Here is a 72,089-nt window from a genome sequence, read left to right on the forward strand (position 1 = left end):
CGTGGTGGATTTCTGACAACACCTGAGACAACCCTATAGACAAGCTTGGTGGTCACGGGAGGTGGTTTCCCACACCACTGATCACATAGATAAACAATGAAGAATCACTCTAGGATCTCTCCTTCAAAAACCACAAACCGCACATGAGTGGTGTCAAGACCTGTTTCCTAGATACGATGGTTTTCTAATTTAACAAATAAAAATGTTGAAAAAAAAGCCTTGGAGGAACTTTCTCTCTCCTCCCTGATAGGGATAAGTGGCAGCAAGTGATTAGCCTGGACAACAACAAATGGTGATGTCAACACTTCAACTCGGTAATGGACACATGGTAGGTGGATTTGGCATTTTTAGGCATCCTAATGGCCCATTTCTGGATGACACGTGTCACCACTCCGAAGGCACCAGGTGTCCTTGGTGATGTCAGCATGATGTCATCTCAGCAGAATGACCCTGCAAAGTTTTAAAAAGAGTGCAAGAGGTGTTGCTGGGCAACAGGCGTCATGACATGTTGTCACTAAGAGTAGAGCGACAAAAAATGAGATTGAGGCTAGGAGGACCCCACAGGACAACTCATCTCAGAGGTATGGAGCTCGATGGTTTATATAGAGACACAAAATCAATGCATTGGGACGGAGAGGGCTACGGGATAAGCGCCTACATAGGGTCCTATTCAACAAGTAAGGATTGGGGGCGCTATAGTTATAAAGAGCCACAAAGGCTCTTGGAGTGGATACCCGGCATCCCTTTGGTCATTTTGCATAGAAGCGAGGCCAATGGCATGAAGCTGTTAACAAAGCAAATCAGCTTATGAAGGGCTTGATAGGGCTACGCGCCCAATGGCCTGGACGATGGTCACAAAGACTCGATCTTATGGCAAAAAATAGGTAAGGGAGCTAGAGAAAAGGGGCTTAAAGGACAAGAAAGTGAACTGTTTGTTTAGCAACAACTAATCCAAATTAAACAATAGTTAAAAATTGGCGAAGCTCTGCTAAAGCTTGTTAAAAAGGATAAAGTGCAAAAATATGCAAAAAAAACTCAGTTTAAGTTGCAGAAAAATGTAGTTAAGTTTAGTGTGACTTAGAGATCAAGCCCAGAGTTGCAGATCAGGATTGAACAACAGTCATAGGACTAATATGAAGAGGACAAAAGAAAAAAACATTGATGCATGCAGAAATCCAAAAAGCCAAAGTTGGCAAAAGAAAAACTATAAAAGAAGGCCTGAGCAAGCAAAATAACATATTTTTTTTTAGGATAGAAATTCTAGTGCTGCGAGGTGTTGGTATGGTGAAGTTGTTTTATGAAGTGTTGACTAAAATTTAATTGTTTCTGAAAGAAAAAGGTAGTAATTGATCCTAGTGTGAAAATGGATGAAAGATATAACGGTGAGCGTCTAAGATATAAGGTGCTCTTTACTGTCACTTGGAGACCTACATTCAGTCACTTGGAGATAATTTATGGGATGTTGTAGAAGAAGAATATCAAAGGACACCAACTATGGTTACCAAATATGCAAAAAATGGAGTTCACATGCAATGCTAAAGCAATGCATGCTTTACTTGCTAGCCTACCTGAATAAGAGTTTGTCAAAGTAATGGATTGCACATCTTCCAAAGAAATCTGGGACAAGATGAGCAACTTCTATGAAGGAGATAGCAAGGTAAAGAAAGCTATACTCCAAGGTTTTAGGATCTAATTTGAATCATTTAGCATGCATGATGATGAAGATACTGTAAAGTATTTTTTAAGAGTTGAAGAAGTTGTGAACACCATTAGAGGGCTTGATGAGAAGTTAGATGAAGATGTGGTAGTTCAAAAAGTGTTGAGATCTCTTCCGGAGAGGTTTAGTCCCAAGGTGTCAGCCATTGAAGAAATGGCCAATCTAGGCACTCTCACTTTAGATCAACTCCTTGGAATACTCACTGCCTATGAGATGAGGATTTCAAAAGACAATTCTGTAGCCAAAGAATAAGCCTTCAAAGAAGAAAATAAGTGCAAGAATGAGCATGATGACCCATGTTGCGGATCAGATGAAGAAGAAGCCAACTTTGTGAGGAAGCTTAAGTGAGGATCAGGAAATTATAAAGGTAGAATGTCATTTAATTGTTTTAATTGTGGCAAAGTTGGTCATTATGCATCAAAGTGTCCTGAAAAGAAGAAAAAGGATTATGATCCTAAAGAAAAGTTTAAGAAAGTTCAAAAGGATAGAAAGAAGGCTAAGAAGAGAGGTTTATATGTTCAAGAAGAGATTTCCTCTGAAAGCGAGCCCAACCAATCCTCAGATGAAGACAAAGTTGATGAATATTCTAAAGGAGTTTATGCTTATGGCCATAGACAACCTGCAAGTCTAGGCTATTTCTGATGGTGATGAAGGAGAAGTTGATCTTAAAGGAGAACTGGTAAGTGCACTTGAGGAGATAGAGAGGCTGAGAAAGAAAAACAAAACCCAGAAAGAATCTTTGATAAAAGAAAAGGTTGAGGTTGTAGAGCCATTACTCCTGCAAATAGAAGAAGGTAAGAAAATACAAGATTCCTTGAACCATCAGTTGAATGAAAAGGCTCAAATATGTGAGAAGCTGGAAGTAGAAATGATATTGTTGAAGAAGGAATTAGAGTTGGCTGAAACACAAATAAGTTTCAATCAGAAATTTGGAAAAGGGACTGAATATTTAAATGAGATATTGGAAGGACAACGAGCCTCCTCAAATCGAACTAGTCTAGGTTATGAAGCTGAGTCCAATGCAACAACTAAATTAAAGGGTAAAAGGACAATTACCTTTGTTCCAGAAAAAGAAAGCACTGCACGTCAGAAAGAGACACTTACTCAACCAAAGAGTAGCCAACAACAACAAAGGGAGTACGCTGTCCATGCAAATCGAACTGCCCAAAATTATGCTCAGCGCAGAAGGTAGCCATCCAGGTATAATGATGTCTTCTGAGGATATTATTTCACATGCACCAACTATGGCCACAAAGTAGAGTTAATCTCTCCTATAGATAAATCAGATCCAAGAGAGGAATTCAACAGAGAAGAAGTAGACAGTGGTTGTTCCATGCACATGAAAGGAGATAGAAGCAAGTTTTTGACTTGGAAACCAGTTGACAAAGGTAATGTGACCTTTGGCAACCATGCTCCCGGAAAAATAATTGCAAAAGGAGTGGTTAGTCTCTCAAATGGAAAAGGTAGTGATCACGGATATGATGTGGTTTTCAAAAACCAAAAATTATCAAATCAAGTTCACATGTACAGGTGAAATACTTGTTGAGGCTGTAAGAAAATACAATAATGTTTATGTGCTCAAGGAGAAGATAGAAAACGTTCCTTGAAAAATATTGATGAGAGTTGGTTATGGCACAAAAGACTTGGACATATGAACTTTGATCAGATAGTCAATCTAAGCAAGAAAATTGTTGCCAAAGATTTTCCCATGCTTTCAAAACCAAAGAACATTATCTGCAAATCTTGTCAACTAGGAAAGCAAGCTCAAGTTCCTTTCAAGGCAAAGGAAAACTCTTTAGCAAAGCCATTACATATGGTACACAGGATTTGTGTGGACCATCTAGAATGAGTCAACCACATGTAAGCTATATTTTATGCTAATAATTGATGATTTTAGCAGGATGATGTGGGTTGCCTTCCTTAGAGATAAATATGAATCTTTTGAGAAAGTTAAAGAGTTCAAAGCAATGGATGAAAATGAAACTGACTAAAAAATAAAAATCATAAGGTCTGACAATTGAGGTGAGTTCACTTCAAAGGAATTTGATGAATTCTGTAAGAAGAATGGCATCAAAAGACATTTATAATAGTAGAGCCTCCCCAACAAAATGGTGTAGTAGAAAGAGAAAACAAGTTAGTGCAATAGTTAGCCAGAGCGACGATGACAAAAAAAAATGTTCATCAAAGGTTTTGGGCAGAGGCAATTAATACAATAGTAGTTATTCTCAATAAACCCCATCTTAGACCAAACAATAACAAAACTCCCTATGTGCTATGGTGTGGTAGACCTGCAACAATTGCACACTTAAAAATATTTGGCAGTAGATGCTACATCAAGAGAAATGATGAAAAACTTGGCAAGTTCGACGTCAGAGCATATGAAGGATTATTTATTTATTTATTATTTATTATTTATTATTTATTATTTATTATTTATTATTTATTTTATTTTATTTATTTATTTATTTCATTTTTCTTTTTGGGATATTCACATAATAACAAAGGTTATATATGCTACAATAAAGTCACCAAGATGATCACTCACTACATCGATGTGAAGGTAGATGAGAATGATGATCAAGAAGTGAAATAACTTGAAAAAGACAGCGTTGATGAACGAGTAAGCATTGGTGATGTGAACGATAAGGCAACTACAGAAGAAGGTGAGGAATATCCCTCTAGTCCTCAAGCCAGATATCCCCCAAGGTATGTGAAAAAACACCACCGAGATGATCAAATTGTTGGTGAATTAAATTCTGGAGTGCAGAAAATAAGGAAGCTTCTCAATGCCCCTACACAAGCACATGTTTCCCTGCTATCCATGGAGGAACCAAAGGATGTTGTTCAAGCCAGTCAAAATCAACATTGGTTTAAGGAAATGAATGAGGAATTGGACCAAATAGAAAAAAATCAGACTTGGGAGCTTGTTCCAAGTCTTGCCAATAGGAATGATCGTGGATAAGTGGTAAGAAACAAGGCTCAGTTGGTGTGTAAAGGCTATGCTCAAATAGGGGGACTAGACTATGATGAAACTTTTTCTCCTGTTGTTGGATTAGAAGCAATAAGAATGTTTTTTATCATTTTCTTGTTTTAAAAAAATCAAAATCTACCAAAAGGATGTCAAATCTACCTTTCTCAATGGAGAGTTACAAGTGGAAGTTTATACAGAACAATTAGAAGGTTTCTAGCGAATAAAGAAACTAGATTATGTTTGTAGACTTAAGAAGGCCTTGTATGGTCTCAAGCAAGCCCCTAGAGCTTGGTATTCCAAGCTAAACAACTACCTGCTCAAGTGTGGATTCAAAAGAGGTGCAACTGACATCAACTTATATGTCAAAGAAAAGGATGGAAAACTTATTGTGGTAGTATTATATGTTGACGATATCAGCTTTGCTATGTGATTCAAATATTCTGACCAATGAATTTGCAGTTGATATGAAGGTTGAATTCAAGATGTCCATGCTTGGAGAGCTATCATATTTCCTTGGATTGCAGATAACTTAGAGCCCTAAAGACATTTTTATTTCTCAAGGCAAGTATATCAAGGAAGTGCTAAAGAAATTTGGTATGGAATAATGCTCTTTAGTGAGCACTCCAATGGTGATAGGTTGTAAGCTTAGTAAAATGGATGAATCTATAGAAGTGGACCAGACCTTATATAGATCCATCATTGGCAGCCTTTTATATCTGACAACTTCAAGACCAGAAATCATGTAGGTTGTTTCTATAGTTGGAAGATTTCAAGCATCTCCTAGACAAAGCCATCTATTAGCAGCCAAAAGAATTCTTAAATATATCAGAGCAACAATGGACTATGGATTGTGGTACCAAAGAGGTAAAGATTTTTAATTTACTATTTATACTGATGTTGATTGGGCAAGTGATACAGATGATCGAAAGAGCACAATTGGTGGTTATTTCTTTCTTAGAGAAAGTCTAATTTCATGGTTGAGGAAGAAGAAAGATTCCATTTCCTTATATGCAGCTGGAGCATAATATATTGCAACAACTTCTTGTTGTACTCAATTATTGTGGATGAACCAAAATTTGCAAGATGTACAAGTGTTTTATGATCAACCGATCCCTATTATTTGTGACAACACAAGTGCAATAAGCACGTCAAAGGTTCCAATCTTTCACTCCAAGGCAATGCATATTCCCATCACATATCATTTCTTAAGAGAGAAAGTTACAACCCAGATTGCGAAGCTAAAGTATGTACTTACCAAAGAACAAGTTGTTGATATCTTCACTAAGCCATTTCCTAGAGAGCATTTTGAGTACTTGAGGAAAATATTGGAAGTCATTCCTTTTGCCTACCTTCACTAGTTCCTCCTCCAAGAGGAAGCAAGCCAACTGGTATATTTTTCATCATATATTGGTGAAGCTTCAAGGTCCACAAGGATCAATATGACAGAGAAGGATGGTGACAGGGGGAGCATGATGGTGTCTTTTCCATTGATGTGAAAAGGGGAGAGATCTAAAGAAATGAAATCAAACAAAAATTAAAAATAGGGGAATTGATCTATAGTGATCAAACAAAAAAGGGTGTGACAGATGGGAATCAAACCAAATCTAGCACAATAAAGCACAACAACAACACTAGCAACAGTGCCACAACAACTAAAGGATAAGAGGAATTCCTTCTCAGGGGGAGTAGTAATTAAAATTTTTTGTTTGATTTTGGTATCTCCTTCAATGCCAAAGGGGGAGATTGTTGTAATATGTTTCCATTGATTGCAACACTGTGATGGAAAAAAAGTGTTCATTACAGTCAATAGTTGGCATAGGAGTCAAAGAAGGTCTTAGAGAGCAAAATTAAGGAGCAACGTGGTAGCAGAAAGGTGCATAGTATTTTCAACCAATTTTGGAGCAACAAATCATCTTAGGAGTAGATGGAAACCACTCAAATGGATACAACTCTAAAATAGCTTTCCAGCGGTATGTAGAAGTTTGAAAATGGCCTTCTGGACGATGAGATAGATCCAGTCAAAGTTCTATGACCCCAAGGCCTTAATAGCAGAGTTAAAGTGTTGAAAATAGCAACAAAAAATGCTAAATATAGAAAGTGATATAAATAGCATTGCTATAAATATCATTTCAAGATACATTCCAATTTTAGTTAGTCCCTGAACTAAAATTGAGAATTAAAATTCGAATTTGATCTTAGCAGTTGTTTGAAAAATAATTAGTTGGAGAAAATCAAACATGAAGCCAATGTGAAGACATGCAACAATTTCCCCTTTAAGGAAGTTATCCCTTGATTAAGGAGATCAGGATGAATTGTACTTTGAGTTGTAATTAGTTAGCTTAGTTAACTGAGTTAAGTCTAGTTAGATTAGTTCCAACAGTTTGTGGAACTGATTGTGAGTTCAGTTAGTTAATGCATACATGCATGTAACTACTGCACTTCAGATAACTGAATATTCTCTCATAAATAACTCATGCATGTCAGTTCAGTTAGAGACCCAGTTGAGATTAGAGGATGGGACAGTTTACTATCAGTTGCAGGAATATTCCATTGAAGATATCTCTCGCATGTAGAAGGAATTCATTCCTTGGAGATTGCGTAGTTACTTTTGAGTTTTCTGAGTTGTGTGAAAGGTGAATTCACACGGGTGGCAACCAGAGGACCCAAGAGAAACTGCGCAAGGAAATAGGAGGCTTGGAGGACTGAAGGAAGGCATATGTTGTGTCTATTCTATCTATGAGCAGCATTGAGGGATTGTACTGAGAGCTGGATAGCTTGTGAGATAAAGCTTTGTGTAATCCAGAGATATTTCCACTTGTATGATAATACAGATAGTGGGGTTTTTAGCTGAGGCTTTCCCCAGAGTGTTCTTTTGTGTTCATGTGTGATTGATTTCTCATTCTCTGTTATATGTGTTCTATTTGATCTTGCTCAAAATGGATTAATCTTCTGCAAGTTTTTTTGTATAAGTAGATCAAGTATTTTGCTTTAGTATATTGCATTATCAGGTGATTAATAGTGAGAATTTCTACATAAAGGTGGTTGGATGAGTCTTTGGCACGTATACAAAGTTGGATTAAGGGCCAAACTCGATGAAAATTCTGGCAGAGCCTCTACATGAAGCTCTAAGTAGACATCACATACACATTCACAGTTGAAAGCATCTTCATTGGAGTAGTTGGCAGTGAGTGGAGCTCACCCAACAGTGGTACACCGATGAGTGCACCCCAAAGGTTTCAAATGTGGTGCAAGTGAAAAGTGTTGGGATGCATTGAGTAGGTGGATCCCACTCGATAGTGGTAGCTTAGAGGCATACTCCGACGGATTAGATTTAATTCCCAAAGCAAAGTGCCAAGATATTGACAATGGGACAAGGAAGCAGTAATCTGACCAATGGGAAGCATGCATAGGTGTCCACTCTGATAGCTTAGTCCACTGAGGGCGAGCCCGGAATGGAATTCCCAGAGGTTTGTTTAGAGAGCACATGACTAACCACCAAGCCATGTGGTAGCATTCCGACATCACATGAGACGACCATATAGATAGGCTTGGTGGTTATGAGAGGTGATTTCCCACACTGTCGATCATGTAGATCAACAATGAAGAATCACTCTGGGACTTCTCCTCCAAAAACCATAAACCGCACGAGTGGTGTCGAGATCAGTTCATTTGACCCGGTGGTTTTCCAATTTAATGAAGAAAAACGTTGCAGAATAGGACTCGAAGGACCTTTCTTTCTCCTCCTTGAGAGGTATCGGTGGTAGCAGGTGATTCGCACAAATGACAACAAATAGTGATGTCATCACGTCCAATCGGTGATGGACATGTGGCAGGAGGATTTGGATTTTTGGACATACTAATGTCCCATTTCCGGGTGACATGTGTCACCACTTCAAAGGCGCCAGGTGTTGGAAATAATACTGAGAGGGGGGGGTGAATCAGTGTTATCAAATCAGTATAACTTTTTCATTTCCATATTACGTTTCATATACGCTACTTCAGTTAAGGCAAGCTGCATGTATACGCAACTGTGTGTAATGCAACAAGTGTATATCCAGTAGACTTATGATTCAGTTAGTTGATCCTTAATGAGTGCATCATAACATTATTAACCATATGAACAATAAACAAGAGCAGTAAAATAGAATAGATCATCACACACAAGAAGCACACATGAACACCATGATGTAAGGTGGAAACCCAATGTGGGTGAAAACCACCTGCTGCAAGTCATCTCAATCTTCTTTTTAATAAGAAACTTCTTTTTTACAATGGTTCTGTACTGGTGCAATCTTATACCAGTACGCAAGCTTCTACCTGCAGAAGGCTACAACCTTCTCTCCTTCTCCGGACACTCTTGGAATGGAGCTAAAACCCCCTTAGCTCTTGTACTAGGTGATCCATTTACTAGTACGTAGGTGTCGACCTAATGAAATGCTCCAACCTTTACTCATTTTCCAGTTGCTACTAGAAGGGAGCTACCACCCCCTTAGCTCTTCTACTAGTTGATGTACTAGTACGTAGGTGCCGACCTACAGAAGGCTACAACCTTCTCTTTCTTCCTCCAGGTACCACGTTTCATAAATTTTCAGACTGGATACTCCTGAAGCACAACACCATAATTTGAAGGCCACATTTCATCCAATTTTCATACTGGACCCATTAATATCATTGAAGCACACAATCAATCAATACTAGCATCATCAATCTCTGAATCACCCAATACTGAATCAATGAAACCCTGTCAACAAAATGCAGTCACCAGAACACAGAGCAGAACACTGAACTCTGCAACAATATTCAGAACCAACTGTATCAACAAAAATCATGCATCAGAGTGCATGCGCTACTTGGAAGTGTTGAACCAGCCTGTATACGCAACTTCACCAAAGCGAACCAGCGTATATGTCATTAATTAATTATTCATAACTTCACTGCACTTCCTGACTTCAGACATACCCAGATCATTACATATACAAAGATAATATGTATGTTAGTAACCAGATCTAGTTCATCAGATCACATAAAGATAAGTCATTCTGATCTTGATCCATTATAGATCTCATCCATCAATACTGAAGCTAAACATAATCAACCAATCTGAATATGCAAAATACTGACACCAGTAAACAGTCATCAGAACTCATCAACAACCAGAAACACCTGTAACTTCAAACATCATAGCTCATATGGTATACGCTACTTAGATATATCTAACTTGCGTATGTACGTGCTTCTATCATAGTCAACCAGCGTATACATCTATAAATATTCATTCATGAGTTGCAGCTATTTCAAACTTAATTTATACCCAGATCAGAACATTACATGCATCAACCTCATTGCTCCTCTTTGCACCATATCCTAAATATAGTGATACTTGATCTCAATATGCTTGGAATTATCATGAAACACAAGATTTTCTACAAGAAGAATCCCACTCTTATTGTCACAATATATAATTGTTGTGTTTGGAACTTGCTCAAATAGTTCCCCAAAAAGATTTCTCATCCAAACTGCCTCACAGGTAGCCATGCTAGTATAAATGTACTCAACTTCAGCAGTAATCAGTGAAACAGACTTCTGCTTTCAGATCATCCAAGAGATCATGGCAGATCCCAATCTAAAGCAACACCCAGAAGTATTATTTCTATTAGCATATTTACCAGCCCAATCAACATCAATATATCCATGAAGTCTTTTTTAGCAGTGTATTTCAATCCTAGATTAATAGTTCCCTACAAGTATATGAGTACATGGTTTGTAGAAATCCAATGGGCATAAAAGGGATCAATCATATGTTGACTTAAAATGTTTACAGCAAATCATATGCGAGGCCTAGTGTTTACTAAAAAGATCAAAGCACCAATGAGTTGGTATATACTTTGTGGGATTTTCCATAGTAGGTCATGTAGCTTTGCCACATAATTTTCTAAAGTTAATTTCCATAGGAGTATGCATGGACTTGCATTATACCATAGCAAATCTTTCAAGAAGATTAAAAACATATTTTCCTTGAGAAGATAAATTTCATCGGGTCTTTTCCAAAACTCTAGACCCAAAAAGTAGCATCGAACCAAGGTCTTTCATTTCAAATTCAGAAGCTAACTCCATCTTACACTAGAGGATAAGATGTTCTCCTTATTTCAAGAATAAATCATCAACATATAATACCAAAATCAAAGGTATACCATGGATTGTCTTGAAGTAGAGGTTTGGGTCTGCACTTTTTCTTGTGAGACCAAGCTTTATCAGGTAGCTATCAATGTGAGCATACCAAGCTCTTGGAGCTTGCTTCAGTCCATATAAGGCTTTCTTCAATCTGCATACATGAGTTTCCCTATCATGTTCTTCAAAGTCTTATGGTTGTTCTACAGATACCTCTTCCTTAAGGAAGGCATGCAAGGAAGCAGTTTTCACATCCATTTGGTGTAGATTCCATCCCTAGTTGGCAACTAAGGCAACAACAAATAAAATAGTAGTATATTGAGCTACAGGTGCAAAAATATCATCATAGTCTATTCACACTTTCTGAGATAAACCTATAGCTACAAATCTAGCCTTATATTTTTCAATACTACCATTTGCATCATGTTTAATCTTAAACAACCATTTGGTAGTGACAACATATTTACCTTGAGGTCTACGAGCTACTTCCTACACATCATTTTGGATGATGAACTCATATTCTTCAGTCATGGCATATTTCCGTACTTGTTCTTTTGCAAATTCTTCAAAGGTGCATGGTTATGCCTGAATGATGTTGCTCATGGCAGCGATATACCCTTGAAACCAACTTGGCTTCTTAGTTTCTCTTAATGTTCCTCTTAGGGTAGCAGGATGTTCAACATCTTGCAAGGTTTCTCGCAACCGTAGTGGTCTCTTTTTGGTAGTAGGATCATGTGGTGGAGGATCTAGAGGATCCATGGAACCCATTGGATTATCAACAAGCTCATTCTCGGGTTCCAGTTCAGACTCATATGCAAGTTGTTTTTCATTAACAACTTGTCTTTCAGCAATGGAAGGAGGAGGAGAGTCTCTTACTTTTCTAAGAGTTACGTCTTCATCAAATTTTACATCTTTTCTGAAATATATAGTTCTTTTATCAGGTACATAAATTCTATAAGGTTTTGAATTATCACAATAACCAACAAACATACCTGAAGCTTCCAATTTTTTCATTTTCTCTTTTGGCACATGGAAGTACACAGGACAGCCAAAGATTCTCAAATTACTCACCTAAATCCTTTTACCAGTGAAGTCTTCTTCAGGAGTCTTATTGTCTAAGGCATGATGAGGAGGTATATTTTGCACATAAACAATAGTATTTGTGTTTTCTCCCCACATAAACTTTGGTAGTTTTTGATCATGCAGCATTGCTCTGACAGCTTCCATAATGGTTTTACTCTTCCTCTCAGCAACACAATTTTTTTGGGGAGTTTACGACATAGTGGTTTCTTTCTTTATTCCATCACCAATCTGCCTACATAACATTGAACAACCTCCAACATTCAATGTACTTATTGCATCCAAATACTAACCATCACTCAGACCACCTTTCTCCTTGATTCTCGCCATGTCTCTTCAATTCATGACAATCATCCAACCATAAATGTATCACCCTATCTTTGTGCACACTTGCACACTCTTTGTCCAGACTTTGAGAGTAGTTTGCCCCCTTCACTTGATTTGATATCCCACACACTTGTGCACACAAACTGAGGGACATCATCGCTGAAACCAAGGATAATCAAGCTCCCTTAGGGTCTTTGCGCTCTCCACTTGTACCTAGAACTAGAGTACACTTCATTAGATATTATGACATATTTTTAGGGTGATCTAGGTGATTGTAAATGCATAGAAGCAACCCGATCTAGGGCATCAAGGACTACCCTCTTATCAATCTTCTAACAACCTTTAAATTATTGAACTAGGGTATTCAAATTGTTGTCCAAACCCTCATATAGGACGGACATCATATAACTACCAACACCTATCAAAGATCAACATCAAATAGAAATCTGACTTACCAAACAGGGAACTCGGCATAGTTCCTTTGGTACCTTAGTTATGGGCTCTTGCTACATGATCTTTTAGGCCTCCATACATAGGCCTCTGTAGCTCGGACCTCAAAAAAATCTTAAACCTTGTTTCTATTTACACCCTCTTTAGGCCACTAAATTCTCCTCGCTCCACTAGCACAAAACTCGGCCTGCACTCAACCTTCTTTCCCACTCACCACAAGGGATTTGACCCTCTTCTCAGCATATAAACAACTTCGCCTTCACACTATATAACCATAGAAAACACATATAACTTAGCCCAGAAATCCTCCATAAGAACAAGATCAGCGACTCCCCGGACAAAACACCGGCTAGGACAAAACTCATCCTCTTCTCCAACTCAACTAGACTCGTTAGGCCCGTGGCTACATCAAATTGCTTGTTTTCTCTTAATCAAATGCCCTTAGATGGTGCCTCAAATGGTCATGCCTCTCTTCTTACAGTTTTCCATGGAGGTGACTTTAGCCCCCAAGGATCATGACATAAAACCAAGCCAACTTGAGCTTGCTTTAGAGATTTCTTCCATTTAATTTTTCCACATCATGATGCCCTAGATGATGCCCTAGGTGCCCCCTAGTCCATCAACGGTTCCCCTCATGCATCCATGAATAAAATATCATTTTCTTCACATTTTTTGCACCCACAACTTTGGGTACAAAACCCATCGCTTGGCCACAATGCCCACAAACCAACTTGTGGGTCAACTCCTCACAAATCCGGTACCCTAGGGTTGTGGTGTACTTCCCAAGCTATACAAATCAACAAATGCACCACTGATATTGTACACAAGGGTTGGTTAATACACTGAAAATTACCTTTGTTCGCGGGTCTTTGAGAGGATAGGTTACATGTATTTTGAGCTCAAATTGCCCATTAGAAGAGGGCCCCATTCACTGCTAATATAACCAAGTTCTTTGTTATCTTGTAATCATCTTATACACTTCATATCAACTCTCATATTTAGAGATATCTCTTTGTGTTTTACTATTGGTGTAATTACATATATTTTTCTAAGTCTTGAATAAAGATGTGTTGTCGGGTTGAAGTGTTCCATATGAGTATTTGAGGTAAACGGTGTTTGTTTATGCAAGTACAACCATGAAAACAACCTACAACAGTATGCATGTAATGTGTTTGACGAAACTATTCACTAAAAGAAATTATTAAACCTCAGAAATTACAGTAGTCATTTTTGGATAATACTAATCGCAATATTATAGCAAAGAATCCAAATTACCAATGTGTGTCCTAATAACTAGTACCAAGAATATGTATTAGGATTTCTTAAAGATCTCAATAAAGGAGCTTTGTTTGGAGAACAAAGTTGAATTTAAACATTAGTGAGTACAAAATTTACACATCAACTCATCAACAATGATAGTCATCCAAATTTGATAACCATCCATTTTATATTCAATGATCAAAACTACCCATCATATTTTCGAATAAGATTTTACATTGTATAGGATCTAGACCTCACGCTATAATGCATGATGGTGCCATGAATTGGCAAGGGCAACACCATGACACCTAAAGAGGGTTTGTTGAGTGCATAAATGTTGTAAAAGCAACTTAGTGTTGTGTAGAGCATCCTGAATAATCTCAAATCATAATCCCAATGGAGATGGGCCTATTCCATTACAATTCATGAATCACAATTTCATCTGCTCTACGGCTCTACCTCTGCTCCAATGGGTATGTGTTATGCAGCTCTTGGGTTTGAAACCCCGTTGCATCCTCTACTTAACTTTCAACTTCTTATTCGTTGGGTTCAATCTTTAGTTCAATAGAAATTATTACATGAAAGTGTTCCTCTGTTTTGGTTTTCGCTATGGATCCTCTATTAACAACGTTCGAGAAAAAAAAAATCAAAAACAATAAAAGCATCTCACAAAATGATCAAATACTTGAATCAGATGTGATGTTTTACATTTCATTTAATTTGTTATTTAAGTATTGGCAGATGCTACAATTGAAGGGTTTGAACATGAACTACTTTTATAGTCAAAGTTATGTCATTTATATGTGCTTTCTATGATCTCTTTCTCAATGCAAAGCGGACACCAAAGCTTTCAAGGAAATTCTTGATTCAAAAATATAAAATGGCATTAGCTGCTTTTATTTTTTGATAGGCAAGCAAAGAATATTATATTAGCAACAACAAAAAAATTACAGAGTACTTCCGAAGAACCGTTTCAAGTCCAAACAATTGAACCCTGACATCTACCCCTATAGGGGAAACCGAGTTATCTATTAAGCAAAATAATACTTTGGTTCTAAGTCATGGTGGATATAAAAACAAAAACCCAAACAGTTTACAGCAAGATTTGTACCAAAAAGTTTGCATTCGAGGTTGAAAGAGACAAAAGCAGAGAGCAAAGAGAGACAGGAGTGAGAGGAGCAAGGTGGGAGACATGTTCATGTCGGTCACTTGCCTTTGAGGTCAAAGGATTTCGATTGAGTGTAAATAAGGTCAGTTATGTCACCTCCTTTGTTGCATGGGTAGTCCATGTTTGGCTTTTCCTCCACAACAAGACAACCATAGGGGTTGTGGTTGTGGGGAGAGGGTTGTTGATCAACAAGCTAAGCATCAATGGTTGGAGGCCTCCTCAAGTTACCTTCCCCTACAATAGAATACTCTTGGCCTAGCTTGCCTCTGTCTTGCCCATCCCCTACCAAGATAATGGAAGGAGAGGGAGAGTGAATTTGATGAGAAACCAAGTTTTCTGGTTGTTGCTTTGTAGATCAGCTTGGAGCGTCAGAGGGAATGGAGGATGTCACATTGGGAGGAAAATTGATACCAATGCTTTGCAATAGACAACAAAGCACAGTTCTAATTTGATTGTTGTATGCATTGGATTCAGCGACTTAACTTTCAGCACAAGTGGAAACTTGCTCCAAGTCCCAGAGATGCCTTGTTAGTAAATTGTGAATGACCCAGAGCTCATCATCGATTCTTTGTCTCTCAATTGATTCCAGGATAGCTACATTACGCATGATATGCTCAGGGATGTCATGGTCAAAGAGAACCATGTGATCATAGCGCCATGGAGGGCATCATCTCCCTTTGTCACCACGACAAACACAGCCTTGTTCCCTCACCATGGTAGCATGCTAGAGAAAAGAGATGTTAGGGATATGGCCTTGGATGACAACAACATTGGGAACAAGATAAAGCCAACTTTCTTGAGCTTCAGAACGTTGCAATGGGAAATGAGGGATTTGGTGACCAAGCAAAGGAGTTAACATGGCGACGAGTGGCAAGTTACTCGAGGCTTAGATAGGAGAATTAACATAAAGAAGGTGCAAACGCAAAGGGCAAGATTAATCTTTTGAACACTTAGTTGTTTGCATGTTGATAAGCAAGTGGCATGATGTCGCATGTTTGTCAATTGTTCATAGTGGCCATGTCAACATTAAATTGCTTAATATAGTGCAATTGACAAGTGGTGATGTCGCATGTTTGTCAATTGTTCACAGTGGCCATGTCAACATTAAATTGCTTAATATAGTGCAATTGACAAATGGTCACCCAGATTTGGGTGAAAATGCCATTAGGTTAATGAAAACAAACTTCATATTTTAATATTTTTTAAGTGATTATTTTTTCTGATGAAACCAAATTTTTCTATTGTACCAAATTTATTTCTGAAATTTTAATCATTTAAATTTTTTAAATACTATCTAAAATAAATTAAATTTTTAAAAACAAAATTTAAAATTAATTTTTTTTACCCAAAAATGGAATTAAAAAAAAAATCAATTTACCAAATTTTAGAAATAAATTTGAAAAAAACATCCTTACTAGTCGTCCTATGCTGACTATACATTATGTTGTGGGCCCAGAAATTTGAATGAGACCATTGAAATAGAGATAGTGGACGAGAATGATTAAGAGAATATATTCGGATAGAGATAGCACTAATCTGCTTCACAGCCCACTTGTGGTACATTACTTATATTATATTATGTTGACTATGCATTCTGCTATGTGGGCCCAGAAATTTGAATGTGACAATTGAAATTGAGATAATGGGGGAGAATGATTAAAAGAATATATTCAGATAGAGATCGTGGAGGTGAATATATGTTGCCTTTGTGTGAATGGGATTCGAAAAGAATCTGGACATGTTTTTGCTTCCTTAGAGAAATGAGGTGAATCTCAAAACCAGTGGTTTCGAAGTACAAATTGATCTTCTCAAGTGAATTTCAAAACCAATGGTTTGGAAGTAAAAATTGATCTTTCTGAGCAGATGATATTATGAATTTTTTATTTGATTGTTTATTAATATATAGAACTAGGGTTAAAGAAAACCGGAAACCAGACTTGTTGACACATTCGAGATATTCAGATTTGAGTAAAACTGTCACCCTTCTGTAATTTTTATATTTTATGTAAATCTCATGATCCTCTAAAAATAATTAGTTAGTATCATTTTTATATAAAAATGTATAATTAAAATTAAAAGATAAAAACGTATAATCAAAATCCAAAAAAATAGCAATTTACGAGTGTTACATATTACACAATGGAATTTGATGGTTACATATTACAAAATGGAATTTGATGGTTACGAATTTGTGAAACATGTAATGATAGATAGGTATGAAAAACAAACAATTTTTATCAAAATTACATTTGGCGAAGTGTAAATTTGGGCCTCTTCGACATGTAATGAATCATGCTCTCAAAAAATTACCACGTCTCAAATTAAAATATATATTAAATAATAATAATAATTTATTGTTTCCCTGATGCGGTGAAGAACCTAGCAAACGAATCACCACGTGCCTCAAGTTTGTAAACAATTGGCATAACGGGCATAAGGGTGTGGAGGGCTGCCCCCTGCCCTCTCAAATCCCTTGGCGTACGAGGACACAATTATGGCGTCTGTGTGAAATACCTCAGTGCCTCCGACTAGCGTGGGAGGCAATGATCTAAGACACAGGATAGGTTATGGTGAATTCCTTTGCGTTAGAGTTTCAATGCAGTTTCATATTCTCTGTTGGTATTCTGCTCACTGGCGAAGGAAGCGTCGCCGGTTTATTTGGACATGGTGGTAACTCCGGAGTTTCTTCCCAAACTCTTGGCTCTGCAGGTTAGTATCCTACTTGTTTCAGGGGTGGTATCCCGTGGTTTTTTACGCATGCATAGTGCGGCTTTTGGAAGTGCTGACTAGTCTGTATTTCTAATTCATTTGGAAATTGGAATTTGTGGGTTATTAGTTTCTTGGAGGTTGGTGGAAGCAATATAGTTGGCGGTGCTTCTAGGGGTGGTGGTGGCTCTGTGCATGGCGCTCCTTCGTAGGTTGTTTGGCCTATAATTGCGCTGCTATGCTTCTCAATGTATGGTTTTATGTATGTTCTAGGGCAAAGGGAGTCGAGTCTTTGCTGGTGCGGTTGGGAAGGCGCTCCTCGAAGTGCTTCGCGCAAGGTCGAGTATTGCTCGGCCCTTCTTCTAAATTTTCAAAATTAGAGTGAATTTGTGCCAAAGCCTAGGGTCGCAAGATTGGTGGGGTGTCGAAAGTCCGGTAGGTGCATGTCGTTGCTTTGGGAGGGAAGTGTTAGCTCTCAGCGCTACTTGGGTGGCTAGCGATTTCAGCGTTGGTCGAGGTGGGACTAGTGGTCATGGGTCGTGCGTGTTTAGAAGACTACCGATGATTTCTATGTTCTTGACTCCGGTATCGACAGTGTCTTTGTTGGTCTAGCCAGTGTGCGCCTCTGTGGCGAGGGTGGTCCTCCCTCCCAGCAAAGCTTGGCTCAGCTAGACACGAGGGCTCAAAAACGCAAATACAATCTTTGAACCCAGGGGTGGAGGTGTAACGTCCTGCGGTTCTGCCCAAAGTGCGACCGTGGGCGAGCGCACGGTTGGAGGGCGAGCTGCGGTTGTGTGACGATCATGCGACGATTGTACGACACATATGCGACGATTGTGCGACACATATGCGACGTTCTCTTAGATGATATGCACACATATGAGGAGAGCATTGGTTTATATATGCAACTTGGAGCATGAACGATATGTTTGGAGGGCCGACACATGGTTAGGCGTTTTTAGGTGTGTGCACAAGTGTTGGGCAAGTCGACTGGGTGCCAGACTTAGCCCCAACACATGGCTATATATTGTGAATGCGTTGGAGCATTTTCATCATCGAACAATCACTTGACATCTTCGCACAAGGAGAAGGGAGTGCGCAGTTCTAAGTGCGCAATACAAGAAGGTGAAGGCGCAGATCTCATGCGCCCATTCTTGGGCTAGTCGCACGGTGGAAGGTTGCACTTGGTGTTGGGCGAAGGTGCGGGCGAAGGTGCGCCCGGTGGTTGGGTGAGGCGTGCACGGTGAACGTGTGGCGCCCGATTTGTGCGAAGGCTTGGCGTGGGTGTCTTGGCAACTCGGGGGAGCACCCGCCCATCATGCAAGTGTGCACGAAGACTTGTTGGTGTGTTGGGTTGTGAACGGAAGTGTGTCTTAGGTAGAGGCGCTCGTGTGTGACGACTTGGAGGGGCGCTCAAGTTGGGCAAACAACACGATCATGCGACAAGGTGAACAAAAGGTTGGTGAGTCGTGCGGCGACCATGTGGAGGTGCCGACGCGGTGGGCAACCGAGTTTGTCGAAGTCGTGAAAATTGACTAAGTGTAAATTTGGGTTTTCCCAAGATTTAACTTGTACATTGTAAAAGTGAAGATTGTATAATATATTGATTCGGACAGACTCATCGCAAGGAGTTGCCCCTCCCTTTATACTGTTGTGCATTTCTCTTGTATAATGTTATTGATAATGAATGTGTATGGGTATTCATTGGTATAAAAGAACACATTAATAATACTTGGTTGCGAAACACAAACTAAGTAGGAAAAGTGGAATGTTAGGGGTAGTCTACAATCGTAAGTATTGGTGAAAAGAAAACGATTGGTAGTGCCGCACCTCGCTATAAGCGGTTGAAAGACTACCGCAGGTGTAGGGGCGTGAAAGTTGGTATCAGAGTTGATGATCAAGAAGCTGATCGGGTTGACGATGAAGTGTTGATCCCACTGCACTATCGTGACCAGTTGGTATCAGAGCTGATACGTGATAAAGCGCAGGGGTGGATGCACTTGACAGTTGATGACAGTGGAAGCAGGTACTTGCAGGTGAAGGAAGCTAGTTTCACATACAAGTGGAACAAGGGCCGGTTCATGGTTGCAAGGAACTTGTTGATGTTGGTGAATGGTGAAACGAGTTTAGTAGAGGTGAAGCTTAGTGCTTGGACCAAGCTGAACGACAAGGCATGGCAAGTTTGGAAGAATGCGAAGGAAAGCTCTTGCTTACCTTATACAAGTTGAAGCGGATGAAAGAAGAGAATCCCCGGATTCGAGATAAGCTTGAAGTCTTGGAAAAAATGTTGAAGACGAACTTCTTCAACTTGGTTGGACAATGGAGCAAGGAGAAGTTGCAGATTGCGCTGACAAGGAAGAGGAAGCCGTGATGATTGAAGATGTTGCAGATATGACAACGATGGAGGATGAACTTGAGATTGATCAAGTTGGACCAGGATCGTGCAGTTTGCAGACATGGATGGATGAGGATACTCACATGGAGGAACCTCATGATGATGGTGTAAGTACTATTGATACTTGTGTTTCACTTGAGCATTTGGTAGATGGACCGTACGCAGGAAAGGGCAAAGCCAGTGTGCCAATGCTAGGGAGGATCTTACTATGAATGTCTACGATGAGACCTTGTATGGAGAAGCAAAGATTGTTGATTGTTGCAAGACTTGTTGGGTTGTTTGTGACCTTATGATAGAAGGTACAAAGGCCCGTGACAAGGGAGGCACATGATGATCGTTGTGAAGGATGAGTCATGCTTTAGCCACATGGAAAATTGGCTAAGTGCCCGGCATGACTCATGCACAGATTGGAGGGCACACTCTTGAGGTACGATGATGCTTGGGTGGACTTCTCATGGCCGAGACCAAGAGCAAGTCTTGGTGGAACCTTCAGTGAGGGAGCTATGATGGAAGGGACTCATGATGATGATGATATGGTTGGGTGACCGAGTTCACTACACCGAACATGTAGACTTGGATGAGGATGGCCAATTGTTGTGATGGGTCTACTTGGTTGGACTACATTGGCAACTTAGTCATGGACATCAGGTTGGAGACATGGAGCATGACAGTCTTATGCATGGACATTATGCAGGGGCACTTGTAGAGGTGTCACTTATGGGCATCCAATGAGGAGTGCCAAGGCAGGGATGTTGTGCAGGTAGATTTGCTAGTGTGACATGGAGACTTATTACTTATGAGCCGATGGAGAGGTTGTGCACTTATGTACAACAAGGCCATGGACTTGGATGGAGTTGTGAGCAGACTATGGAGCATTCCTACTACATGGAGCGCTGAGGCATCTTGCAGAGACCTTTGGGCCGAGACTTGTATGCTTGCTAGGATGTTGGTTGGGGATGACTTATGGAGCTCATGATGACATGAGATTGTTGTGACTTTTGAGGACTTCATATATGGTGGACTTGGGGACACTTTGGAGCAATGGAGTTACAACGATGATGATGCCTTGGTGACAACACTTGGGCATGGGTTGAGCCGAGACTCAACCACCTTTTGACACATGGGAGCTGATTGATCTATGATCATGGGCAGCACATGGATAGATGAGACAGATGTATACTTGTTTCTATGGTAGACTTGAGGGATGGTACATTGTAGATATGATGAAGGATTGCTTCATGGACCTAGATGTGGCACATCAAAAGTCGGTTTGATGAGATGGTCTCTCCACATTGAGTAGATACACACATGGATGATGTTGGGATAAAGGTCGCTGATTTCATGTAGCACATTGACACCAAACATCATGGACAGCATGTTGCAGATGAGATGAGGGCTGCTTCATGGACTTGAGCATGGCTTACTTATATGGAGATGGATTCTTGATCAAGTTTAGGTTGTGACAGGATGTTCTGAGAAACCACTGGTGATGGCATGAGGATGTACATTCTCATGGTTTGGCAGTGACAGTTGGATTAGCTACCCAACTAGTTCAAACATGGGGCTGCAGCGTGTACAGATATGTGTTAGCATTATGTTGGAGTATCATGGCAGCAGTTCACACGAGGATGACACATGATGAGGTCGACACGATATGTTGCAGGAAACATGTAGCTTGAGATGGAGGGGCCAGCCTTCCACGATGGGGAGCAACATGTGGAGATTGTGACTGGGTGATTGATGGTCATGGATTGAGATGATTTCCGATGGATGACATACCGATGAGGTGTATACCTTGGTATGGTGATCTTGGTGACAGATGGTTGCCGAGGCGAGACATGGTGGAGACAGTGGTTCTACATATGTTGCAGAGATGTTTGCAGTATGTGGAGGAGTTGACATCATGGACATTGATGATCTTGGTGGATGGCTACCAGGATGATATGTTGTCGAGGACGACAACGACTTTAGGTGGAGGAGGATGTAACGTCCTGCGGTTTTGCCCGAAGTGCGACCGCGTTCGGGTGATGTGATACCGTGGGCGAGCTGCAGTTGTGCGACGGTTGTGCGACACATATGCGACGAACTTATGCGACGTTCTCTTGGATGATATGCGCACATATGAGGAGAGCGTTGGTTTATATATGCACCTTGGAGCGTGAACGATATGTTTGGAGGGCCGACACATGGTTGGGCGTTTTTAGGGGTGTGCACAAGCATTGGGCAAGTCGGCTGGGTGCCAGACTTAGCCCCAACACATGGCTATATATTGTGAATGCGTTGGAGCATTTTCATCATCGAACAATCAATTGACATCTCCGCACAAGGAGAAGGGAGTGCGCAGTTCTAAGTGCGCAATACAAGAAGGTGAAGGCGCAGATCTCATACGCCCATTCTTGGGCTAGTCACACGATGAAAGGTTGCACTTGGTGTTGGGCGAAGGTGCGGGCGGTGCTTGGGTGAGGCGTGCATGGTGATCGTATGGCGCCCAATTTGTGCGAAGGCTTAGCGTGGGTGTCTTGGCGACTCGGGGGAGCGCCCACCCATCGTGCAAGTGTGCACGAAGACTTGTTGGTGTGTTGGGTTGTGAACGGAAGTGTCTCGGGTAAAGGCGCCTATGTGTGGCGACTTGGAGGCACGCTCAAGTTGGACAAACAACACGATCGTGCGACAAGGTGAACGAAGGGTTGGTGAGTCGTGCGGCGACCGTGCGGAGGTGTCGACGAGTTGGGCAACCGAGTTTGTTGAAGTTGTGAAAATTGACTAAGTGTTGGGGTTTCCCAAGATTTAACTTGTACATTGTAAAAGTGAAGATTGTATAATATAATGATTCGGACAGACTCATATTGCAGGGAGTTGCCCCTCCTTTTATACTGTTGTGCATTTCTCTTGTATAATGTTGTTGATAATGAATGTGTATGGGTATTCATTGGTATAAAGGAACACATTAATAATACTTGGTTGCGAAACACAAACTAAGTAGGAAAAGTGGAATGTTAGGCGTAGTCTACAATCATAAGTATTGGTGAAAAGAAAACGATTGGTAGTGCTGCACCTCGCTATAAGCGGTTGAAAGACCACCGCAGGTGTAGGGGCGTGACGGGAGAGGTCCAGGGGCTCGCCTGGGTGTTAAGACAGCGGAGGGTGGCTGGTTTGCGCGCTAGTCGTGGAGGTGTCGACTCAGTGACACGACGTGGGGGGCGGTCGCAGCAACCACAACGGAGCGGTGGCGTTGATGCAACCATAACGCTACTACACCCTCAAACCTTATCATCGGGATTAATTCACCCTGATAAACCTTCAAAGCTTCATGCCACATATATATATATATATATATATATATATATATATCGGAAGCGCTATATCGGTGCTTTTTCTTCAAAAACATGACCACTTAAGCTATCAGCCCATTACACTATCAGAAGTGTTTCATATTGCTTTTAGCCTTAAAAAACCCCTGGCAACACTTTTTATTGAAATACACATAAAGGCGAGAAATACACGGGAACACTCCACTCCACACATATACCCGGACCTCAAATATTATACATCCGCGTTAATATATATTAGCGGATCCGTCCGTCATTCCATATCTCAAATCTCCTATCTTCGTCGTCCGATTGTTCTTCGATCTAATGATCAGCATTGATTCCAAACAATGAAACTGGGATCAATTCTCCACCATCGATCTGCGCATAGCAAATCCGATGGCCCACATCTATTTCAGGCAGGCAATTAATACGAGGATTAACCGCCTGATAAAGCAGTTTCCCTATTCACCCTCGTTGCCACGTGTCGAAGGGTGAATGGGATCCAGTGACCACCACTCAATACCGTTTACAATCTTTTCGCCACCCGAAATACCATACACTGTTACAAAACCGCTTCCGCGATCCAACGGCCACGGTTGATCGCGATCTAACAGCTACGATTTAATCACATATCGCATAGTCGCAATCCTCCAAGCCAAGCTCTGTCCGCTCTAAAGCGCCAATCCGATATTCTACAAACCCGATATGGATATAAACCACCCTTTATAAAATTTCAAACCCGGATTTCGGATCCGTTTCTGTGTTTTGCGACGATTCTTAGTGTAAATGGGATTTTCGCTCGAGGGACCAAAACTATGTAAAAAGACTTCCCGACCCACATCAAACAATGATATTTAAAAGAAAGCCCCCCAACTTCTATCAATCAAATGTTTAGGCATGAAACGTAACAAAACTAAGGGATATTCACCCGCCCTGAATACAAAGGAAAAACGCACAGCGATAGTTTTCGCAGGCCTGATAATCAATCATAAACACAGCAATATCATTCATTCAACATAAAACGATTACAAAGTCTCGCCTTGGCCGATTACACAAATTAAAAGACCTCTGTTTCATTTACAATCCACATTATTCAGCGCTCCTGAATCCTTCCTCTTTGGCCTGATTCTTCAATTAGTGGCCTCTATTCTTCATCTGCCAGTAGGCTTACAATTCCCTCGTGAATCCTCTCTCTCTGTCTCTCCATTCCCTCCACAGAAAAGAAAGAAAATTACATATATGTTCTATCTAACCGTTTCCTTCCACAAATGAAGGAATTCACCATATTTTAAGAAATCAAATCTTACTCACTAATCACTATAGCTAATTGGCTTGATCTCCACGCAAGGAAGATCACTTGCCATTTTATTCCCAATTCTGTTCAGAGATAGGCAACAATTAACCACTTACATAATTTGAAATTAATACAAATTAAATAACCAATTCTTCCTCCAAACTTTCATTAGCCACAACATGTGACCACACCATCACATAACAGGTTGGGCCTAGATGCTCCTACATCAAGCATGCTCCGTGGTGGCATGGAAAGGCGCAACACTGCAAGGCATTCGACACCTAGTGCGAGGGCAATTTAGTGTTGACGTCTAGAGAATTGTCACAAGCTAATACATTCCTTGCTAGAGTGGTTGGAAACAGTTGAACAGATCCGAAAAGAGGAGCATATTGAATTGGTAGCCACCTTAGATAGAATGCTCTACTTACAGTGCCATGTTCAAGAACGAGTGGTGGTGGTGGTCTAGCGTGGACAGAAACTATTACCAGAGACGCTGGAATCCTGGATGGCTCACTTCAAAAGGCATGTCTAATGCTCTTTCTATCCTTCACCTCCTCCAAGGACAGCTCTAGACAACCCAACTTCCATCACATCAGATGACAAGCATGACTACAAGGGTTCTTTGTGTTACTTGTCTTTTGGTGTTTCTAGCCTTCTTGGTTATGGACAATGTCCTTGGTCTCCTTTTTTTTTGTCATACACTGCAAACGGTGGTCAACAACCCTGGTTGGGGTGAGACTACCTGTTTTTTGTTACTCCTGATTTTTCTACAATTGAATAGAATATCGACTGACAAAAAAAATGCTCAAAGTTCATAGAATAGACAATGGCAACGTGTAATGTCAAGTCACTCTATAGTAAATCCCAAAGATATGGTCCAACGGTAAAGTGGGGAGCTTTGGTTTCCATAACTCTTGTGGTCCAATCTTGTGCAAAACTGTGTCTAAGCGCTGATCCAGTGATGATTTCTTCAATTGAAAAAATTGGAAACATAAAACCAAAAAAAAAAAATCCAACCAATTAGAAACTATTTGAGCAAAAATCCAGCCATGCTAAGGGCTGGTGTGGCCAAAGCAGAGTGTGATCCCCGGATACTTTTGACGGTTTAGATACATATGAGTCACACTCACTCAAGCCACATATTAAGCATGTCAATCATCTCTCAACTCGCATTGCCTAACAAAACAATAATAGTAATACTAATAGTAATAATAAATCTGAAATCACTACTAATCTAGACGTCAAATTGGTATATGAGACCTTTTTCGATTGTGAGAAGAGACCCAACTCCACACAGTGATTTCACTAGTCAGTAAAGCCTACATAAGCATACTCTATCCCAGAGCCTTTAAGCATACTCTATCCCAGAGCCTTTCGATGAAGAAACCAGCAATGTTTGTGTTTTTCTTATGTTAGTTTAATGGAATCTGTTATATTCTAATGCAAGACACAATGAGAAACCAGCAATGCTTTTGTCCTTTTTTTTAATGTTAGTTTAATGGAGTCTGGAATATTCTAATACAAGACACAATGACCAATCTTAGTAGGACCACAATGTCTTAAATTAAGAGAACTTACATTTTTACATTTTTCTTTTGAGATTTGTCTTTAGGAAGTTGTATTTCCTACGACATAATTGTTTGTTAATTAGTTATACTGTAAGTATTTATTCCTCTTTCCTATCCAAGAGATAGGTTGTGTGAATATGTTGTGTGAAATTAATGGGATATCCTCATTTTCCAACCTTTTAAAAATGTTTTTACTGGTATAAAAAATCTCCTCTCCAAAAAAATTATGGCTTGCCTATGACCTCTAGAAAACTATGGTTGCCGAAAACCCCATATTTAGGTAGAAAATTGATATCAATGCGACATTTGGAAAACATGTCATAGCCTAACGAGCCATTTCAAGGACGAAGATGATTTTTGCGCTGAACAGTAAAGAAACTGTGAAAAAAAACCCAAGTTTTGGTACTGATTACACAACCAAAGCCCCTCCTGCAAAAGAAAAAAACATTGATAACCTTTGTAAGGCAAAGCGAAAAATTGGATACACGTCCTGCAAGGAAACAGAATAAAACATTCACTTCCTGTCCATATTTTATGTCAAAGAACTCGTGGATTTACCACCCATGATAGAATGGGACACGTGGAGGACTTTAAGTGCTTGAAGAGAGCACCTCCGTGCAGGGCCTTTCCCATTATTATTAAAGGATCTCCATGTTCCTTAATTGATCAGAGCATACACATCCTTTCAAGGATGCCTTTGCCTTTGATCCCAAAAACACATGTGGACCAGGTTGCCACTTAGTAAATTGACTCTTCCAACCCTTCAGAGGGCGTCAACCTCGGGTCCACAATAAAGTTGAATGGCACAGGTACTCAAGAAAGAAGATGGGATCTCATTTGAGAAGTGATGTAAGAGTAGCGGAAACCAGTAACCACGTGCCTAGTTGTTTCAAAAACAATAATAAAATTATCGAAGTCCTATAGTCTTGAAATTTACGAATTTTATTTATAAATAACGATAGAAATATAATTTCTTACACCTTTCGAACTTCAGGGGCTCCGCGAAATATTGCTCCTGCACAAATCTAATAAAATTTCATATAAGCCCTTCAAAGACTTTATACCCAATCCAAATACAGGCAGCGAAAAGTTCCACGCAAAATTGAACCAAATAGCTAGCTGCATTCGGGTAAAACCATGTTTCAAAAACAATATACAGCTTGGTCGTTTTGCTATTATCAAAAAAGGCAAGGGTGGGTTTGAAAACACAGATGAGTCAATGATAAGTAAATTATGAGAAAAAATCAGTAAAGCATGAAAAAATCAAACAGAAGATCGAAAAATTAAACTACAACTTTATAAAGGATATATAGAGAAAATATATCAAAAGATTATAATAAAGATGGCATTGGAGTGTAAGACCAGGTTAATGCAATATCTTACTCACATCACTGGCAGGTTTGTTTTGGGGTAGGGGGTCATCTTTGAATTACAACAGGCTCTCTTACAATAATGTCATATCCCAATGTTTTGGGATTTCGTTAGACAGTAAAATATTTTTCTATGACAGTACATGAACCTCACTGGGGCACGTAATGAAGAGTTTAACATTAAGAAATTTTACAGCCTATTTTGTTATACCAAAAATAGTTTTAAATAGTGAAGGGTGCGAACAATTAGTGATGGCTTTGCCAATTTCGAGGACATGCCATTATCCTGAGGAAAAACTGTTTTTGCAATAGATAACCGAATTGATAGACTGCCATTGCTGTTAAATGTTATTTACTTTCTGATTTCCGTGTTAAACAAATGCCAGCAGTTGGTAGTAGGTACAGTTCCGCTGCAAAAATGCTGATATGGACCAGAAACAAATACCAGAGCTGAATGCGCAAAACATGAAACCAATTCATATGACAAAATCCAAATAAAATGCACCAGGAAACTAAAAGTAAAAACAATGTCAATTGCACCGATTTACAGCAGTTAACGGCAATAATAGCAAATATTTGATTGGGTATAAACTAACTTTTATGGTATTAGGAATTTCGGGATAACCACAAAAAAAGACTTAGGCCAGGTCATCGGGTGTTAATTATCTACCAAAAAGGACTTGGGCAGGTTACATAAAGATCGAAAGAAATCATTTACAATATGAGGCAGCAAACAAAATAACCATAATAGTGTGCTAACAGAGGAAACATACAGTTCCCAAAGCATGAACCACTGCAGGATATTGTTTTTGTAATCAGCAAAATCGAGAATCTTCAAGGCATTAATATAGGATGCCAAAAATGTGTTTTAAATGCAAATACCTTTTGCAAATCTCAAATAATTTGCGGCAAACTTTACATGCATCTAAAATCTTTGGGTGGGAAGAATGAACATATTTTTTCCTTTCAAAAGATCAGAACTACAAATTATATGAAAATAGTCAAAAGTATTTCTTTGGGATACTTGAACGAACAAGCAACAAATATGTTGACATAAAAATACCCAGCACTCCGAGAAATATAAAGTTTTTCCCCTACAAAACTCCCTTACATACAAGAGATCTCATTATTCCCACTAGTCTTTGTCTCCTGTGCCAATTGCCACGAATACCAAAGGAGACAAATACGATTGTAATAAAGTTAAAAGGCTCATTTCCCGGCTAAACTGGGGAACTGACCCGGATCCTCAATCCGGGGCTTAGATTGGCCAGCATTACCAGCATCATAACCACCTCTTAAAAAACCTCCACGGTCACCACGACCACGACCCCGGCCCCGACCTCTGCCACCCGAAGAATAGTAGTTTTCCCCTTCCGCAGGCTTTAGAAATTCATTGATGCTTATAGACTTCAGAAGAAAAAAGAAAATTTAATATTAGAAAAAACATGCCAAACATGAACAAAAGCCACATAGATTGTGCTAAAGCCTTCAAATACCTTCCTGATCCTTTCCTCTTTTTCTGCATCTCTTCGTCTGGCAGCTTCTTTCTCTGAACCCTGAAAGAATATGCCACATAAACTATTCGAGTAAGAAACACACAGCTACCAAAACATCAGAAAAAATATGCAGAGAATTACACATACCAAAAAGCACCGCATTTTCATAAGACAGACTTACCAATTTTATAAATACATCATCACTGTTTTTCTTAACTGAGAGTTGCTGCATAGACTCAAATTCCTTTGCATCAACCCTTCTTTCTTCTAACTTCATTGCCATCAAAGCTTTCCGTTTCTCCTCCAACACTTTCTCATACTCATCAAGAGTCATCTCCTATTGCACACGAATCTATTATGAACAAATTGTGTAATAGTGCATTCCCCAGGAAAAAGAGAGACACCTCTTGCATTATATATAAAACGTTTCACTCTTTTGAACTATAAAGTTGTCAAAACAAATATCTTCAGAATTATATAACACCTAGAACCAGCATTCTACATCCTGTGGAACCAAAACCACCTTGAGAAATACACAATCACGGCATAGCCTGCTTGCTGATATTCACAATTAGTTAAACAATCTTGTAACCCAGTGAGAACCACAATTCAATAGTTTCACTTCCCATGAGGCTAATAAGTGGTAATGGAACCTAATTATCAGAAGTATTTTGCAAAGCTGCATTTTACTTTACTTCCCATGTTAAAAAGATATATTAATCAAGCCCCCCAAATGACATAAATAAGAGCCAATTTAAGTGCCCTACATCTATTCACTGATGTACCTTCTCTCTTCCTCTTCTTCCTCTTCAATATAAAGAAGCATCTCTGTTTACTTTATATGCTTCAAAGATATCTTAATCAAGCTCCCAAAAAGGAATAGAAGCTAGGTTTCTCCATTGCATAATAAGAGCCATTTTGGATGGTATAAGTCTGTTCACTCTAGGAGTGCCATAGAATAAGGAAAGGGAGGCTTACCTTGTCCTCTTCCTCCTCTTTCTTCTCTTCAGACTCTGGTGCAGGGATTTCTTGATTGGACTCTTCACTGGGTTTCTGTTCTTCCTGTTTCTCAGGGGTCACAGTCTTCTCTTCCTCTGCACGACTCAGCTCTTCAGGTTCCCTAGGTGCAAAAGAAAACAACCACTTTAGGCTTTGAGTATCAAATCAAGACAACCTGTAGGATTTAAATTCAATTAAAAAGGTTTTAGCAAATATATAAAAAATATCATCAATAATAATTACAAAACATATAATACTGGTAAACTCACTCTGTGAATCCCTGATCTGTAGGAGTACCCCAATTTCCTCGACCAGCGCCTTCTCTCTTAACCTCATAGCTACAAGAAGTTCAACAATCAGTTCAGATTCTCAACCAACTGACAAAAGACAAGGGCATTAAAACTATTAAAATGTATTGAAAAATATGACTTGCAAGAATTACCCTCGTCCAGAACCACTCCGACGTTCATACTGCCTCCGAGGCCTCTGACTTTCATCACCAGCATCATTACCATATCCTCCACGACCACCACGGCCACGGCCCCTTCCATATCCTCGTCCTCTTTCAGATGAACGACCAAATTCTCCATTTTCTTGCCTAGCAGATCCATCCTCCCCACCTTGGTTGAAACCTCCACCATAACCACCACCCAAATATCCATTGCTGTCATTATCATTATTATAACCATTTCGATTAAAACGGTCACCATTGTAGCTGCCACGACCACGATTGCTATAGCCCACATCTTGATTGCGATCTCCTCCTCGCCCGCCTCGACCTCCTCTGCCCACTCCATTTCTCGACTCTCTCACTATCAAGATGAAACAAAACAGTAAATAACCTCTAGTACAGCCATGAATGATTCTCATCTATGAAAACACCAAGGAGTAAATCCATTGCTTCTAATGAAATTACAACATATCAAAAAGTCCAGATAGATCCGAAGAGATAAATCTAACATCCAGCAAATCTAAACAATCACATAAAAAACGCTCAGATGTAAAAATATCAAAGCATGACTATAATGCAAAATATGCAGTAAAGTATAAAGTGAAACTGGATAGCTTGATTTGTGAGTTCACTGAAAGCAGATCGGACACTTGCATCAGGGAGAACAAGTGAAGATGGCCCATCACATCAATCAGAGTCAAACACTCAAAATACAAATCCTTACCAAATATCAATAGCATCATCTTTCAGCGGTAGTTTTTCAAAAAACTTTCACAGGCCAATTGATGTATACAATCAAATAATTTTCCAGTGCAGAACCAGAACCCTAAATGTAGAAAAACCTCAATAAAACGCATTGAGCAAATAATACAGCACAGGTGCCCACATATAAAACGTACTCGAAGAGCAACCTCACTTACCAGAACAAAAAGCAACCAAACGAGATGCTTGAACAACAGATGCATCGACACTCCTATTTGCTTTATTGCCAGCTGCTAATCCTAAACCATCTAAAAACCTAGATTCACTGAAGAGATGGAAACTTGAAAGGTAGGGTATTAAGTAGTCAATAAGAGTCCATTCACACTTTCCCTTCCACCACCTTAATTGCACAAGTCTGAGGGAATAGGCCAAATGCAAGTGACAAGCAATCTCAACCTAACAACCACCCATCGCACCTGACACTTTCAGCTAAAAAATAATCCACACTGGACTACATCACTCACCCTTGGAGGGAAGTTTCTCAAGAGTCAAACCATCTCCAACAAAATAGGGACCCAAGTATCCAGAATACACCTTGTAAAACAACAGACAAGGTAAGCAGAGCTACCATACCAAATCTGCATGGACAATTAAATAGCTTCAAAAGGACTTGACAGCCTTACAACTAGAATGCGTGTAACCCTGTAACCTTGAGTAACTCTGATTGTCAAATATTCAAAATGTAACCTTGAGTAACTCTGATTGCTCATAAAAAAGAAGCAAAGAGCCAATACAACACCCTCAAAAGGACCAAGGTCCAAAACACTCTAAAATACAAATCCTTATCAAATATCAATAGCATCATATTTCAGCAGTAATTTTTCAGAAAACTTTCACAAGCCAATTAATGTATACAATCAAATAATTTTCCAATGAAGAACAAGAACCATAAATGTGCAAAAACCTCAATAAAATGCATTGAGAAAATAATATTGCACAGGTGCCCACATATAAATGTACTCTAAGATCAACCTCACTTTCCAGAACAAAAAGCAACCAAACGAGATGCTTGAATAACAGATGCATCGACACTTCTATTTGCTTTATTGCCAGCTCCTAAATCCTAAACCATCTAAACCTAGATTCACTGATGAGACGGAAACTTGAAAGGGTAGGGTATTAAGTAGTCAATAAGAGTCCATTCACACTTTCCCTTCCACCACCTTAATTGCGCAAATCTGACCTTAATTGCACAAGTCTGAGGGAATAGGCCAAATGCAAGTGACAAGCAATCTCAACCTAACAACCACTCATCGCACCTGACACTTTCAGCTGAAAAACAATCAACACTGGACTACATCACTCAACCTTGGAGGGACGTTTCTCAAACCATCTCCAACAAAATAGGGACCTAAGTATCCAGAATACACGACTTGTAAAACAACAGACTTGGCAAGCCGAGCTATCATACCAACTCTGCATGGACAATTAAATAGCTTCCAAAGGCCATAACAGCATTACAACTAGAATGCTGTAACCGTGTAACCTTGAGTAACTCTGATGGTCAAACATTCAAAATTCATAACGCCCAAAAAAGGCAAAGAGCCAATACAACACCCTCAAAAGAACCAAAACCATCTATAATGCCATATATAGTTGTGGCAAAGAAAAAACCGCAAACTCTGATAACACAACAGCCAAATGCATAAAACCTAGATTTATTAATGAGATGAAAACTTGGAAGAGTAGCGTATTAAGTAGTCAATAAGAGTCTATTCAACTTTCCCTTCCACCACCTTAATTGCACAAGTCTGAGGAATAGGCCAAATGCAAGTGACAATCAATCTTAACCTAACAACCACTCATCGCACCTGACACTTCAGCTGAAAAAACAATCTACACTGGACTACATCACTCAAACTTGGAGGGACGTTTCTCAAACCATTTCCAACAAAATAGGGACCTAAGTATCCGGAATACACTATTTGTGAAATGATAGACTTGGAAAGCCGAGCTACCATACCAAATCTGCATGGACAATTAAATAGCTTCCAAAGGCCTTGACAGCCTTACAACTAAAATGTGTGTAACCTTGAGTAAATTTGATGGTCAAACATTCAAAATGCATATAAAGCCAAAAAAAAGCAAAGATCCAATACAACACCCTCAAAAGGACCAAAACCATCTATAACACCATATATAGTCGTGGCAAAGAAAAAACCCGCAAACTCTGAGAAAACAACAGCCAAATCCATAAAATCTCAAGCGACTTGAATGGCATAAAGCTTCCAGAAACTACAACCCCAATAATCAACAAACAAACCATCCTTAAAAGCTCCACACCGGAAATCTCAATCCACTAAAAGGATATAAAGGTTCAAAAATCCACAACCAAATACGTAAAACACAAACCCTTTACTAACTGAATAACCAGAATCTGAAAACAATTCCATACAATGCAATATGTAAAAATATAATGAAAACAAGGCCAGTGAATGAAACAGCTATCTATACCAACCGGAAAGAAGCAGTTAGTTATACTAACCAGCCTGAGCAGGAGGTAGGGGTTTGGACGGGAGCTTGGCCGGTGCCGTTTGAGCAGGCTGCGAGGCCTTTTTAACCGTCGGCTTCTCCTGATGGACGAAGACGAGCTGCGAGACATCGCCATTGTCGTCATCGCCGAGCAGATCAAACGGATTGGAAGTTGCCATTGCCGCCCGCTTTGAACTGGCTCTGCTCCACTGTCAAAAACAAATCCTTTTTATATATTTATGATAGGAGTTTCTCCTTCAGCGCCATCTGAATTAATTCCGCGGTCTGAGACTCAATAGCATTGCCCAAAATGTTCACAGAGAGTAAAGCTCGCAGTCTGTGTATTGCGCTAGAACATCAACTGAGTGTATTAGGCCCCCTCAAACAACCAGGGTTTTATATAGAAACCCTAGCCAGCCAAGCTATTTTCCACTTAAAATATAAAACCCTAACCTCAAGGGTTCCTGCACTTCATTGCATTTAATCTACCTTTTTAAATAAAATATAAAGAGTTTTCCCTTCCAGTTATGTTGTTGAAAATCGACATTGTCATGTCCGGATTCGTAGCTTTCGTAGTCAAAATTTTTGAGATCGACATTTTGCTGGCTTACATGAAGGAAAGAGAGGTCAATTATGTAAGTTTGTTGTTGTATTAATTTTTGAGATGTAGATCAATTAGTTTGTGCGGGGTTTGCTTTTCACCAGATCAGAGGCCTAAATCTCATAGGGAGGGGGTGAGGATGGGAGCCATTTTTAGGGGGAATCAAATTATTTCAATGGATGTCCAAGTTCGACTAAGCTTCGCACAAATCTCATAGGGAGGGGGTGAGGACGGCAACGACTTTTAGGGGGAATCAAACTATTTCAATGGGTGTCCAAGCTCGACTAAGCTTCGCACAATCTTGGTGATAGCGTGCCACTAGTTAGCAAATTATTCTTCCATGTGACATCGGGTTTGGCCCCGACCTAGGCTCAACCTAGTTTGAAAAAAAAACTTGTTGTTGCACCAAGGCTCCACTCTTTTATGTGGTGAGTATGCTCATGTAAGGGATTCTTGATTGTGGTCAAGAAGTTAAATTGAGTTAGACATCACTTCTCACTTCTAATATTACTTGATCTTACAGCGTAGACATGGATTAGCATGTGTGTTGGGCTCTTCATGTTTATGTTGAGTATGTGGTGGTGCTTCATTGATAAAGTGGTGTCAAACCAAGAGATGTGACAGAGAATAACCCTTGTATTGAGGATTATGAGGCTAAAACTATAGGTGGATTTAAAGAAAGATGAGTGGAGTAAGAGACAATAGATGTTGGGGAACATGAATCTTTTTTCAACATTTTGATAGGGAACTAGCAACCTTCCTGGATATATGCAACAGGCCATAAGCCACATATATCAAAAACTCATAGTTCAGCCTAGGACCGAGGCGTTCGAAGACCACTGGAACTGGAGTCGAGAGTGGTTGGTGCTCATTATTGATGCGACCACAATTAGTTAGCGTTTTGCTATTTTATTAACTATTTAAAGAGTTGGGAGGCCATGGAGTGTTTTGTTGAGTATTTGGTATATTGGAACTTTTTCTTAGTGAAAGGTAGCCCCACCTTTTTTCTCACAGGTGGGAAAACCTATCGTAACTCAGTGGTCAAACCAATAGTGAGGACAACCATCTCTAGCTGCTAATCGCGAATGCAGGCTAACTCATCACCGTTATTCAAGGAAAACCACGCCACCTGGAATAACTCGTTGGTGGTCTATAAGGGGGCAAGCTTTCGCTCCTGCTAGATGCCTCTAGGTCTTGGGGCGATAACCTATTTCCTTATGTCCGAGGACGAAGAGCTTTTAGCCACGCAGAAGCAGTTTTAGGGCATACTCCAGGCCCATAGGTAGCCCCACCTTAAGAGGCAAGTGGACATCATTTTCTTTATTCTAAATATTATTAATACAAGGGATTAACCTACATATTTTATCTCACTTTTCCCTATATCTGGTTGGTTGCACTTATTATCTTTGTATACCTTATGTGTGGTTCAAGTGTTAAGGAACAACACAAGCGATACCATAGCTCTTTCTTATGCTAGCACATCTCCAAATTTTTGTAGATTTGTTTTTTAAGCAAGAGATATATCCAATGTCTTTAGATAACATAGTGATATGTCATTTAGTGGGTAAAACTGCATTTAGAGAATAAAATACATAGGAAATACAAGTGGAATCACTTTGTTAAAAACCCTTGTAACCCCTATTGGTACACCTTCAAGTAGTATTGCATGAGATAACACCTGTATACAAAATCTCACTTCTACATACCTCTGAGTTTACTGGAAGTCCCTTGGTTATACCTTAAAACAACTTTAGATAAACTAATCAGTCATCTTGTTGCTATAGTACACAGAAAACGACACTTAAGGAGATCACTCTCTAGTACTTGGGTAGTTGTGTCATATAGCTAAGGACATGGTTAAGCCTCCTTAGTTAATGCCTTGAGATATAGGGTTGAGCAATAGTATTGAACCCTACAAGTATATTAGAGAATTACAACACCTAACACTCCTCTCTTTAAGACCTTACAAACCCTAGCTTCTACAATTGGCTAGCGAAATTCCTACATATTTTCATATTTGGAGGTTCTTTCACTACAATAATAATCAGTGAAGATTAATACTCCTATAGGAGTAATACTCTTAAGAAGAAAAAAAGTTGGTACTACAAGCACCATTGTGGCAGACCTATCTCAAAATATTCCTTATGTCGTGTTGATTATGTGGGTAAACCTCTTCAATAACTATTTTTTATGGACTTGAGAATGCATTATTAGTGGTATATCTTGAAAGACTCCCCCTGAGCCATTGATCATAGTGAGCTAAGTTGGGCTTAAAATTTTGATTGGATTTTAGGCGGTCCCATGGTCCATACTCACAACATGGCAACAACTAATAACAAACCTGAGGACCTACACACCAAGCACCTAGAATTAGAAACCAAGGTTTTCTAATTCTAGGAGCATTATATCAACATTTAGGAGCATAATTCATGGCATCATTTTCCAAAGGTTGACATGAACAAATTTGATGTTTATGAACTCATAAGTTGGGTTACCCAAATGAAACACTATTTTGTCTCCATGGCATCATTAATGATCTGCATAAACTAAAAGGGGGATTCTTATGTAGATGTAGAATGTTGGCAATGGTGGAAATGGTATAAGAAAACTTATGGAGGTTACATTACTAGACTATAACAATCCTTTATGCTCATTGTGAACGTGACACTCACTATCTAAGATCCCTGACAAAATCAAGTTAGACAAGCACAAACATTAACTATTATATGACCTTTGAGCAATTAGCAATTTGCACATAGGCCTCATCTAATTCCTTTCCAAAGAATGCTTCATTAGTGGTCTTAAGGAAGCAATTAGAGCACATTTCATGATGCAAACACCCAATCACATGGTTGGAAGCTTGTGATGAAGCTAAAGAAGTCGAGATTGTGATAAATGCCCAAACCAAAAGACCCTTATTCCCTATATGTACCCTCATGTGGCCACTACCCGTAGTTCCTCCACCTCTTAACCACTGCAAATCCAAAATTTGTCTCCCAAGGAGATGGTAGAATGTCAATGCTTCAACCTTTGATACAACCGTGACAAGAGGCATTTCAATTGGCACAAATGTAAATAACATTTTTTCCAAATGGATCCATCTCCACAAGACCACTCATAAGGCAATCATATTGGAGATACTCCTAAACAAAACTCAGAGGATGTCACCCCTCCCATAGACGATGAATCCCTTTTGCAAAGAACCCCAAATTTCTTTCCATGCTATGCCTAGTTCCTCAACACCCCAAACTTTGAAATCGATAGGCTACATCAAGCACCACAAAGTTGTTTAGTTGATTGAAAGTGACAATACCCACAATTTTATTCATAGGGGAGTGGGATAAGAAACTTGTGGCGAGTGATAATATGATAAAATGTGGAGGTTAATGTGGAAATGTGAAACTATAGATTTGTAAGTATTATCTCAAATCGATGAAGATGCTAATGTGAGGGGAAGATGGCGAGGATGAAGTATGCAGCAGAAGGTTACGGTTAGGGTTTGCTCTTTTGCAGCGGTTCTCAGACTGGCCGAGGTTTCCCCGCCGGGCTCACACTCCGCTTTCTGTCGCTACTCTCTGCCCTCAGTTTACCTGTCGCGGTCGTTACACCGGAAGCATCTATCCTGAGCGGGTCTCACGGGGTTTTTTTCTCCCTGTCTCCTTAACCGCTCCTCTCGTGGCGTGCCTGCGGTCACTGTGTTGACCGGCTCGAGGGTGTCTGCTTTCCGTTTCCTGCGGTCGAAAGAAGGGCTTCTCCGTTCCAAGGCGCAGCTGTCACCATGGAGGATCTGGATGCCGTTGATTACTCCGATGACCCGTTGGAAGGGGTTTCCATCTGGCGTACCCCTTTTCCACGTCGACCTGCTTATTCAGCTCCGGTTTCTCTCTGGCTGAACCTTCCCGGCCTCCTGTGGTCCTGCCGGACGATCCCCCCACCTGGCCAGCTCTCTCCACTCCGCCGGCTTCTCCGTCCTCACTAGGGTTTGTCTCTGCTTGTCTAAACCCTAACCCTGGTTTAGACCCCCACTTCTCGGGCTCAAACCCTAGTTTTCTGCCTCCGGTTACCGACTTCGCTTCTGCTCCGTACAATTTCACTTCTCTGCACCGTTACTATTACCCTCTAATCTCTGCCCCCCCCCCCCCCCCCCCTTGCACAGCCACCGACCTTCCCACTCTTCTCCGGGTCCGTCTCAGAACAGGGCTCCTCCCTCCCGCCCCCCACAGGGTACAAAGAAGAAACATAAGTGCTTTAAATCCAAGGCTGACGATATATTTTTGCGACTGGAAGAGGACATACAGTGGGGAGAAGCCATGGACTTTGCGGACAGAGTCCTTGTTGGTCGCATCAGAGGAAGAAATTACTCGGCCGCGAGACTAAAGACCTGGGCATCTGAGGTTTGGGGTCACCATCTGGTCGACATCCCATTCGTGCAGACCTTTGTGAGGGGATGGTTCGCCCTTCGTTTCGCTCGTGCCGACCACACAAATTGGGTCCTATCCTCATACTGGCATTTCGAGCATGCCCCGGTTTTGCTGAAGCGTTGGACACCTCTCTTTGACCCTGAGACTGAGCAGATCGGTATTGGACCTGTATGGATTCGACTGCCAGGCCTCCCTCTGCAATACTGGTCCGAAGACATCTTCAAACGGATCGGAAATGCCATCGACACTTATATGGAATATGACAAATCATATCTGCAAACAGGTATGATGGCCTACGCTAGAATTCTAATTAATCTCGACACCAGAGGAGGCCTATTGGAGTACATCACCATCCAATGGCGGGACACATCCCGCAAGCAAATTATTGATTATGAAGGCATTCCATACCGCTGCCGCAGATGTCACAAGGTTGGTCACCTTTTCAGGGACTGCCCCCTCCTCCACAAAAAAAGGGGCCCTGAGCAGATCGGAGATCCGGGTACGACGGAGGATGGACCAACACAGCCCCTGGAAAAGGAAGGAGAACCACCACATCAGCCGGCGAAGGATGCACCAGGCAATCCAAGAGACTTACAGGGCACTTCTGCTACTAAGGCTGCTGATAAGCATCCTGCGGACTCCATTCCAGCCTCGCCTCCTCTGCCCATCAGCTCTGGCACCACTCGAGATGTCGCCTCGACCGCGGGTACGTTCTTCCCTTCTCCATCATCTACATCTGGCATATCTCATATTTTTACATCGCACTCTTGCATGGGTATCTCTCCCCCCCCCTTCCTCCCTGGCTCTCTCCAGTTTCCCCCCCGCCCACAGGGCCTTCCCCCCCCCTCCTCCCTCCTTTGCACGCTTCCCTTCCCCTCACTCTCCCCCTCCCTCTGTCCCCCCTCCCTGATATCCTCCCCCTCCCCTTCCCTCCCTTCCCCCCCCCCCCCCTCCTTACCCCCCCTCTCCCAGTCCTCCATCCCCCCTCCCTCTTCCCCTCGTTACCCTCTGCGATCCAGAACAAAGGGGAAGGATGTCGACGTGATAGGCATTGAACCTTCTCATACTCCGACCTCTTCTAAATCGGCTAGAGGCCGCCCCTCCCGACTCACTAAGGCCAGACATACAGCGGGGGAGGAAGTCCCCTTGGGCGACAACAAACGATTGACAGGGCCCTTAGAGCTAGAGGCGGCCCACAGCCTACCCCTCCATGAAAGTTCTATCCTTTAACTGTCGAGGGGTTGCTAGTCCCCATAAAAAACTAGCCCTTCGAAGGCTGCTCACCTCGACTGCCCTGGATGTGATCTTTCTCCAGGAAACCCTCTGCCCGGCTGACACCCTCATTCCCATTCTGCGCTCTTGGCTTCCGAACTGGACTTTCCATGCTCTGGATGCATCTGGGAGATCCGGGGGTATTGCTATCGGCTTCTGTAACAAATCCTTGGTTCTCCGAAATTCCTGGGGAGGCAGAGGCTACATCGGTATGGACTTATTGGACCGTGCTCTTAACACTGAGTTTTGAATCATCAATGTTTACGGCCCATGTGTGGACAGAGAACCATTTTGGAGAACCTTGTTAGCTTCTGAACTCTTCCGGGCAGACAACATCATACTGGGAGGAGATTTGAACTTCTCCTTGGGTCACTGTGAATCCTGGGGACACTCGGCCCAAGCGGATAACCTGTCCGACTTGATTTCTACCTTACTTGAAGATCATCATTGGGTTGACATCCCTCCTGTCAGATTACATTATACCTGGTCCAATAATAGAAGTGGTGATCAGAGCCTAGCTAGAAGACTAGACAGATTCCTCATAAAAGAGGCTTTCCTCACTCTCCTCCCTCGCATTAGACAGTGGGTTGGATCCGGGGGATTATCTGACCACAGACCTATCTTTCTCGAACTCTCTGAGGAGTCCCCGAGGATTAAAAGCCCTTTTAAATTCAATGCGTCTTGGCTCAAGGACCCCAGCTATCACCAGCTTGTATCGGAGTATTGGAGATCGAATCCTATCATGGAAGAGGAGGAGCATACTACTGGTTTCTTAAGGAAATTATCCGAACTCAAAAGCCTCTCCAGGAATTGGGCACACTTGAAGCGGATTAATGATGATAAGATACTGAAGGAGGCCGAACGAGCCATAGCAACATTTGAGGATTCATCAGATGGCTCCTTCACAGCACCGGGAAACAAGGATCTATATTCTACTCTTATATCCAGGCGCACACAAATCCTAAAGGAAAGAGAAGAGAGCTGGCGCCTTAGGAGTAGAGCCATATGGCTGTCTGAGGGAGACAATAACACCAAGTTCTTCCACAAATTTGCAAATGGTAGAAAAGCCATTAACACCATCTGGGAACTACAAAATGACCAGGGACAGAGGATTTCTGATCAGCAGGGTCTAGCTAGACTTGCAAACGAACATTTCAAATCCATTTACAAGGCACCCGGTATTGCAAACATACTTGAGATAATGAGGGTTGCTGAATACTTCCCCAGATTTGTGGAACAAGAGGATTCAGAGAACCTGACGATGGCTGTATCGAAGGAGGAACTAGAGGCCACCATCAAATGGTTCAAAAAAGACAAGAGTCCTGGACCGGATGGGTGGACCATCGAATTCTTTATAGCATTTTTTGACATACTGGGAGATGATCTACTCAGAATCGTGGAGGACAGTAGGAGGAAAGGTAGTATTCATGCAGCCATCAAGTCCACTTTCATTGCCCTGATTCCGAAATCTGATTCTCCTACCTCCTTTAACGACTTTCGTCCCATCTCTCTCTGTAACGTTCTATATAAAATTATAGCCAAAATTATAGCAAATCGCCTGAAGCCTATACTGTCTGGTCATATAGCCCCCGAACAATTTGCTTTTCTACAACACCGACAAATTCATGAAGCGATTGCCACTGCCCAAGAACTCCTCCACACTCTGAAAACTAAGAAGCAGAAAGGTATGATCCTCAAGGTGGACCTCTCTAAGGCATTTGACAGGGCAAATTGGCTCTACATCAGATTAATCCTCACTCATCTTGGCTTCCCTTTTGCCTACATTAAATGGATTATGAGTTGTATCAAAGATGTTTCCTATAGTGTACTCCTTAACGGTGAAGCTACCCCTTTCTTCCTATCAGAAAGGGGTCTCAGACAGGGTTGTCCCCTCTCCCCGCTACTCTTCCTCCTCATTATGGAAGGTCTGAGCAGAGCCATCAATGCGGCGAAGGACAGACAACAGCTCACTGGTATCAAGATCTCGGATAATTTTTTTCTGACTCATCTTCTGTTTGTTGATGATGTTCTGATCTTTTTAAACGGAAGCATCGGAGATTCTTCAATTATGTACAATATTTTCAAGCTCTTCCAACAGGCTACGGGCATGATGATAAATGAAGGTAAATCCACCATCACCATTATTGGTTGCTCTCAGCATGAGGCGATTTATACTACCCAGCGTTTCCCTTTTTCTGCCCTTAACTTGGATGATGGGCTTAAATATCTGGGCTTCCGTTTAAAGCCCCTCGGGTATAGGATAGCAGACTGGACATGGCTCATTGCAAAAGTGGAGAAAAGATTACAGATCTGGTACCACAAATATCTATCCAGGGCTGGCAGATTAACTCTCATCAAAGCGGTTATCGAGGCCACTCCAGTCTTCTGGATGACGCTTGCATGGATCCCAAAAGGAATACTTAACAGATTACAAAACATTTGTTGCAGATTCTTATGGAAAGGAAATCAACCTGGAAAAACCTTTGCTTGGGTAAAATGGGATCGCATCGCTATTCCTAAACGCTGGGGTGGATGGGGCATAAAAAGGCTTGAGTTATTCTCGAAAGCCTTGGCTGCTAAACTGGGCTGGCAACTCATCAGCTCTAATAGTCTATGGACCCGGGTAGCACTAGCAAAATATATATGGCCTTCAACTTTGATGGACTGGCTCAGACAGTCTCGTCCCCCTGCTAGCAATATCTCCAATATATGGAAGGCAATGATGAATGCTCTCCCCATACTGCGACTTGGTATTACCTGGAGAATTAAGGAAGGAAACGTTGTACGCATTGGATCAGACCCTTGGGTAGGATGTGGAAATGCTCACAGGTTACCTGCCGATTTAATTAGCTACCTAAATGATAGAGGCATCATTTACATCAAACACATCGGCGACCACCTCAACACCTCTATCTTTCAACAAGCTTGGAAAACAGCTAATGATTTGGACATACCTGTACATTGGAGACAAGACTGGCAGCTTTACATTGAAGCCCTCACACAGGCCCACATTCGCTTAACAGAGGAACCTGATGAAATCATCTGGGCCCTTGCCAAGTCTGGTCTTTACTCCCCGAAAGAAGGGTACATCAGCCTTATGGATCCCCATAAACCTCAATCTATTGATCCTACTTGGAAATCCTTCTGGAAACTCAAGGCAGCCCCTCGCACCCGTCTGTTAATGTGGAATATTCTCTTTGACAAAATCCCAACGGGTGCCAATCTGATGAAGAGATCCTTCCACGGCCCCTTCCGATGCCATCTATGTCGTATGGCTGATGAGAACACCGATCATCTCTTCCTGCATTGCCCGTCATCTATAGAGTTATGGAATGGATTATCTGTACACTACCCTTCCTTACTCCCCTGGCGAGGTAACAATATCCAAGAGGCTTGGAACTCATGGTGCCTTGCTCATAAAGGCAAAGCCCTGAACTTGCCTCTCCTTGTCAACTGGGCCATTTGGATAGCTAGGAACCAATCCATTTTCAATCTCAGAGAACCGCACTGGCCATCCATCACTCAGCACATAATCTCAGATTATGATCTCCTTCCAGAAGAGGACCCCGTTGCCCCTCAGCGCATCATTTCCCCGGAAATCATAGACAAATCTAAACCATGGGCTTACTTCGATGGCTCTGCCCAGGAAGCTGGATGTGGAGGGGGACTGATTTTACACCTGAATGATAAACACTGCTACAAAATCCAGGTTAACTTGGGGATGGGCACGAACAACTTTGCCGAACTCTCCTCTGCAAAACACCTCATACATTTTGCATTATCTCATCATTGCACTCACCTGCAGTTATTTGGTGATTCAAAAATCGTTTGTAACTGGCTCAACAATACATCTCAATGCAATGCATATACTCTCAGACATATTCTGGAGGAAGCGCACAGGTTGATAAACATTTTTGACTCTTTTGTCTGTCGTCATATCTACAGGGAACAAAATACGGAGGCTGACCAACTTTCAAAAGAGGCAACGCATCTTCAGGACAATGTCTGGTTGATACAGGAGGAGATTGATGGTATCCACCATCAATATTACCACAGACCGTTTATAGAACAGGGACAAAATTGAGCTCTAAGCTCATGTTTTTTTGAAGGGTTTATTATATAAACATGTATTAGTTTTATTTTTCCATCAGTCGGCTGTAAAAACAGTTTTCATGTATAGACAATCATAGTACTCTCAATGTGAAGAGGACAAATAATATATTTTTTTGCTTCTCTTTTCCCTCTAACTGTAGAGGGCAGTTTTTGATTAACACGGACTACAGACTCCCTGCGAGGAGATCTACCACTCAACAGTCAAATTTTGTAAAGCCTCCATATACATATGCCTCGGCATCTACAAAATGTAATTTCTTAAGTTAATAGAAATTACGATTTTTTCCAAAGGAAAAAAAAGTATTATCTCAAATCTCGCATGTTTAATATGAAATGGGCAGTTATTGCGTCGAGAGACACTGTATAGCGGAGTATAGGTTAGATGTGTAGATGAAAAGTAAGTATGTAAACAATTTTAAATGTGGGTCAAATTAAAATATTAAAAAAAATAAAGTAATAAAAATAATCAAATTCATTTTGTTATATTTTGATTTTGCTAGTAACTTTTGAATAAGTTTTGTTACAATACCATGGGTCAATACCATGGCTTATCAATACTACATGCCCAAAAACCATAACAACCAAAATATTTTATAACAATACAAAATTCTTAACCATGGATATCCTTCCCCACTTTGCCATGGATATTATTAACTTGTAAAAAATAAGCTTTGTTACAATACCATAGGCCAATACCATGACTTATCAATACCACATGCCCAAAACACATAACTTGTTTCATAATCAAAATATTTTACATCAGTATGAAAATATTCTTAACCATAGATATTGACCCTCACTTTTGCCATTGATACTTGTAAATAGGCCTTGTTACAATACCATGGGCTAATACCATGGGTTATCAATACCACATGCCGAAAACTCATAACTTATTTCAGAATCAAAATATTTTACATCAATATGAAAATATTATCACATAAAATTTTCGGAATAATCACATAGAAAAACAATGGGGGGTTTAGAACTTACATCTAATAAATGGATGTTGGATCAAGGGCAAAACTCCTTAACACAACTAGTAAAGAATCTACTCACTGATTGAACATGTGTAAAGAAATATACTCAACTAAAACTCATACCTTCACTATGATAAGCAATTGAATGAAGTCGACGTTTCGAACCATGGTTCATCCTCACGACAAGGATGAAAAACCAATCCCAAATTAGCTATAAATAGCAGAGATGCCCCATGTGCTAGAAGTATCCGTTAGATATTTAGCTGATTAAAATAAATAATTTTAGTTACAAGAAGAACGTTAGACATTAGCTAGGTAAAAAAAATCTTAAAAAACAATAGAATAATTATTAATATTAAACATAGCTGACCGTTAAAAAAAATAGTAAAATAAATAAATAAGTAAAATAATTAATAATAATATTGTTAATAATATATAAAGAGTTTTTCCGAAGAAGTCACATTGAAGAAAGAAAAGTGTGGTTCATCTTCAAGACATGATGAAGAAATAGATCCAGGAAGAGGATTAAATAGGAAGACTAGTCAACCTAACAGCTAGATGAAAACGGTTATGTTTGACTATGAGAGGGAGAAGGGACAGATTGGTAATATTTAATAATAACGGCTATATATGATAATACTCAATTCATATTTATTTATTTATTAATTTTTTTAAATTAATAATAACAATTGAGTATATATATATATATATATATATATATAAATAAATAAATAAATAATACAAAGGATTCTTAATAAACACCCATTCATATTAATAAATAATATAAATGTTAAATTATGTATATATATATATATATATATATAAATATATATAAATTGTTCACTATGAATAAAAATTAATATAAAACTGTATGTTAGGGTTTTATATTATTATTATTATTATTATTAAGATTAAATAATAATAATAACAACTAAATATATAAAAAGCACCTCCTCATATTAACAAATAAAAACAATGTTAAATTGTTTATAAATAATTTATATAAATCACTATGTATAAATATTAATATTACCACAAAATTATTTATAATGCAAGAACAAATTCTATTAGAGAGTTAACAATTATTATTTATATATCAATAATAAATAAATAAAGGCGGAGAGAATTAAGAAGAGAGGGCGGGAATCCAATAGCTACTAATTTTCCAATCGTCATCCCTATTAAAATTACTAGAGGACTTCTTAATTTCAGGACTTCTGATGATGAAAATGGAGAATCTTAACGATAACTCTAGCCTCCTCAATGCATATATGATGCTTGGTCTTCTCTGCATGTTCGGCTAAAGCTGAGGATTTTGTCCTCCCGTGTTAAATATCAGCAACGTGTTCCTTAATCCTCTGGTTTATAGAACGACCAGTTTCACCTACGTAAGAGGTTCCACAGGAACAAGGGATGATATAAACACCTTTCATATCCATGGGGTTTATTTGGTCTTTAACAGACTTGAGGGAACTCCTAATGGTGCTGAGGGGTCTAAAGGTTGAGGAAATATTATGCTTCTTCAGGATTCTCACGATCTTGTCAGTTGTCCCTTGGATGAAGGCGACGTGGACTCCTAAATTGCGGTCGATGGGTTCTTTCATAGTCTTCGGACCTTTGCTCGCTTTGAGGAAGGGTTTGATACCATGCTGCCTACTATAGCCATTATGGACAAAGACATTAAGGAGGTGGGACTTTTCTTTAGAAAAGTGGTCTTCATCAGAAATTCTCAGAGCACGAGTAGCTAACGTGCTGAGAACACCTATATTCTGTGCAAGGAAATGATGGGAACTTGCATGAAGATACTGCTCAGTGTGAGTTTTCTTTCGATATGCCTCATGGGAGAAAGATCCATCAGATTTCCTAGAAACAAGGATATTGAGAAAAGGAAGGCAGCCATTAACCTCACGCTCCATCGTAAACTTGATGGATTTAGATTGATTATTGAGATGCTAGAAAAAGAGATTTAATTTTTCAGGCCCGTGTTGCCAAATGGTGCAGGTGTCATCACCAAATCTTTTTTAAAGCTTAGGTTTAAATAGAGCTGAGGATAAAGCCTTGGATTCAAAATATTCCATGAACAAGTTAGCAACAATAGGGGACAGGCTACGGGCATTATGATAAATGAAGGTAAATCCACCATCACCATTATTGGTTGCTCTCAGCATGAGGCGATTTATACTACCCAGCGTTTCCCTTTTTCTGCCCTTAACTTGGATGATGGGCTTAAATATCTGGGTTTCCGTTTAAAGCCCCTCGGGTATAGGATAGCAGACTGGACATGGCTCATTGCAAAAGTGGAGAAAAGATTATAGATTTGGTACCACAAATATCTATCCAGGGCTGGCAGATTAACTCTCATCAAGGCGGTTATCGAGGCCACTCCAGTCTTCTGGATGATGCTTGCATGGATCCCAAAAGGCATACTTAACAAACTACAAAACATTTGTTGTGGATTCTTATGGAAAGGAAATCAACCTGGAAAAATCTTTGCTTGGGTTAAATGGGATCACATCGCTATTCCTAAACGCTGGGGTGGATGGGGCATAAAAAGGCTTGAGTTATTCTCGAAAGCCTTGGCTGCTAAACTGGGCTGGCAACTCATCAGCTCTAATAATCTCTGGACCTGGGTAGCACTAGCAAAATATATATGGCCTTCAACTTTGATGGACTGGATGAGACAGTCCCGTCCCCCTGCTAGCAATATCTCCAATATATGGAAGGCAATGATGAATGCTCTCCCCATACTGCGACTTGGTATTACCTGGAGAATTAAGGAAGGAAACGTTGTCCACATCGGATCGGACCCTTGGGTAGGATGCGGAAATGCTCACAAGTTACCTGCCGACTTAATCAGCTATCTAAATGATAGAGGCATCATTTACATCAAACACATCGGCGACCACCTCAACACCTCTATCTTTCAACAAGCTTGGAAAACAACTAATGATTTGGACATACATGTACACTGGAGACAAGACTGGAAGCTTTACATTGAAGCCCTCACACAGGCCCACATTCGCTTAACAAAGGAACCTGATGAAATCATCTGGGCCCTTGCCAAGTCTGGTCTTTACTCCCCGAAAGAAGGGTACATCAGCCTTATGGATCCCCATAAACCTCAATCTATTGATCCTACTTGGAAATCCTTCTGGAAACTCAAGGCAGCCCCTCGCACCCGTCTGTTAATGTGGAATATTCTCTTTGACAAAATCCCAATGGGTGCCAATCTGATGAAGAGATCCTTCCACGGCCCCTTCCGATGCCATCTATGTCGTATGGCTGATGAGAACACCGATCATCTCTTCCTGCATTGCCCGACATCTATAGAGGTATGGAACGGATTATCTGTACACTACCCTTCCTTACTCCCCTGGTGAGGTAATAATATCCAAGAGGCTTGGAACTCATGGTGCCTTGCTCATAAAGGCAAAGCCCTGAACTTGCCTCTCCTTGTCAACTGGGCCATTTGGATAGCTAGGAATCAATCCATATTCAATCTCAGAGAACCGCACTGGCCATCCATCACTCAGCACATAATCTCAGATTATGATCTCCTTCCAGAAGAGGACCCCGTTGCCCCTCGGCGCATCATTTCCCCGGAAATCATAGATAAATCTAAACCTTGGGCTTACTTCGATGCCTTTGCCCAGAAAGCTGGATGTGGAGGGGGACTGATTTTACACCTGAATGATAAACACTGCTACAAAATCCAGGTTAACTTGGGGATGGGCACGAACAACTTTGCCGAACTCTCCTCTGCAAAACACCTCATACATTTTGCATTATCTCATCATTGCACTCACCTGCAGTTATTTGGTGATTCAAAAATTGTTTGTAACTGGCTCAACAATACATCTCAATGCAATGCATATACTCTCAGACATATTCTGGAGGAAGCACACAAGTTGATAAACATATTTGACTCTTTTGTCTGTCGTCATATCTACAGGGAAAAAAATACGGAGGCTGACCAACTTTCAAAAGAGGCAACGCATCTTCAGGACAATGTCTGGTTGATACAGGAGGAGATTGATGGTATCCACCATCAATATTACCCCAGACTGTTTATAGAACAGGGACAAAATTGAGCTCTAAGCACATGTTTTTTTGAAGGGTTTATTATATAAACATGTATTAGTTTTATTTTTCCATCAGTCGACTGTAAAAACAGTTTTCATGTATAGACAATCATAGTACACTCAATGTACAGAGGACAAATAATATATTTTTTTGCTTCTCTTTTCCCTCTAACTGTAGAGGGCAGTTTTTGATTAACACTGACTACAAACTCCTTGCGAGGAGATCTACCACTCAACAGTCAAATTTTGTAAAGCCTCCAATAGAAATTACGACTTTTTCCAAGGGAAAAAAAGGTATTATCTCAAATCTCGCATGTTTAATATGAAATGGGCAGTTATTGCGTCACTGTACAGCGGAGTATAGGTTAGATGTGTAGATGAAAAGTAAGTATGTAAACAATTTTAAATGTGGGTCAAATTAAAATATTAAAAAAATAAAGTAATAAAAATAATCAAATTCATTTTGTTATATTTTGATTTTGCTAGTAACTTTTGAATAAGTTTTGATACAAAACCATGGGTCAATACCATGGTTATCAATACCACATGCACAAAAACAATAATATATTTCACACCCAAAATATTCTATAACAATACAAAATTCTTAACCATGGATATTCATCCCCACTTTACCATGGATATTATTAACTTGTAAAAAATAGGCTTTGTTACAATACCATGGGCCAATACCATGTATTATGACTACCATATGCCCAAAACACATAACTTGTTTCATAATCAAAATATTTTACATCAGTATGAAAATATTCTTAACCATAGATATTGACCCTCACTTTTGCCATTGATACTTGTAAATAGGCCTTGTTACAATACCATGGGTTATCAATACCACATGCCGAAAACTCATAACTTATTTCAGAATCAAAATATTTTACATCAATATGAAAATATTATCACATAAAATTTTCAGAATAATCACATAGAAAAACAATGGGGGTTTAGAACTTACATCTAATAAATGGATGTTGGATAAGGGAAAAACTCCTTAACACAACTAGTAAAGAATCTACTCAATGTTCTCATGAAAACAACACATGTAGCAAGAACGCATGAGCAAAACGAGGAAATCTGATTGAACATGTGTAAAGAAATATACTCAACTAAAACTCATACCTTCACTATGATAAGCAATTGAATGAAGTCGACGTTTCGAACCATGGTTCATCCTCACGACAAGGATGAAAAACCAATCCGAAATTAGCTATAAATAGCAGAGATGCCCCATGTGCTAGAAGTATCCGTTAGATATTTAGCTGATTAAAATAAATAATTTTAGTTACAAGAAGAACGTTAGAGATTAGCTAGGTCAAAAAAATCTTAAAAAATAAATTAGTTGGCAAGGATATTAAATACTAATATAAAAACAATAGAATAATTATTAATATTAAACATAGCTGACCGTTAAAAAAAATAGTAAAATAAATAAATAAGTAAAATAATTAATAATAATATTGTTAATAATATATAAAGAGTTTTTCCGAAGAAGTCACATTGAAGAAAGAAAAGTGTGGTTCATCTTCAGGACATGATGAAGAAATAGATCTAGGAAGAGGGTTAAATGAAGACTGGTCAACCTAACAACTAGATGAAAACGGTTATGTTTGACTATGGGAGGGAGAAGGGACAGATTGGTGATATTTAATAATAACGGCTATATCTGATAATATTCAATTCATATTTATTTATTTATTAATTTTTTTAAATTAATAATAACAATTGAGTATATATATATATATATATATAATACAAAGGATTCTTAATAAACACCCATTCATATTAATAAATAATATAAATGTTAAATTATGTATATATATATATATATATATAAATAATATATAAATTGTTCACTATGAATAAAAATTAATATAAAACTGTATGTTAGGGTTTTATATTATTATTATTATTATTATTAAGATTAAATAATAATAATAACAACTAAATATATAAAAAGCACCTCCTCATATTAACAAATAAAAACAATGTTAAATTGTTTATAAATAATTTATATAAATCACTATGTATAAATATTAATATTACCACAAAATTATTTATAATGCAAGAACAAATTCTATTAGAGAGTTAACAATTATTATTTACATATCAATAATAAATAAATAAATAAATAAAGGCGGAGAGAATTAAGAAGAGAGGGCGGGAATCCAATAGCTACTAATTTTCCAATCGTCATCCCTATTAAAATTACTAGAGGACTTCTTAATTTCAGGACTTCTGATGATGAAAATGGAGAATCTTAACGATAACTCTAGCCTCCTCAATGCATATATGATGCTTGGTCTTCTCTGCATGTTTGGCTAAAGCTGAGGATTTTGTCCTCCCGTGTTTAATATCAGCAATGTGTTCCTTAATCCTCTGGTTTATAGAACGACCAGTTTCACCTATGTAAGAGGTTCCACAGGAACAAGGGATGATATAAACACCTTTCATATCCATGGGGTTTACTTGGTCTTTAACAGACTTGAGGGAACTCCTAATGGTGCTGAGGGGTCTAAAGGTCGAGGAAATATTATGCTTCTTCAGGATTCTCACGATCTTGTCAATTGTCCCTTGGATGAAGGCGACGTGGACTCCTAAATTGCGGTCGATGGGTTCTCTCTTGGTCTTCGGACCTTTGCTCGCTTTGAGGAAGGCTTTGATACCATGCTGCCTACTATAGCCATTCTGGACAAAGACATTAAGGAGGTGGGATTTTTCTTTAGAAAAGTGGTCTTCATTAGAAATTCTCAGAGCACGAGTAGCTAACGTGCTGAGAACACCTATCTTCTGTGCAAGGAAATGATGGGAACTTGCATGAAGATACTGCTCAGTGTGAGTTTTCTTTCGATATACCTCATGGGAGAAAGACCCATCAGATTTCCTAGAAACAAGGATATTGAGAAAAGGAAGGCAACCATTAACCTCACGCTCCATCGTAAACTTGATGGATTTAGATTGATTATTGAGATGCTAGAAAAAGAGATTTAATTTTTCAGGCCCGTGTTGCCAAATGGTGCAGGTGTCATCAACAAATCTTTTCTAAAGCTTAGGTTTAAATAGAGTTGAGGATAAAGCCTTGGATTCAAAATATTCCATGAACAAGTTAGCAACGATAGGGGACAGGGGGGAACCCATGGCAACCCCACAAGTTTGTTCATAGAACACACCTTCAAAACAGAAAAAAGTGGAAGTGAGGCAAATCTCAACTAACTTGGCTGTGTCGGGATCAGTAAGGCAAAAGATGACATCAAGGGCTTCTTTAATGGGGATGCAAGTGTATAGGGAAACCACATCAAAACTAACAAGAGTATCGTCAGGTTCAAATTTCATATCTTTTAATTCATTAACAAAAGAAGAGGAGTCTTTGACAAAGGACTCTGTTCGCCCCACCAGGGGTTTTAGCTTCATGGCTAAGAATTTAGCTAGAAGGTAGGTCGGTCCACCAATGGTGTTGACAATGGGTCGAAGGGGGACTCCCTCTTTATGGATTTTGGGAAGCCCATAAATCCTGGGAGTGATAGGGCTACTTTCAATCAGCTTATGGCTAAAGGAGCCAATCGTGCTGCTGGATTTTATAGCAAGAGCGACAGTCTTAGAAATCTTTTTCAAGGGATTCTTGTCAAGCTTTCTGTAGCTACCATTGTTGACTAGATGATCCAACATCTTCTTTCGATAATCATCCTTGTTAAGGATAACAACAGCCCCCCCTTTTGTCAGCTTTCAGAACAACAATATCAGGGTTCCTATTCAGGGATTTGAGGGCTTCAAACTCACCTTTGTTGATGTTGCTCTTAGGGGGCTTTGCTTTTCTAAGAATAACAACGCAGTCTTGTCGAATAATATCTTTAATATTATCCGGTAAGCCCCTTATCCCAAATTCGACGTCACACATAATATCAGCTACTGGAATCTTTTTAGGAGCAAGGGAAAAATTCAAGCCCCTTTCCAAAATATTGAAGACTGGAAGAGGAAAAGAAAAACTGGATAAATTGATTACTTTATTATTATGATGTTTAGTAATACCACCGTTATACTTATTAGGGTTATTATTATTGTCATTAATACCAATAAATTCAGTAAATTTACTATCATCTTTATTACCATTAATAAATAATAACCCTTATAATAATCAATCAATGAAAATATTCTTAACCATAGACATTGACCCCCACTTTTGCTATTGATACTTGTGAATAGGCTTTGTTACAATACCATGGGTTATCAATACCACATGCCCAAAAACCATAACTTATTTCACAATAAAAGTATTTTATTTTATAACATTTTTTTAATTGAATCTAAAAGGAAAAAGTGATACTTACTTTTGAGATATATCTCAACCTTGTATCCTCACAACTATTAAAAATATTCCCATATAAATTAAATTAAAGTTTTAATAAATTTAAAAATAAAAAACAAGAATATTTTTTTATATAAGGAGGCAAAACTTATATAATATAAATAATATTATTAAAAATTAGTATAGATCCATTCTAACTAAGGATCTAAGGATTTAAGCGATGAGAGCAAGCCATCGAGCAAAGTAACTAACGAAAGGCATTGCATGATTTTTTTAAAGTATTTCATCATTGCATGATTTTTTTAAGTATTTCATTACTGTATTTTAGTTGGCATGATTAATCCAAAATATAGGTTCAATATTTTACAACCAATTAAGTTTTTCTTTTTTTAATTTAGATACTTTCCTAAACACAATACAATGAGATCAAATTTAGGGGGGGGGGGGTGTGAGAGAGAGAGAGGGAGGAAAGAACAAATACATAGAGAGATAGAGATGGAGAGAGAGAGGGAGTGACAAGGGAGAGATGGAGAGAGAGTGAGAGAGAGAGGAGAGGGGGTGGAGACAAAGAAAGGGAGGGGAGAGAGATAAGGAGAGAAGGCGAAGAGAGAAAGGGAGGCACAAAGAAGGAGGGGAGGGAGAGATGGAGATAGTGACATAGTTGGAGAGAGAGAGAGAGAGAGAGAGAGAGAGAGAGAGAGAGTAGAGGGGGTGGAGACAAAGAAAGGGAGAGAAGAGAGATAAGGAAAGAAGGCGAAGAGAGAAAGGGAGGCACAAAGAAGGAGGGGAGGGAGAGATGGAGAGAGGGAGGGAGATAGTGACATAGTTGGAGAGAGAGAGAGAGAGAGAGAGAGAGAGAGAGAGAGAGAGAGAAGGGGAGAAGAGAGAGAGGGGGGGGGAGGGAGACACAAAGATGGAGGGGGGAGAGAGAAGAAGAAAGGGAGGGAGATAGTGACATAGTTGAAGGGAAGATAGAGAGAGTGAGATGGGGGGGAGAGATAGAGGGAGGTGGGAGAGAAAGGGAGAGAGAGGAAGGAAGAGAGAGTTGAAGTTGGAGGGGGAGATGGAGGCAGGGGAGAAGAAATTCATAGAGGGAGAAAGGTGGAGAGAGAGAGAGAGTGACAAGGGAGCAATGGAGAGAGAGTGAGAGACGAGAGCTGGAGGGGAGAGAGAGAGGGAGAAAATAGGAATATAGAGAGAGAGAGAGAAGGGGAAGCGAGAGAGAGGGAGAGATAGATAGATATATAGAGAGAATGTGTATGTTTGGGGGGTGAGATAGAGATAGGGAATAAGAAAGAGACACATAGATACAAATATAGATATTATATAATATTATATAACCATCCTAGATCCATCTCAACCCCGGATCTATCAAGTGTCGAGAGGGATCAAATCTTAACCCTGGAGACAAATATAGATAGAAATATTGCACCCTGAGAGATTGGATCCCTCTTGGCGCTTGATAGATCAGGGGTTAAGATGGATCTAGGTTGGTGATATAGTTCCCAAGGTGGAATGGTTATGCACTTTGGGCCCTGTCACTATTGGTTTCAAGGATTTATATATGAGCTCCACTAAGGAAGGGCGGAAACATGCCCTCAAAGGGCATACATATGGCTCCCCTGAAATATCACCTCTCATTGTGTGAAGAAGATATTGAATAAAGGCCACTTTAGTGTTATTGCAGAGTTCAATGCCATATAACTAGTGGGCACCTTCCCATAAAGAGAGTCACCATGATTTGCAATTGATCCTCTGCAAGCATCATCGTGTATTTAAAACACCATAAGATTTACCACTAACATGGGGACCATGGCCATATGTGAGTCTTGATCAACACTCTTTTCTATGAAACAACATTATTTAAAAGATATTCAAAAAGTTTTTGGATTCAAGAGTCATATGTCCCAATATCATCCCTTACTCATCACTGGTGGTCATGGGTACCAATGAAGGAAAGTAATTGGCATGTGAGCCTTGATTTCTATTCTCTGAATAAGTTGATCATCAAGGATAAATTTCCTATATCAATTATGGATGATCTCTTTGATGAACTTCATGGAGCCAAGTTTTTCACTAAACTTGACCTTCATTCTAGATACCACCAAATTGAGATGCAAAAAGGAAAAATACTTGTGATATCTTTCCATGCACATGAAAATCATTATGAGTTTTTAGTGATGTCATTTGGCCTTAGTAATGGTCCATCCACCTTTTAGAGCCTCTCGAACAAGACTTTTCATCCATTGCTATGAAATTTTTGTGCCAATATTCTTTGACAATATCTTAATCTACAACAAAACATGGTGTGGAAATTTCTAAGTCTGACACATCAGAAATCCCTACCGCATTATTTGGTTTATTATCTCCTACTTGTTCTTTTAATTTACAAGTTATTTATTAATATAAATACCGAAATAAACACAAATGCAGCCTTCACACATATACAAATCATCAACTGCAGTAACTGAGACAACACAAGGGACATCGTTATTTTTGGACAATAATCACCAGAAAAACCCAATGCGGGAAAATCGGTGTAGCAGATATGAGGGTTTTATTATTATGCAGTTTTTTGAGTACAACTAGGGTGCCATAAATGGCTCACCCTTCAGATATTTTCCTTGGCAGAAGTACCTTGCTCCAGAGACAAATATTCTAGCTGATCAACAACCGAATGAAGAGCCCCACAGTGACTTCAATTGTTCCTTAGCTAGATAGCGAAATCTGCTCCAAGCTTCCTTCAGGAACTGCGTCACCCTCTACGACTCTGCATCTGCCTCTCAGCTCTCAGTCTGCCCCACGAAAACACCATAGCGCAACTCTTTCTTCCCAGCGTCAGCTCTGCTAGCCTTTGTGTCTACTATGCGTCAGCTTCTCAGCCTCCTGCGTCCTTAGTGTTTGCCCTACAAGCCTCTGCGTTAGCTCTGGTTGTCTTTGCATCAGCCCAGGCTTCCTATGCATTATCTCTTTGGCACTATCTCTACATCTTTGCTATGTATTCTCGGCCTTCTGTCGAACTGCCCTCACTGCAACAAATCACTAACACGATTTCTCAGCAAACCCTGCCCGAGAAAATCGAATTCTTGATCAACTTGGTGTGTCTCCAAGTGACCCTCAAGCCTCCTGTTATACTTTTCCTGTTGATGATTCAACGACCGAGATTAAGTCCCTAACCAATGGCTAAGATTAGATCTAGCTTGATCCTCGTTATTTAGAACTTTCTCACCCATATTATATTAATACACATTAATATTTTAATTTTCCTAAGTTTAGACTTATGGTCTCATTAAAAATATTAATTATTTTAATATCTCTCCATCCGGGTGGAATTTCCCTAAATGATTTATGGGTCTTGGAGATCTTATGTGCCTTAGCCTCTCCACCAATTTTCATGGCTAGATCACATCCGATGCTACTAAAAATCAAAACATGGGAATATCATAGAGAGCATATGTGAATATCTTAATGAAGCCTCGAAACTCTTGTGGGATTGCCAATTATATGTGAAATGATCAAAATGTATTTCTGAGGCTTCGAGGGTTGTATGCTTAGGTTGCATTGTAAGTCAAAATAGAGTGTGAGTTAATCCTAAGCAAGTAACAACTATGTGAGATTAACCCCATCCCATGACATTGAATAGTTTGAGTAGGTCTTAAAGACTTGTAGGCTACTACAATTTTTTTTTTAATAAATATGGAAATTTTGATGCTTCCTTAACTCCATCATTAAAAAATAACACCTTTATGTGAATTGTGACCACTAAATAGGCCTTCAACTTTAAAGGCTTCCATGTGCACTACTCCAGTACGAGTAATTCCATAATTTACTAAGACTTTTGTCTTGGAATGTGATGCCTTAGGCAAAAGTCATGGAGCAACATTGATGTAGGAAGGGTGCCCCTAAACATTCACCCGTAAGTACTTATGTGATCATAATTTAGAAAAATCAACCAATGAGAAAGAGACGGTGGCCATTCTTCATGTAGTGGAGACCTCATATTGATACCTCATCAAGAGTCATTTCCAGATTAACACTCATCAACACAATTTAAAGTATTTCCTATAAGAAAGGTTATCCTCATGAAAGAAACATTAGTGGGTTACTAAGATGTTGGGGTGTAATTATGAGATTATATATAAGAGGGATAAAGAAATTGTGGAGGTCGATGCCTCATCTAAGAAATTCAAGGAGGATGGCTCCCTCTTTGTGACATCCTTATCCATTCCAGGTTGGCTCAAGGAAGTGTGTGGAGAATGGCTAAAAATGACTTTATAGTTAAACTCATTGAAAAGTTCTAAGAAGATCCTAACCCTCCTAAAGGGTATACATGGCAGTAAAATACATCAAGGTAAAATAGGTGCATGGTTTTGGTAAAGATTTTTGCCTTAAACAAAAGGTTTCAGAGGAGTTGCATTCCTCACCTACAACAAGTCACTCTAGCTTTTATAAAACCCATGAAGTAGCGAAGTCCTTGCTTTTCCAGGAGAGCATGGAAATAGACATCCAAGAATTCATAGCAACTTGTGACACTTGCAAATGAAACAAGGGTGAGATATTGAATGTGTAAGGGGAATTGCAACTATTACATGTCCTAATAAATATATGGACTAATATCTCCATGGATTTTGTCATGGGACTCCCAAAAGTGGGTAACAAGTTAGTGATCATGATGTTACTTGACCATCTACCCAAAAATGCTCATTTTTGTGCCTTATCACATCCATTTATGCCCTCTTTAATTGTCCGCGTCTTCATGGATCATATTTTGAAGTTACATGGTATGCTCACTTCCGTTGTTTCAAATCATGGCCCCGCATTCACCAACAGATTTTGGTAGGAACTTTTTAAACTTCAAGATATCCAACTAAATGTGAGCATGATGTATCATCCCAAAAATATGTGTAAACATAAGAAGTTAATAAATAATTTAGAAACCCATTTGTAATGCCTCACTTTTGAAAAGTCACACCAATAGGCACAATGGTTTCCCCTCAGGGAGTGATGGTATAATGCCACTTAACACGAAGTTACCAAGATGACACCATATGGAGTTTTTTATGGTCTAACACAAAAACCCTTGTGAGTGGCATCCTTTTCACTTGGCACTCTAAGTTTCATGTAATGGATAACACATTTCACATTAGAGAAGCCATTCTCTACACACTTAAGGATAATTTTGTTATGGCTCAAATTATAATGAAACTATAAGATAACCAACATTACGCATAGTCAATTGGGGTTATCTTGGGTGGTTGGATGAAATGATTGTTATCTTCCCCTCCCAGGTTCATATCCCCGTTGGTGACATGATGAGTTATAATGCTTTGATAGTTATTGTTGTAATGGCTTCGTGCCTATGAATATTGTTGTATTGGCTTGGAGCCTTGTGAAATCTTAAGTGAGTACACATGTGGGCTAACCTGGTACTAGCAACCTCACTCTAGCCCTCAAGCTGAGAGGGAGGTTGATTTCTTTCCTTGAAAAAAAAAAACCCAAACATTGCTTGAAGATTTTTTTTTTCAAAAGGGGACTAGGGGTCTCTTAGCCTTCATAAATGGATATCACTTGAAGCTAGAACCCACCAAAATCTAGCACCAACCTTCTATGGACCATATATGATCAACCAATTCATCAGATAATTGGCTCACAAGCTAGCTCTTCTAACTCACTCCAATATTATCCAATCTTTTATGTCTGTTGTTTGAAGAAGGTAGTGGGATCAAGCTACATGGTGCAAACCAACTCACTGGAACAAAATGAAGAAGGCTACATTTAGCTCCAAGTAGAATTGGTATTGGATACCCAAGATTGTAATTTTCACTAATGTATGATGTGAGAAGTGCTAATTTAGTGGAAAAATATGTAGTCAAAAGATGCAACATGAGAAATGACAATGATTCTACAATAATTTCCTTACCTCTATCCTTGAGGATAATGTCGCATTTGAAGGGGGAGGGCATGTTAGGGTTCTGCCCTAACCTTTCTAATCTAGCATACCTAAAATTTAGTTAATTAATGTATGCAATCATCTTCTTTGAACAAGGCTCATTAGATATTAGTGGATACCTATTTAATGCAAAAGGGTCCTCTTTATTAAAGAAGACCCACTAGGTAGTTAGAACCCATTACTTATAGGCCTACAATTAGTTAGGATTTTGCTATTTGAGTAGTTATTTAAAGAGAGAGGAGGCTATGGAATGTTTTGTTGAGTATTGTTGTATCTAGGGCTTTGCTCGGTGAAAGGTTGTCCAACCTTAAGCAGACATTACTTTCTTTATTCCAAATATCATAGATACAAGGGTTTAATCTGCATATTTGGTCTCACTTTCCCTTGTATATGGATTTTTACACTTATTATCATTGTATACCTAGTTTGTGTTTCAAGTTTAAGAGTTAAGGAACACTACAAAGTGGGAAAAACTAAAGTCCATCATCAAGTAGCCAATGGTTAAACGATATATTGATTCATGACTCACATTATGGTGACATTTATAACATGTAAAGACCAAGGCATGGGTTGAGTGAGATTTTCATTGCATACTATGCTTGAGACTATGTTGCAAGTTTTTGTTATTTTTATGAATTTGTTTATCTTGTTGATGGTAAACTATGTGTATTTTCATGCACACCGCGTTGTTGAGCCATGGTTATCATGGCTAGCTAACATTGGAAGTCATGTATCTTATTTTGATGAAAATGAAAAGAATGGAAACCCTTAAAAAAAATGGCATGTTTTTTCATTTCTTTTCTTTTTCTCTTTCTCATCAATGACAAGCTATCTACCAAGGCACTAGAAACTTTGATAGATAATTTCCAACTTACTTATAAAAAATGGAGCAATACGCTCACTATAAAGAACATACCTTATTTTATCTAAACTACGAGGATGATATTTGTTCCATGTTTGATAATTCTATGTTGTGATGCTCAAAGTCTACAATGTAAAAGAAAATTATGAAGCTTTGGTACAAAAAGAAGAAAATAAGATTGCAAAATATTTCTCTTAGTTAGCAACTAGGGCCCAATGTGACAAATGAAGAAGTCCTTGTAAGGAAACTAATTGTATTACTAACAAACACATTGAATGTAGAGGTAGAGCTTGAGACCAAAGAAGAGTATATAGAAGCAGCCGAATGATAGCCATGAGTAGGGCATAAAAAGGCATAAGAATCTATAGAGCTAGACAAATCAAGGTAACCACATATTCAAGAGTCAAAGAAAGAAGAACCAATAACTAAGTTTGTTACACAACACCACCCACACCACCCACACCACCATGAGAGTTGACAATGATCAAGGCCACACCATAAGCATCAAAAAACTTGTTATGGACCCATGTGGAACCATAATAGAACCTGGTGTAGAGGTACATGGTAGAATAAAAACAACAAGTGGGGATATCAAATTAGCAAATCATATTACATGGCTTCCTCAAATATTTTGAGGACAAAACATGTGAAGGGGGGTCGAATGTTAATAAGGTACCCAAGGAGGATAATTGATGTAATATTGGGTGTCCAAGGAGGTACCTAAGGGGGATAATTAATGTAATGTGGTCATAATCATTGAATAAGGTCCACTAGGTAATTAGTGGATAGTAAATAGGCCCAACAAAGTAGTTAGTGGGTAATACATGTATAAGAAGGGGCACTTGGCATAAGCCCCTATGAGTATTCTTGAGAGAGTATCTATACATGTGAACATCATTATATTCAACATGTCAAGTATAGTATTGTATTGTAACAAACACAGCTCGTGGAGTGACTCCTTTGATAAAGAGTAATCAGTGGTGTTACCATACTTTAAGGGTTTCCTCTATATTGTTTTGTTTATTGTTATGTGATCGTTTTTTGTTATTATGAAATAAAGGGTTTTATATTTTATCTTCCAAGGTTCATTATGAACTTACACAAGCTTAATGCATTGCATCCTCGAGTCCCAATGAAAATAATGTTCATAAGGACAATAGAATCATTAAAAAAGTTGTTACAGTTGTTCCCTTTATTATTATGGTCATGCACTACCTCGCATTCCAATAATATGTCTCAATTGAGACCTCTCTAACTTAGGGTTGGATATACATGTATTAGATGACCTACAAAGGATGAACTTATAACCCACTCACTTTACCAACATGGACACCTTGCATAATTAAATTTACATTCTTTATTCTCAAACTTATATATAGATATCAACCTTCATAATAGATACAAGGATTTAGTTCATCAATGTAACCTACACACAACCAACAAATTGACAATACCAATAAAAACCAAGACTCTAATTATTATGTCTCCAAGAACACTGTTAGTATTCTATCCCTAATCTCCATTCATTTACTCATACCTAGGTTAATTCATAGTCTAATATGTTATGATATCCTATTTTTTATCCCTTGATTAATTTGGAATTATTTATGTTTAGCATTGGTTCAAGATAATTGAATTCTTGCTACGAGTTGATATATTGCTTAGACAATTCCTAAGAGTGTCAATTTTACTCTTGTGGTATCATGGCTTGGCTGGCGGGTGGCCTATGGTAAAGATATTGATGTGCAATAGGGCCTACAGTGGGATGGGAAGTTTCTCGCCCCCAACCAGTTTGTTTGGACAAAAATAATAAATATATATATATATGTATATTGTTTTCGTTATGTATTTTCATGATGGGCCCAGGAATTAGCATCTTTCTGTCAACCTTATACTTTATTTTTAACTACTTTTACCTTTTAGGAACCTTCATAATCATCCTTTCTACATAACTTTGTCACATTCCATATGTACAATTGCCATTTGCCCTGCAAAATGTTACACAAACTTAATGAGTCCATTATTCTACAGTTTTATATTTTTTCCTTATAAAAATAGGTTAATATGTGAAAATTGTAGAATTTGACAAATTATGTAGCTCCTCTATCAAATCGTAGCAAATTCAATGGTTAGCACAACTCCTGAAGCAATAAAGTCAAACCAAGCATATAAAGAGGTGGCAAAAGACGACGATATGGTGAATCACCTATCTAGCTCATCAAAGAAGTGATTGAGTCATCATTATGGCAAAGTCAAAGTTTGATTCGAATGGAAAGTGGCATCCACCCATATTATTTATCCGCCCATGGAATTTACCCATGGTATTGTAAGTGGCATCCAACCATGGTATTTACCCACCCAATTGTAACAACACTGGTAAAAAATCCATGTAAAAAACTAATAAAGGTAAAATAAGACCTTGGTCATGGGACACATATTCCAAGCTGAATGTTGGGCAAAAACATAGTGATGGAGATCACTTGTGATTAATTAATGGCTATTGGCATTTTATTTATGAAAATAATATAAATTAGGAGAAAACGAAGGTGAAAGGTCACAGGTTGCATGTGAGGAGGAAAATGAAGGAAAATAATGGAAAATGAATAAAATAGGGGCCTCATTGATAAAAAGGCTTATGAGGATCAGTTCATAGACTTTTGTCAGTTCAGTTTTGGAGCTCTCTCTTTATTCTCTCTCTCTCATACTCTTGGACACTTAAGAGTTTTCTTGGAGCATTCTTGGAGGAGTGTGGCATACTTGGATTTTTGAAGCAAGAATGCAAAGGAAGAGTAGGAAAGTGCAAGAGGACATCGGGATCAACAACTACAACGAGTTTTTCTTGCAAGTACTAAGTTGCATGTGTATTTTCCTCACTAGTTTTGGCATGCATGGCATATGCATGTGGTTTCTTGGTTATGATATGTCATTGGCATGGAGGATTGCCTAGATTGACAGTGGATTTGCCTAGCCTTGCCATTTCCTGGATAACAATTGATCCAAATTGGATCCATGAAGAATAATCAAAAGAACCATGGTTGTACCAGGTCGGGACAAACTTCTAAGAATTCAAAACAGCGATAAAAAAACACCTCTAAACCAGTGGCAGTTGGCAGCCAGCGTGGAACGACGAGGACCTCGGTCAAAGCGCGCTTACTGAGGCCCATGGAGACTGCGCGGGAGGCGAAATTAGCCCCTAGGAGGTCTAGATCAGGAAACAAAGGGAGTTTTTGATGCACAAATGGAGAAGCCCCGAGCGCTCGGTCGCATGGAGAGCCGGGAAAACCGTGGGACAAAAGGCGAAAAGGCTAAAGGACAAGGCGGGACCCGCACTCCGAAAAACTGGAGGTATTGATCGGGCCACCCTTAAGCGGTAAGCGGAATTGGTGAAAACGGAGCGATCCCACTTAGTGGATGACGCGTGGCAAGCGGAGGAGAGAGAAAACTGCCGCTGATCGCGCGTTAATAGTCGAGCAAGTCAACCGCACAAAATGAGCAGATGGCGTTGGATCTGAGGGGTCTAGATTTGACAGTTGACATCGTGCCCAATGGCAAGGCTGGATTTAATGAGGGAATAAGCCGTGATCTAGAAGAATTTGGGGTCCGCTTTGACTGCCACGGTGGCAGAAGACTCATTCCACGATGTAATCGAAGAATTGAACTGACGAAGCAGGCTGGCGCAGTTTACAGGAGGACATGTGGCCACTCCTTGTGAGCTTGGTGATTACACCGAACAGGGAAATCCAAGCGTAGCTGCACAAGGCGATTCGACGGAGGTGGAAGAGGAACTGAGCAACCATGAGCTCAAATGGCCTTAAAGCCATGAACAGAGAACAGAAGACACAGAGAGAAAGAACTGAAGATAGAAGACAGAGAAGCAAAGAAGACATTGAAGCAAAAGCAGAAAGAAGACAGAGTGACGAGCTGACTCGAGGCAGCGTCAAGCACCAGAGAGCTTGAGAGATTCAAGTCGTCCCTGAGAGGATCTATCAGACCAAAGAGGTCAAAGAGCTGGTAGGAGAAAGAGTCTGTGCATTCCAGTGGCTTGGGGAATCCATGAACCACCCTGCCAAGCAAAACTTTTTCAGGAGACTCATATTTAGCTCCTGCATTGTAATTCTCTACTTAAGACACAATAAAATAAGGCCACCACTGAGAGCTGGACCGACGATGTAGCCCTGGAGGATAGGGTGAACTCCTTATTAATTTCTTGTGTTCTTGTATTTGCTTACTTTATTTCTTTGTTGTCTTTCCATTTCAAGTGTCTGTGTATTTGCAATCTGATCGATCCGTTGCCTAAATAACATAGACACACACACCAGCACATGAGTCTGTAATACCTTTATTTAATAAATCTTTCACTGAGGTCACTGATAGGGTGATTATCAGATCAAGTGGTATCAAAGCTCTAGGTTGTAAGGTTAGACAAGCTTGTGTTGGTTTAGCTGTTGAATGCTCACTAGATCAAAGCTCAAATTAGGAGAAGGAGAGTTGGTTGAAACTAATCCTAAAATTGGGAGAGTTTATCCTCAGAAGACAATGTCAGAAGAAGGTTCTTTAGGGCCAGACCCTCAATTCATAGAAAGTTTCCTAGTTATAAAGTCCATGGTAGAAGAAATGTATAGGGACTTTAGAAAACATAAGGCTGAAGATTCATCAGGCTCTAAACAAGACAAAGAAGAAGATAAGTCTCACTTCCAAGACCACTCCAAAGGAAAAGGGAAAGAGGAAAGCTTTCTCACCCCTCCTAATAGCCTTGTGCATAATAAGAAAGCATCTTTGATCAAGCTAGATGTTAAATTTGATTTGCCTATATATGATGGAGAGCTAAATGTTGAAAAGTTGGACAATTGGATTAGACAAATTGATGTTTATTGCAGGGTATAGAACATAGACTCAGACAAGAGCAAGATTCAGCGGGCGAGCCTATGCCTAGGAGGCACTGCCTTGGTTTGGTGGGAAGGAAGAACCCAAGCTGATATGAAAAGATATGGTAAGACTATCTCTATCTGGAGTGACTTTGTTTCTGTAATCAAGAAGCAATTCTATCCATTGGCCTACATGCAACAAGCCATGATGAGTTGGCAAACTCTTCGGCAGTTGAAGGGGAAAAGTGTGCAAGGGTATACTCAGGGATTTAGAAAGAGAGCATTGATTCTAGGAATTTCATTAGACTTACTAGAAACTCTGTTGAAGTACATTGGTGGTCTACACAGCTACATGAGGCATATTATCCTCATGTTTAATCCCACTAGTATAGATGAGGTATCTGTACAAGCTACTCATATAGAAGCTAGAGGAAAGAATGGAAATCCAGAAGTTGGGGGACCATCCCAACCCACTACAAGCAAGAGCAAGGAGAAAATAAAGCAGAAGTGGAAAGCAAGGAAGGCTAACACTACACAGAAAAGCAAAGCTTCATGCACTCACTGTAAAAAGGATGGGCATGATGATGAGCATTGTTGGATTTTGCATCCAGAGCTGAGACCTAAGAAGTCCGAGGGCAAGAAGAAGAAGACTGCTGCAGCTATTCAAAAAGATTTGGGGTCAAACTCAGGAGATGAAACAACTATTGCAGCCACAGGTATAAAAGGTAAGAATTTTGAAGCATCTACTGGTAATTCTGCTTAATCTGTTATTGATGAAGAAAATGAGAGAAAAAGGCATGAGCTTTTCCATATTTGAGTTATCTCCAAATATCAAAAGATTGATACTTTGTTTGATAGTGGCTCACAAATAAATTTAATTTCTGAAGCAATTGTAAAGAAATTGGGATTAGCAACCACACCTCACAAGAAACCATACCCATTAGGATGGTTGAATGATAAAGCACAACTACAAGTGACTAGACAGTGCAAACTCAAGTTTTCTTTTGGGTCAGCATTTGTAGATGAGGTTGAGTTAGACATAATTCCTTTGGATATATGTGGAATTGTTTTAGGAAGTCCTAACTTGTATGATAGAAAGGCTATTTTCTATAGAGCTAAGAACAAGTATCTGCTTGTTAAAGATGAAATCGAATACTTTGTAAGAGCTCATAAGCTCAAGAATAATTATACTTTCACAAACTCAGGGCAGATGAAAAGAATGATAAATTCATGCAAACAATTCTTATTGATGGTTGTAAAGGAAAAGAAACGTGATAAAACCAATGTATTTGAGGGCTATAATGCTGAACAACAAGCTGATATAGAAAAGGTTGTTTCAGAGTATGATGTCTTATTTCAAGAACCTAAAGGTCTGCCACCCAAAAACGAAATAGTACATGATATTATTTTGCAGCAAGTTGTTCCATTGCCTAACATTGGGATGTATAGGTTGTCTGCTTTAGAGAATGTTGAAATCAAGAAGCAAGTGCAGGAGTTGCTCGAGAAAGGGTTCATCAAGCCTAGCACATCACCATGTGGGTCACAAATCGTTTTGGTGAGAAAGAAAGATGGCTCGTGGAGAATGTGCATTGACTACCGAGCACTGAATAAGATAACAACCAAAAATCGTTATCCACTTCCACGCATAGATGATCTTTTAGATCAATTGAAGGAAGCTGTTTATTTCACCAAGCTAGACTTGAACAGTGGATACCATCATGTTAGGGTTGCAGAGCAAGATGCATGGAAGACTGCTTTCAAAACAAAGAAGGGATTGTATCAATGGTTGGTTTTTCCTTTTGGCTTAACTAATGCCCCTGCTACTTTCATGAGATTAATGAATGATGTACTCAGACATTTTCTCGATGAATTTATTATTGTGTACCTGGATGACATTCTGATTTTTAGTAAAACGTGGGAAGAACATTTAAAGCATGTTAAGTAGACACTAGATGTTTTGAAAAGAGAAAAACTTTATGTTAAACTCTCAAAATGTGAATTTGGCAAGACATCTCTAAACTACTTGGGCCATATAGTAGGGGGTGGTGAATTGAAAATAGATCCCTCTAAAGTGGCAGTCATTGTAAACTGGCCTAAACCCAAGTCTGCTACAGAAGTGAGAAGCTTCTTAGGAGCAGCACAATATTGGAGGAAGTTCATTTCTAACTTTTCCTCAATTGCAGCTCCCTTACATGCTTTAACAGGATTGAACAAGGTGTTTCAGTGGGGAGGCAAACATAAAAAAGCCTTTGACACCTTGAAATAAAAGATTAGTACAACACCTATACTAGCACTGCCTGATCTACAAAGACCATTTGAGATCCAAACTGATGCCAGTGACTGTGCCATGGGAACAGTGTTGACACAGCACGATAAACCCATATGTTATCATTATGAGACTTTTAATCTTGTAGTAGTTAACTATCCTACATATGTTAAAGAATTCTATGCATTAGTTCAGAGTGTGAAGAAGTGGAAACATTACTTAATGGGAAAAGAGAAAATAATACATACTGATCATCAACCACTTCAATATCTGCACTCCCAAACTAAGTTGCAACAATCAAGACACTACAGATGGATGGGTTTTCTACAACAGTTTCATTTAGTCATCAGATATAAAAAGGGCATACATAAAAAAGTTGTAGACATGTTATTTAGACCCATTATAAATGCATCTACCATAATTAAGCTTAATTTTGTACTACATGAAAGCTACATTGAACAATATGCTCAGGATATGGACTTTAAAGATGTATATGCAACTTTGAGTCAAGGCAAAAGAGTAGAAAAATTGGATTATCATGTGAAGGACCGACTCTTATATCATCGTGGGAAACTCTGCATTCCACAAACTGAGAGAAGAAATTAGGGAAGCACACACTTCTCCGATATCGGGTCACTTTGGGGTAAGTAAAATAGTTACACAGCTGCAAAGATTTTTTTATTGGCCGAAAATGAATAAGACAGTTTCTAGATATGTAAGAGGGTGTGCTATGTGTGCTAAAAGCAAGCCCAGTAACAGAAAACAAGGCTTGTACACTCCATTGCCAGTTCCTTCTCACCCTTGGGAAAGTGTTTCCATGGATTTTGTTGGAGGACTGCCTAAATCTAGGAAAGGTCATGATTATCTATATGTTGTTGTGGATAGGTTCAACAAAATGTGTATTTTGATACCTTGTAATAAACATATTACAGCTGAACAGACTGCAAAATTTTTCTTTGAACATGTATGGGTTCATTTTTTATTACCCACTTTTATTGTATCTGATCGAGACACTCGATTTGTGGGGAAGTTTTGGTCAAGTCCGTGGGAACTGATGGACACCAAATTGAAGAAAAGCACAACTTTTCATCCACAAACTGATGGCTAGACAGAAGTAGTTAACATGATAGTGATCCAGTTACTGAGAGGATATTGCAGCAAACATCCTAAGCTCTGGGATGAACATTTGTGTTATGTGCAATGTTATCTCAAAATCAGGCCCTGGAAGGCTGCAGACCAGGAAGACTTCAAGTGACTATTTCAAACCAACTTTTGGCTGAGGCTTAGCCTCCTCAACCTGAGAGGGCTCTCTCAAAGGTTAATGATTTTGATAAATATTAGATGGCTAACTCTATGAAACAAGTATGAAAAATATGAATGGTTGAACATGATCAGTAAACATCCATTGGGCTTATGGAGTCAACAACACCTCAATATAACAATGAACTCAACCTTACATGGAAGTCAGGGCATTCAGCATTTAAACATTCAGAACATAAACTCATATGGGACCACACAGTTTATAGATGTATACAGGAAGTCAGAGCACATTCAGTGAATTCTGAGTGATTATACATCCATACCACTGTAAGAATTAAGAAAATGACAACATCACATATTCTGAAACATAAAAAATCCTTCATGAATCCTGAGAAGTAAAGTCAAGCATGTATTACTGAAAATGAGTCTTACATAAGCCAAATACAAGCCTTTGTATAAAAATTTCCAACCCTTTGTACATCAGCTCTTCTGCTATATATAGAGCTCTTTACACAACTAACTGAGATTCCTCCTCCAGCATGAGGGAAATTCGAATTCATCCTACTATGACACCTATTGATACATAAAACTAATTATTAAATGCAAATGACACCTAACTAGCAGTCCTAGAGACCTAATACAACTAGGAGTGTAACTCCTTATCATGATTCAACAACCTTATCTAAGCATTTAAAGCATTATTTGACAACTTTCAACCTCAATAAGTCGAATTTGATGAAGCCTCCCACGTGGTCATCTGACTGCTGAAGACAAACCCTAGAAATTAGGGAACATGTTTCCCTGTTTTTAGGTTTAGGATCCCTGAAAATGGCACGTGGGACAGAGCCTTTATCTCTTCATCCATGACACATTTTACAAAACTGAAAGAGGTTTTTGTAGCTCATGTTTTCCAGAACAAAAACCTCTCCTGGTTTTTTAAAACATTTCTCCAGCTGTCCAGAAACTGTCCTTGAAAAACACGTGGCAAACAGGAAAAATCCGTTTTCTGAAATTAGGGTTTCAATGAAAGCTTAGTATCTCCCAATTGAAAACACATATGAATAAAGTGAGATAGGGTATTGTAGCTGGAGAGTTTATGAAGATAAACCTCCCTCAGAATTCCAAAATACATCTTCCTGTAACCAGAAACTGATCTTGAAAAAGAGGTGTCAAACAAAGAAATATGCCTGTGGAAAACTTGCACCAACAGCAGTTTCGTAGCGCAAGTTTGATCATAAATTCCTCCCACCTCAGAATGGATTTGAAGAAACTGAAAGAGGTTTTTGTATTTCAGCATGTTAGGAAGAAAAGCCTCTTTCAGTTTGAAAAATTAAGTCCTCAGATGCTCAGGAAAGCTTTTGGAAATTGACTAGTAAAAGCAGAAAACAGAGTTTTTCTGCTGAAACAGGCTGCTACAGGGGTTTCGTAGCGCGCTACGAAAACGCCTAGTTCAGTGATTTCGAAGCTAGTTTGAAAATTTCCCCAAAGTAATGTGAGATATGACTTCCAAACTCATGGTGAGGCTTCTAGGACATGGAATGAGGCTGTCAAACTTTGATGGAAAAGAGATATGACCTTGAAAGACTTCTAACCTTATGACCTAACTCTTAAAGCATGAAATGACCTAGAGACCCTTTAACACCATGACTAAAAAGAAGGGTTTGTAAATGAGAATGACACTAATTGTGATGAGCTGACTCAAAACTTATAAGACTATGATTAGAAACAAGACAACTTACCAAAGCTTAGAGACAAATATTTTAGGGTGATAACAGTGGCTCCACTAGGGATAGTGTGCCCTTGTGGTATACTACGAACTTGCAGCTCCAGTGCCGCTATCCATCCTCTAGAATAAAACTCTGAACCTCTGCCCAATTTTCTCCCCAAGCTTTTCATGATTTCTGAATGAAGAATTCAAACTGCACCTACTGAAACAGATGCTCAGTCAACCTACCCTGAGCTTATTTGCACATTCCTACCTACCCTATCAGCTGCATTCTCCAATTGTAGCTCAAGGAACATGAAATTTCCAATAAAGCCAATCAATTGTTCTTTCTGATATTGGAGGCTCTTGACTACATTCAACCTCAAAATAACCATGATAGTGAGATGACCAAATCAACTTATAATGTACCTGATCTTCATAATGCAAATGAAAATGAAATACTGGTGTGCAAAGCTTTGCCATGTATTCACCTATAGGGTCAAAGAAGACATGATTATTTTGATGATTCTCATAACACTCTAAATCTTCAGACAACTGATTTTCAACCACACAAGACCCCTTTGATGTGCTATCCAACTGCCTTTCTGCATGATGCCCACAAACAATGTAATTTTCTTCATTATAAAGATCATTCTTTGATGCAAGCTGCTGCAAGGAATCACAAACATGAACAACCTTTTCCTCTGCCTGAGGATTATAAGAAATTTCTTCCAGTATTTCTTCTTGGTGTTTGCAATCAATTTCATATTCTTTATGATCAAAACACTGACAAATCTGCTGCATCTTTTCATTCAAATCAAAGGATGAAACATGGTTTTCACAAATAAACCCCTGCTGATCTTCATGCTGCGTTTCATGAGATGTTATACTTTCTTCTTGGTGCTGAAATGCATTGTTATGAAGAGCCTCTAAAATTTCTTCATCCATAAATTCATCATCATCATAACAATCCTCCAAGTATTGAATAAGACTTAAAGAATGTCTACAACAATCTTTGAGCAGCAATAAGTAAGGATAACATTCTTTATACATCTCATAGAATTCATCATGAAAACTAGCAAGCGAATATATTGAACCATTTTCCAAATTTTTATACCAAGACCATGCTTTTCCTTCTAAAGTGGTCATAAACATCTTCATGAGACAATATTCAGGGAAATGAACCTTAAGACTGCGTACATGCATATGGAACATAACCAAATGAAGAGCAGCATTGTCCTTCTTTTCATCTTTGAATATTGGAAGATCATCTAACCAATCAACCTTTGGCATAGGATTTGGAAAACCAGGGATATGAGACCGATTCATAGGAGCATACCTGACATTCATTCTTGCAGTGGAATTCATCTTGAAACTTCATCAAGCTATTGATCTTCTAGCAGTGGAGTCACCTTCCAATTTCTTATTCGATGTG

At 39.3% G+C, this 72,089-nt stretch overlaps 2 protein-coding genes across 2 annotated transcripts; one reads left to right on the plus strand and one right to left on the minus strand.

Moving 5' to 3' along the window:
* Positions 1-28,724: 28,724 nt before the first annotated feature.
* On the minus strand, positions 28,725-34,447 carry LOC149258684 (Hyaluronan / mRNA binding family). The gene is made up of 7 exons (XM_089415786.1): positions 33,979-34,447; positions 30,723-31,092; positions 30,550-30,618; positions 30,260-30,401; positions 29,463-29,618; positions 29,282-29,341; positions 28,725-29,192 (listed from the first exon to the last, which is right to left on the minus strand). Exons 1-7 carry the CDS (start codon positions 34,142-34,144, stop codon positions 28,995-28,997), a joined length of 1,161 nt encoding a protein of 386 aa, XP_089271912.1. The 5' UTR covers positions 34,145-34,447; the 3' UTR covers positions 28,725-28,994.
* Positions 34,448-38,876: 4,429 nt separating this feature from the next.
* LOC149258685 (uncharacterized) lies at positions 38,877-44,343 on the plus strand. Its single transcript, XM_089429037.1, has 2 exons — positions 38,877-39,693; positions 40,589-44,343. The coding sequence occupies exons 1-2, from the start codon at positions 38,877-38,879 to the stop codon at positions 44,341-44,343; spliced, it is 4,572 nt and encodes a 1,523-aa protein (XP_089285163.1).
* Positions 44,344-72,089: the final 27,746 nt, after the last annotated feature.

Source organism: Pinus tabuliformis, chromosome 6, assembly GCF_031772625.1.
Source record: "Pinus tabuliformis cultivar Carrire ecotype Pingquan chromosome 6, CPIR1, whole genome shotgun sequence".
Classification (NCBI taxonomy): Eukaryota; Viridiplantae; Streptophyta; class Pinopsida; order Pinales; family Pinaceae; genus Pinus; species Pinus tabuliformis.

Coding starts and splice junctions, on each gene's coding strand:
- LOC149258685 (XM_089429037.1), top strand. CDS start 38,877: ATGGACTTTGCGGACAGAGTCCTTGTTGGTCGCATCAGAGGAAGAAAT. Junction 39,694..40,588: donor AGATGTCGCCTCGACCGCGG/GTACGTTCTTCC, acceptor TCTTCCGGGCAG/ACAACATCATACTGGGAGGA.
- LOC149258684 (XM_089415786.1), bottom strand. CDS start 34,144: ATGGCAACTTCCAATCCGTTTGATCTGCTCGGCGATGACGACAATGGC. Junction 29,342..29,462: donor ATGATGTATTTATAAAATTG/GTAAGTCTGTCT, acceptor ATATTCTTTCAG/GGTTCAGAGAAAGAAGCTGC. Junction 29,193..29,281: donor AAGAGGAAAGGATCAGGAAG/GTATTTGAAGGC, acceptor TTTCTTCTGAAG/TCTATAAGCATCAATGAATT.